Source organism: Nymphaea colorata, chromosome 10 (assembly GCF_008831285.2).
Source record: "Nymphaea colorata isolate Beijing-Zhang1983 chromosome 10, ASM883128v2, whole genome shotgun sequence".
Lineage (NCBI taxonomy): Eukaryota > Viridiplantae > Streptophyta > Magnoliopsida > Nymphaeales > Nymphaeaceae > Nymphaea > Nymphaea colorata.
In genome coordinates this window covers 3,855,776-3,927,864 of record NC_045147.1, presented here as the reverse complement: position 1 = coordinate 3,927,864, position 72,089 = coordinate 3,855,776, and the positions used below count along the sequence as shown (strand labels likewise).

The 72,089-nt window shown below is 38.2% G+C and overlaps 2 protein-coding genes and 2 long non-coding RNA genes across 5 annotated transcripts in view; all 4 read right to left on the bottom strand.

Moving 5' to 3' along the window:
* Window positions 1-15,425: 15,425 nt before the first annotated feature.
* Window positions 15,426-27,446, bottom strand: LOC116261760 (uncharacterized). 2 transcript variants are annotated; one of them, XR_007574401.1, is made up of 4 exons: window positions 26,787-27,446; window positions 16,993-23,188; window positions 16,780-16,902; window positions 15,426-16,677 (listed from the first exon to the last, which is right to left on the bottom strand). It is a non-coding gene; the product is annotated as an uncharacterized LOC116261760 (long non-coding RNA). The 2 variants fall into 2 exon arrangements; XR_007574400.1 differs by having other exon boundaries at window positions 16,780-23,188.
* A 3,012-nt stretch (window positions 27,447-30,458) lies between these two features.
* LOC116262204 (probable LRR receptor-like serine/threonine-protein kinase At1g07650) lies at window positions 30,459-44,695 on the bottom strand. Its single transcript, XM_050079969.1, has 9 exons — window positions 44,577-44,695; window positions 44,054-44,117; window positions 33,731-33,892; window positions 32,770-32,882; window positions 32,467-32,538; window positions 32,303-32,374; window positions 32,174-32,199; window positions 31,040-31,131; window positions 30,459-30,676 (listed from the first exon to the last, which is right to left on the bottom strand). The coding sequence occupies exons 1-9, from the start codon at window positions 44,693-44,695 to the stop codon at window positions 30,539-30,541; spliced, it is 858 nt and encodes a 285-aa protein (XP_049935926.1). The 3' UTR covers window positions 30,459-30,538.
* Window positions 44,696-57,359: 12,664 nt separating this feature from the next.
* Window positions 57,360-58,170, bottom strand: LOC116261845 (uncharacterized). Its single transcript, XR_004174372.1, has 3 exons — window positions 58,089-58,170; window positions 57,731-57,837; window positions 57,360-57,475 (listed from the first exon to the last, which is right to left on the bottom strand). It is a non-coding gene; the product is annotated as an uncharacterized LOC116261845 (long non-coding RNA).
* Window positions 58,171-71,162: 12,992 nt separating this feature from the next.
* LOC116263316 (myb family transcription factor PHL7-like) overlaps window positions 71,163-72,089 on the bottom strand; it is a 5,492-nt gene continuing 4,565 nt past the window's right edge. The window contains exon 7 of the mRNA XM_031643007.2: window positions 71,163-71,742. Coding sequence (XP_031498867.1) covers window positions 71,410-71,742 — 333 coding nt within the window. The 3' untranslated portion in view covers window positions 71,163-71,409. The remainder of the gene's footprint in view (window positions 71,743-72,089) is intronic.

Sequence of the window (72,089 nt, the reverse complement as noted above, 5' to 3'; positions counted from 1 at the left end):
GACCAAAAAACCTTCTTTTAGAGGGTGATTTTAGTCTTTTTGGGTGGACAAGACTCATTTGCCATTCCTTTTGGCCAAAAAATCTCTTTTTGGAAGGTGATTTTAGTCTTTTTAGGTCAAAAAAATTCAAATTTTGGGTTTTGGCTCCAAAATCCTCTATAAATACCCCCCCATATCCCCCCTCTTGGGCAAGATTGGTCCTTGGAAGAAACTCTAGTGTATTCTCACTTGAAGACTTAGAGTTTCTCTTGAGCTCTCTCTCTCTCTCTCCCTCTTCCTCTTTTCATTTCCTTCTCCAACTTAGAGCAAGCACTTTTGGAGCTTCATTCAAAAGGAGATCTTCAAGTGAAGGTGTTCATCTTCCTTAAGTCATTTCCTATTAGAGGTATGTAATCTTCATCTCTCTCATTTCTTTCTTCTTTCTTTTCATTAATGTTCTTATTATTATGTTATTTCTTTCTCTTAAACATAGTGTTGTTGTTGTTTTCATTTTCTCTTCTCATCTTCATCTCCCCATGGCCAAAGGAGATAGCACTCAACCTCTTTTTAGAGACAAGAAGCTATACTCAAATGCACCGGGAGCATGAGAAGATGAGATGATATCTTATTTTATGATTAAATCATGTTCTTTCAAGTATTCTTGTTGTTCTTGTTCTTTCTCTATATTAATATCTTATTGCTCTTTCTTCTCTTCAATAATATATTCTTGTTGTTGTTATTCTTTTCCTTAATGAATATATTTTTGTTGTCATTGTTATTTCATTTCTTCAATAGTCTTGTCCTTGTTATTTTCTTTTTTTTTTTCTTTCTTCTTCCTCTTTCCATGACCAAAGGAGATAGCCCTCAATCTCTTTTTAGAGACAAGAGGCTATGCTCAAGTGCATTGGGAGTGTGAAAAGATGAGAAGATCTTTCGTTTCATGATTGAATCATGTTTTCTCTTTTATTAAATATAACATTGTATCTCTTTCTATATTTTCTTCTCATCTTCATCTCCCCACGGCTAAAAAAGGTAGCTCTCAATCTCTTTTTAGAGATAAGAGGCTATACTCAAAGTGCACCGGGAGCATGGAAAGATGAGATGATCTTTCATTTTAATCATGTTCTTTCTTTTCATGAATACATTCTTATTGTTTTTTTTTTGTTTCCTCTTATTTTCCTCTCTTCCTCATTTCTCCATGGCCAAAAGAGATAGCTCTCAATCTCTATTTTAGAGTCAAGAGGCTATATACTCTAGTGCATCGGGAACATGAGAAGATGAAGTGGTATATAAATTCATAGTTACATCATGTCTTCCCTCCTAATTGAACTTTGCTTTTTCCATCATTCTCTTTCTTTCTTTCATTCCTTGAATGTTATCTATAAATTATGCACGCATGATTGCTTGGTTCTTTACTTACATGTGAATGTATGGCGGGAATGAGAGTGTGGTTTGGGGACTCTTTATTTTCATATTAATTTTTGAGGTTGGGACTTGTCCAACCCGGGATAAACCCTCACGAAAATGTACATGTTAATATGCATTTTCATGACATTTTGCGCTAGATTCTTTCTTAATCATCACATTAGGAACCCTAACGAGTGCTTCGTTATGTTGCTTGTTTTCTTTCATACCCAACGATGGAAGAAATATATCCCTTACAACAAACTAAATAATAACATTCTATACTTATATAAATCATATTTTCCAAAACATTTTCAAAAAGAACCTTCTAATATGGCCTTAGGGACTTAGCTTAGACTCTTGCATGAGTCCAAGCTCCCCTCCGGCCCACATTAAATTTGAAGTTGGTAATTTTAAGTTGTTCCTTGATTTTTTTTAATCTTGTGAAGGTATGGATGTATACACATGTTATATACATTTATGCTAACATGATGACCCCCATCTTTCTCTCTCTATGCTTTCACTTTCTATTTTTTAAATTTTCATATGTGCATGAATACGTATGTATATGTGTTCCATCTCCTCTCTTTCAAATATTTATTCCTCTTTTCAAGACAAAAATCTTCTCTTATAACATTTCTCATACCCATATATGCGTATGATATTTTTCTTTTCCTCTAAAATCTCTCTTTCTCTTCGAATCAATACATCTTTTTCTCTTTATATGTGATGATATGTACACAAGTATGCATGTCTTTCTCTATATCTCTCTCTTTCCTTTTATAAGAGTGTTTTATCTCTTGTATTCTTCTTAACATTCTCATCTCATGAACTTTCTATTTACCAACTTCAATAAGACCACAAATCAAGTAATGACCCAATATTGGAATCATGCTTGATGGTCTACAATCTCTATCCATTTTCAAAAACTTTTCCTTCTTATATATAATAATTATAACAACGAAATCTTAGATGTATGTTGTGGTAGGAATGATATTAGATGAATGTTGTGGTAGGAATGTTTTACTTTTTTTCAATCATATAGGGTAAATGCATTCATGCATTCTCACCCACTTTATTTCACTTATGATCACAAGCACCTCTCTAAAGGAACTTAAGCAAGAAGGGATGGAGCTCTAGCTAGGTGGTAACCGAATTAGAGCAAAATCTCAAACCTACTTAAAGTCTTAAGAGAACACTAAAGTGATTTCAAAATGTTTTCACAAGTTTTTCAAATGATATTTACTAGTTTCACTTTTTCCTCAAAACATTTCACATTTTCAAGCAATTCTTCAAGAACCCTTTCAAAAGTTTGAAACTCCAAACTTTCAATATTTTCTACACCGCATATAGAATCAGAAAGATGTTTTAGTTAAAACGAAATGCATCAATGATAAACATAGTCCTTGGGTTGATTATCCCCGGTAAAGGCGCCGGGAACGGTCGATCCTCGTACCGACGGGCGAGTCCCTTTCTTTCCTCTTTCAAAACAAAAACCTTATTTTTCTGGAGCACTCCAAAACCAATGAAAATTTTGGGATGCAAACAGATGGCGACCGTGATGGGACCCGTTATCGTTTGGCTATGATTATAATTGATGCATTTTCAATAATTTGAACATCTCATACATTGCCAATGATAAAGCATGTCCCCTCTTTTGGCCTCGACCCCATTGGCATTTCATTGTATTGTTTGGTGATTGTGATTGTGATTGTTTTCTTGCACATAAGACTAATTGAGAAGGATCAATCATGTTCACACATATCTATGATCACATACCACCCTTCTCAATTTAGGAGTTGTTTGAAAACCATGTTTGCTCTTCTATTTTAATCTTTAAACTTAGGCAACATTGCATTAGAGACAACTCATTTTATATGATTTCTTATATTTCAAAATTCCTCATACCTATTTGTCCCGGTCATCATGTTGCCGGACTTGGTCTTTGGCGGTAGCACAAGACTAAGCCTTACAACTAGACCACACCTTGGGCGGGAACGCCCCCTCGTTAGTACCATGAGTGGTAATTTATGGTATATCGACGAGTGATCAAGAAGAAGTTGATGAGTTATACCTTTAGTTGCCTAAGGAAGAATCTATGCTCGTACTAAGCCATTTGGGTAAGGTATATAAGCATAACTTGATATCGGATTATCGTGATATAAAATTATCTCAATTAGGTTCCTATACCCAATTTTCTAAAAAAAAAAAAAACAAAAAAAAAAAAAATCATGATAGATGTTTATGTGCGTGAAACCTTATGTGATGATTTGCAACCTCATTCCGCACATCTACCTCATATTGTCTTTGTCAACATAGTCAATGTTTTCCATTAATTCCATCTTTATCTTTTAGAGTCATCATTCAAGATGTATTCTTTCCAACGTGGTGTCACATTCCCTTATGATCACATCCTCTTTGGGGAAGGTCCCGAACGGTCCACCTACATTTCTCTTGAGTCTCAACCTTTGGCTCTCGAATGGTATCAGACTTGGCATCCCACCTTCTCTCGGATGTTTCCTTCTTACTTTGAAGAATGTGGGCTAGAGACAGTGGCAGCTGGAGGAATGCAGTCAGTTAATGGAAATTTGGTACATGCAATCGCCGAGCGTTGGAACCCAAGGACCTCCTCTTTTTGGTTTCCATGGAGAGAAATGACAATATTACTAGATGAATTTGCCGAAATACTAGACCTCCCCACCCCAACTTGTGACCCAAATGATCTATTGGAAAAACAATTCCTTATGAACCCAATCAAGGTCAATGCAAATGACCTCATTGCTCACTTTACTGGACGAAAAACTTGGCCTTTAGTAGAAAACCATGAAAATCAAAGCATCAACATGAAAAATTTGTATGAAGAATTTGGAACCTATGTTGAACCTTCTACCCTACCTCGAAAAGCCATAGGGAGAATTAAACATTGTATGATGCTCTGCACAGTAGGAGTGACCCTTTTTACCAATGGAAGTGACCTTTTAGATGTCCATATTGCCCAACTTTTTCGAGTATAGGGGCATAGAGGGACCCGACACTTGTCAGTAGCAATGACAGCCTTAGCCTTCCTTTACCGAGGACTCACCCGCTTTACCATTGGAGATATCGACTTCATAGAAGGATGCACATATGCTTTACAATTGTGGTTCCTCAAGCATGCGGGACCCCAAGCTAGTCTATTCAGAAACACTAATGGATCATTGACAACCTTGGAGCAATACCGTCGTTTGATCGAGCAATTGAATGAAGGAGAGATCATTTGGGATTATTGTGATCGTCGGCAGAGCCTACCCCGATACACTCACCATCATCATGGGCGTACCACACTCTTGGGCCCTTACTTCATAGTTGATTATTGTGCTGATAGATGTATGAGACAGTTCTCTCAAAGGCAGAAGATGGTCTCTGTGCATGCACCAATTGGAGCTATTCCCGAATTTGACCTTAGTTCTCCTCAATGGATAGCATTGTTTGCAGTAGCTCGACAAGAATGGAAGACACAACTATCATACACTTGGTTCATAGGCCCAGTGGTGAAGAAGGATTATGCTGAGTGGTGGGATGCCAACCGACCACCATCCATCCTTCCCTAAAAAGTTTTATGTTGTCAACTTTGTATTCCTTCTGTCGTTGTCATCTTTATTAGTATCTTTGGATGTAACTTTTAAAAACTTGTAATGCAATATGAACCTTCATTTTGTCATCATTTCCGTCCAATAACTCTATTTTCTTATGTCATAAGGTGAATACTTGAAAGCCAACAAGATGGTTGAAACTAGATCGCAAGCTAAGCAGACTCCTCAAAATGAGGTTTCATCCTCTGAACTCCGTCCAGAAACACTTGGCCTCCCAGCAATCGAGCCAGAAGCTTACTATATGTTCCGTTTGTTCATGGAGCGATTCATGAAAAACCAAGAAGAGCAAAAGGCCTTGATGGTTACTCCAGAGCCGGACAATGAAAAGACTGCCAAGCAAAAAGGAAAGAAAAAAACAAGTCTTTTGTTGAAAATCAGGATGAAGACCATTTGGGTTCAGATTCAACAACTAGTAAGGAAGAAAAACCCGAATTGTTTTCTCTCAAAAAGAAAAAGACAACAAAGAAAAATAAAAAGAGAGAAAAGATGTTATGATAGAAAACAGCTCACCCAGTCCTATCACCACTGAAAGTTCGGAAGAGAAACCCAAAAGGAAGAGAAAACCTACCAAGAAAGTAAAAAAGACAAAGAATACATCACTAGCAGCAGCTTAGACAGTGAGAGTTCTGAAGAAAAAGTAAAGAGATCAAGGGCAAGAAGAAAAAGACCAAGCCAGAATTGGTCGAATCAAGTGATGATGAAAGTCCGACTAAGCGCAGATTCTACGAAATGGAGAAAAGAATGAACAATCTTGAGCTTAGGGGGAAGGGGAAACGTTCATACTCATGTGAGGACTACTACCTTGGCATTGAAGGAGACGAAGACGTGAAAGGCTTGCCCAGAGAATTCATCAGATATGATGGAACCACCTGTCCACATGTTCATCTTTCAACCTTTTTCAATGATTGCTACAAAATTCGGACAAATAACAGAGCTTTGTTCCGATATTTTCCAAGAAGTCTTGAAGGCATTGCCGCACAATGGTATAAAGAAAATATCAATCCAATCGAGCTGAAGAAGTTTACAAGTTGATTAACATGTTTGTTGAAAGATTCGAACAAAATGCTCCCATGGCTCCAACCCTCAGTACCATTTGCAGTCTTCGTCAGAAACAGGGAGAAAAGCTCGAGAATTCATCCAAAAATGGAGAATGCAATGCAATAAGATGAAGGAGCCCATTTCTGAGACACAAGCCTTGTCACTCATTAGGAAAAATCTTGCCCAACCCTTGAAAAGTCTCATCCGCAATGCCCCAATCAAAACCTTTGCTGAGTTGATTGAACAAGCAAACTCGATAGAAGAAGGAATTGAGAAAGGAGATTTTGATGGAATTATTGCTCCTAAGTACAAAGAAGATGGAAAGAAAGGAGGAAGGATACAACTGCCTGCACAATTCATAGTCAATGCTGGCATTAGAAAGGACCATGATAATAACTACAAGCATGACAAGGGAGTCAGTTTCAAGAAGAACACACAGTTTCTCAAAGGCGACGATGAAAGGAAGAACAAACACCCAGGTTGGAGCTACGACCGAAAATTCACTCCTCTGAGCCAGTCTCGGGAGAAGATCCTGGAATACCTTCTCGCCAAAGGAACTATCGTCTTGCCAAAAGTGTCAGAGCCTCCGAAAATGATGGGAGGAAATAAAGAAAACTGTACAAGTTTCATCGTACCCCTGGTCATGACACTGAGGATTGTTTTGTTTTCAAAAATATTATTCAAGACTTCATCAACAAAGATTTCAAGATTTGTGATGATAGTACCCCTGAGATACTAAGGAATCCATTCCCTGACCACGGAAAGGCGGTAGTAGCCATGATCACTACAGTCACTCCACTTCCGTACCATCCACAAGAGCACATTCGACCTTATATTGGGAGCAGCTCACACAAAATCATGGTGTAGACCAAGGTAAGGAACCTCTAAATTTCATTGCTATGATGAAAGGCAGGATAGAAAGTTTGCCCAAGAAACTTCCTATGATTCCAAAGACTTTTATCTTACAAGGCGACGAATCATCAAATGACTCCTCAGATGAAGATCCATGCTATTTGGACGTTCTCCCTTGGAAGAGCGTATGGATGAGGGAGACTCGATTCAAGCTTCTAAAAATCAGTCAATTACCTTCTCAGAAAAAGACCTCTCAAAATGGGGATATTTCCATGAAGATGCTCTTTACATCGTTGTTCAGGTCAATGGGATGACGGTGCCACATGTTTTGATTGATGGAGGAAGTGGTTTGAATATTGTCCTCATCTCACGGCTAAAACATTGGGGTTTCATGAAAACGAATATCGTTCTGATAATACCAAGATCTACGATACGATGGCCGAGGCATGAACAGCAAAGGTACCCTCGACATGAATGTGATCATTGAAAATACTAGCCATTGCATTGTATTTCATGTGGTAGACGTACCACCATCATACAACCTGCTTTTGGGACGACCTTGGATCCATCAAGTACGAGCGATCTCATCCACTCTTCATCAATGCCTAAAATGGAATTTTGGTCCATCAGTCATCACTATCCGTGCTGAGGATCCGGTCAAGAGGTTGATGCAACCTATGCTCCCTAGGCCAATTGATCCGGTAGATGTACCGAGCATAAGAACAACAAAGGACAGACCTTTGGAAGAATGGATGCAGAACATGGAGATAGAGGAACCATCCGGGAATGCTTATGCTATTTCAAGCAATCGTGCAAGTTACCAAGAACACCTATTGTATGTTCATTTCATGAAAAACCCCAAGGGTTTTCAGTTGCTTCTGAAAGGTGGCTACCGTCCATTCACTGGCCTTGGGAAAAATGAAGATGGCATCTTGCAACCAATTAGCATATCTTTTCAGATGAACATGAGAGGACTGGGATATCATGAAGGAATTTGAAGAAGATCTTGGGGGCTGATAGTATTCACTTTTGTCTCATGAGAGAACCCATTCTATGAACTAAGAACTTTTTTTTTTTATATATACGCAAATGCAAGTAATTTTTTTGTTGTCAATTTCGTCCAAATCTTTCCTTTATCCTCTTTACAGGATGTCGGAACTCAATATGTCTCAGTTTATTCTTTTTCCACGAAAGTCCCCCCAGAAAGCATTTATCGAACAAGCAGTCGGTGAAATGGAACCTATGGCAATACCCGAGTCAGAATTACCAGAATTCACTCAGATTCAGAAACAAGAGCATCCCTCATCTTTGGTGAATGATCCAATTGAAGAAATTAATATTGGAACCAGTGAAGATCCTAAAATTCTTCAAATTGGCACCAGTTTGTCAGCGAATGAGAAGAAAAGATTGGTGGACTTTCTTATAAGTAACCAAGAAGCTTTTACTTGGACTTATGAAGATATGCCAGGCTTAGACCCCCAATTGGTTGAACATCGTTTGCCCTTAAATCCTAATTGCAAGCCGATTAAGCAAAAATTGCGCAAGCTTGACCCTCGACTAGAAGGCCCTATAAAAGAAGGACTAGAGGACTTGCTAAAGGCAAAATTCATTCGTGCCATCGATTACCCCGAATGGTTGGCGAACATCGTGGTGGTCTCCAAGAAAAATGGCAAAGTTAGGTTGTGCATCGACTTTCGAGACTTGAACAAAGCCACACCGAAGGATGATTATCCTCTTCCAAACATTGATCTATTGGTAGACAGTACTGCAGGCCATGCAATGTTTTCTTTCATGGATGGATATTCGGGATATAATCAAATCAAATTAGCAGTCAAAGATCAACCTAAGACCGCTTTTACTACACCATGGGGTACTTTTTGTTACACGGTAATGCCATTTGGGTTGAAGAATGCTGGAGCAACCTATCAAAGAGCCATGGCCGCCATCTTCCATGACCAGATGCATAAAATCATGGATGCATATATCGATGACATATTGATCAAATCCAAGACAAGAGAAGATCACATTGAAACTCTTGCCCAAGTATTCGAGAGGCTTTTACAGTACAAGCTTCGCCTGAATCCTCAAAAATGTGTGTTTGGGGTTGAGTCAGGCAAACTGTTGGGTTTCATGGTCAGTAAGAAGGGAATTGAAATGGATCTTACAAAAGCCAAGGCAATAATCGATATGCCACCACCTACCAATATCAAGGAGTTGCGAAGCTTGCAAGGACGAATCCAATCCATCAGACGATTCATTTCCAATCTGGCCATGAGATGCGAGCCATTCAACCAGCTACTGAGGAAAGATGTCAAGTTTGAATGGGGTTTTGAATGCCAACAGTCATTCGAAAGGATCAAGAAATACCTTCTAAATCCACCAATTCTAAAACCACCAACGTTGGGAAGACCACTGCTGCTTTACATCACAGTGAATGAGTCAGCATGTGGCGGCTTTTTGGCACAATATGAGGAAGGAAGTCGCATCGAATATGCAATCTATTACATTAGCAAGACTTTTGTTCAGTACGAAAAGAAGTACTCTCCAATAGAGAAAACTTGTCTGGCATTGGTTTGGATGTGTCAGAAGTTGAGACATTACTTATTGGCTTGTGAGGTCAAGATACTCTCCAAACTAAATCCTCTCAAGTACATCTTGGAACAACCATTCCTTAATGGGCGTATCGCAAAATGGCAAGTTCTGTTGATGCAATATGATCTTGAATATGTGTCTCAAAAGTCAATCAAAGGACAAACAATTGCGGATCAGTTAGCAGACTTCCCTCAGTACGAAGAAATCAGAACAAATGATGAGTTTCCAGATGAACATGTACTAAGATTGGAAACGGTTTCGACATGGAAGATGTACTTTGACGGGTCCAGAAATGTGATGGGAGCAGGCATAGGCATCTTACTCATCACTCCAGAATGCGAAATGATCCCGTACTCTTTGAAACTTGATTTTCCATGTACCCATAACATGGCTGAATATGAAGCCCTCATACAAGGACTTCGTTCTTTATTGAGTTTTCAAGTGAAAAGAGTGCATGCCTTCGGCGACTCTCAGCTTATTATAAACCAAGTGAATGGAGAATGGCAAGTCAAAGATGAAAAGTTGGTGCCATATCAAGAAATTGCTACCTCCTTAATCTGTCAATTCGAAGAAGTACAATTGACTCACGTAAAGAGAGAAGGTAACTCTATTGCGGATGGCTCGCGAGCTTAGGATCAACCATCACTTTTCGAACCAATGAAGCAATCCGCTCTTTTGAGATTGGAAGATTAGAACACCCTGCTTTTGAAACGATGGCGCATGTTCATCGTATCCAAGGGGGGATACGCCTTGGTACCATGACATCAAAAGGTATATTGAAAGCAGAGAATTCCCGACTGAAATGTCTAAAAATGAACAAAAAGCAATACAATGTATGTCAGCAAGGTACTTTATCCTAGCAGGGGTATTATACAGACGTGGATTTAGCACTGAATACTCTCGGTGTCTTGATGAAGATGAGGCAAAGAAAGTAATCGAAGAATCACATCGAGGAGATTGTGGAGGCCATGTTGGTTACCAAACCCTCACCAAACAAATAATTCGAGCAGGGTATTATTGACCTACCATGCAAAAAGATTGTCACCAATTTGTCAAAAGATGCAAAGAATGTCAACTGCATGCTCCAGTAATTCATGCCCCAGCATCTCACTTGCATTCTGTGACATCTCCTTGGCCGTTTTCAATGTGGGCCTTTGACGTAGTCGGACCGATATCCCCTGCAGCTTCTAACGGCCATAAGTATTTTCTTACTGCAACAGATTATTTTACCAAGTGGGTAGAAGTCGTCACACTTAGAACGGTGGAAGGACGTCATGTAGTGTCCTTCATTCACAAAAATCTTCTTTGCAGATTTGGAGTCCCTCATGATATAGTATCAGACAATGGAACTCATTTCAAGAATGAAAAGATGAGGCAGTTGTGCAGCAAATACCACATCACGCACCATTTTTCAGCTCCTTATTACCCCCAAGGCAATGGACAAGCAGAGGCTACCAACAAGATCCTGATCCGCATCTTGGAACGGACAGTAGAAACAGGAAGAGATTGGCATGAAAAGATGCACAACGCTCTATGGGCATATCGCACCACTATGAGAACTCCAACAAATGCCACTCCAGCAGAGCTAGTCTATAGAACAGAAGTGGTTCTACCATTACATGTGTTGAAACCTGCTTTGAAGTTCGCTTCTCTCATAGAGCTCCCTCTTACTCAATATCAACAAAAAATGCTAATGCAACTCAATTTGCTAGATGAAAAGAGGCTAAAAGCGGCTGAACATGCTGAAGCTTATCGCCAAAGGGTAGCCAGACAATTTGCCAAGTCAGTTATCGAGAGACAGTTCAAAGTGAATGATTCGGTCCTACGATCTGCAGTGTACCTGAGAGGACGACCACGAGGCAAGTGGGCACCAAATTGGGAAGGCCCATATATCATTAAGGAAGTTTTGCCCCACAATTCATACTGACTAATTGATGCAGATGGGGTGGAATTTGCCGATCCTGTTAATGCCCTTCACCTCAAGAAATTTTATGCCTAGTTCTCTTGTATTTATTTTCCAATCAATGTCAAACATTTGTGTTTCCACATCGACTATTCAATCTAGATTCTTCCCAGTTGTAAAACATGACAATTACACTGAGGCATTCTTATTTTTATCGCTCAGGGCTTGAGAGCAACCCGTGCAGGTAAAGGGTTAAACCCGCAATATGAGGGCAACCCATGCAGGCAAGGGGTTAAACCTGCAATGCTAGCCAAAGCAACCCATGCAGGCAAAGGGGTTAAACTTGTGCTACAAGCCAAAGCAACCCACACAGTTAAAGGGTTCAACTTGTGATGCAAGTCAAGGCAACCCATTCAGGGGGGTTAATCCTGAATTTGAAATCGGCAAACCCATGCAGGTAAGGGGTTAAACCTGCAATTTAAGCTCAAACAACCCATTCAAGTAAGGGGTAAAGCCTGAAACATCTCTATGAAAATATCTTGCTTGAAAAATTTGTGGCGTTTATCTTTGTCACTAAGCATGGCTAACACCGGCTTATTAACAAAGAGGGGCATCTGTAATCACCCCAAATTTTTCTAAAGGACTATGATGTTTTATCCAAGTGCGAATTCAAATTTCGGCACAAGATTTCCAAAATACTACTCTCAGATCCAAATTAAATCCAAAATAGAACTCTCAGATCCAAATTAAATCCAAAATACTGCTTTTATATCCAAAACCCAAGTTCAGATCCAAATCAATCATTTAAGACCGATTTGCCCCTCCTTTTGACCATAAAACCTCCTTTAGAGGGTGATTTTAGTCTTTTTTAAACAAGACCGATTTGCCCCTCCTTTTGACCAAAAAACCTCCTTTAGAGGGTGATTTTAGTCTTTTTTAAACAAGACCGATTTGCCCCTCCTTTTGACCAAAAAACCTTCTTTTAGAGAGTGATTTTAGTCTTTTTTAAACAAGACCGATTTGCCCCTCCTTTTGACCAAAAAACCTTCTTTTAGAGGGTGATTTTAGTCTTTTTCAAACAAGACCGATTTGCCCCTCCTTTTGACCAAAAAACCTTCTTTTAGAGGGTGATTTTAGTCTTTTTGGGTGGACAAGACTCATTTGCCCTTCCTTTTGGCCAAAAAATCTCTTTTTGGAGGGTGATTTTAGTCTTTTTGGGTCAAAAAAATTCAAATTTTGGGTTTTGGCTCCAAAATCCTCTATAAATACCCCCCCATATCCCCCCTCTTGGGCAAGATTGGTCCTTGGGAGAAACTCTAGTATATTCTCACTTGAAGACTTAGAGTTTCTCTTGAGCTCTCTCTCTCTCTCCCTCTTACTCTTTTCATTTCCTTCTCCAACTTAGAGCAAGCACTTTTGGAGCTTCATTCAAAAGGGGATCTTCAAGTGAAGGTGTTCATCTTCCTTAAGTCATTTCCTATTAGAGGTATGTAATCTTCATCTCTCTCATTTCTTTCTTCTTTCTTTTCATTAATGTTCTTATTATTATGTTATTTCTTTCTCTTAAACATAGTGTTGTTGTTGTTTTCATTTTCTCTTCTCATTTTCATCTCCCCATGGCCAAAGGAGATAGCACTCAACCTCTTTTTAGAGACAAGAGGCTATGCTCAAATGCACCGGGAGCATGAGAAGATGAGATGATATCTTATTTTATGATTAAATCATGTTCTTTCAAGTATTCTTGTTGTTCTTGTTCTTTCTCTATATTAATATCTTATTGCTCTTTCTTCTCTTCAATAATATATTCTTGTTGTTGTTATTCTTTTCCTTAATGAATATATTTTTGTTGTTATTGTTATTTCATTTCTTCAATAGTCTTGTCCTTGTTATTTTTTTTTTTTTTTTTCTTTCTTCTTCCTCTTTCCATGACCAAAGGAGATAGCCCTCAATCTCTTTTTAGAGACAAGAGGCTATGCTCAGGCTATGCTCAAGTGCATTGGGAGTGTGAAAAGATGAGAAGATCTTTCGTTTCATGATTGAATCATGTTTTCTCTTTTATTAAATATAACATTGTATCTCTTTCTATATTTTCTTCTCATCTTCATCTCCCCACGGCTAAAAAAGGTAGCTCTCAATCTCTTTTTAGAGACAAGAGGCTATACTCAAAGTGCACCGGGAGCATGGAAAGATGAGATGATCTTTCATTTTAATCAAGTTCTTTCTTTTCATGAATACATTCTTATTGTTTTTTTTTGTTTCCTCTTATTTTCCTCTCTTCCTCATTTCTCCATGGTCAAAAGAGATAGCTCTCAATCTCTATTCTAGAGTCAAGAGGCTATACTCAAGTGCACCGGGAACATGAGAAGATGAAGTGGTATATCAATTCATAGTTACATCATGTCTTCCCTCCTAATTGAACTTTGCTTTTTCCATCATTCTCTTTCTTTCTTTCATTCCTTGAATGTTATCTATAAATTATGCACGCATGATTGCTTGGTTCTTTACTTACATGTGAATGTATGGCGGGAATGAGAGTGTGGTTTGGGGATTCTTTATTTTCATATTAATTTTTGAGGTTGGGACTTGTCCAACCCGGGATAAACCCTCACGAAAATGTACATGTTAATATGCATTTTCATGACATTTTGCGCTAGATTCTTTCTTAATCATCACATTAGGAACCCTAACGAGTGCTTCGTTATGTTGCTTGTTTTCTTTCATACCCAACGATGGAAGAAATATATCCCTTACAACAAACTAAATAATAACATTCTATACTTATATAAATCATATTTTCCAAAACATTTTCAAAAAGAACCTTCTAATATGACCTTAGGGACTTAGCTTAGACTCTTGCATGAGTCCAAGCTCCCCTCCGGCCCACATTAAATTTGAAGTTGGTAATTTTAAGTTGTTCCTTGATTTTTTTTAATCTTGTGAAGGTATGGATGTATACACATGTTATATACATTTATGCCAACATGATGACCCCCATCTTTCTCTCTCTATGCTTTCACTTTCTATTTTATAAATTTTCATATGTGCATGAATACGTATGTACATGTGTTCCATCTCCTCTCTTTCAAATATTTATTCCTCTTTTCAAGACAAATATCTTCTCTTATAACATTTTTCATACCCATATATGCGTATGATATTTTTCTTTTCCTCTAAAATCTCTCTTTCTCTTCGAATCAATACATCTTTTTCTCTTTATATGTGATGATATGTACACAAGTATGCATGTCTTTCTCTATATCTCTCTCTTTCCTTTCATAAGAGTGTTTTATCTCTTGTATTCTTCTTAACATTCTCATCTCATGAACTTTCTATTTACCAACTTCAATAAGACCACAAATCAAGTAATGACCCAATATTGGAATCATGCTTGATGGTCTATAATCTCTATCCATTTTCAAAAATTTTTCCTTCTTATATATAATAATTATAACAACGAAATCTTAGATGTATGTTGTGGTAGGAATGATATTAGATGAATGTTGTGGTAGGAATGTTTTACTTTTTTTCAATCATATAGGGTAAATGCATTCATGCATTCTCACCCACTTTATTTCACTTATGATCACAAGCACCTCTCTAAAAGAACTTAAGGAAGAAGGGATGGAGCTCTAGCTAGGTGGTAACCGAATTAGAGCAAAATCTCAAACCTACTTAAAGTCTTAAGAGAACACTAAAGTGATTTCAAAAGGTTTTCACAAGTTTTTCAAATGATATTTACTAGTTTCACTTTTTCCTCAAAACATTTCACTTTTTCAAGCAATTCTTCAAGAACCTTTTCAAAAGTTTGAAACTCCAAACTTTCAATATTTTCTACACCGCATATAGAATCAAAAAGATGTTTAAGTTAAAACGAAATGCATCAATGATAAACATAGTCCTTGGGTTGATTACCCCCGGTAAAAGCGCCGGGAATGGTCGATTCTCGTACCGACGGGCGAGTCCCTTTCTTTCCTCTTTCAAAACAAAAACCTTATTTTTCTGGAGCACTCCAAAACCAATGAAAATTTTGGGATGCAAACAGCTCCCAAACATCAATATATATTAAGTCAAAGCATGATTCAGCTACATGTTCAGAATCAGTAAAAAACAACCTGGTCATCTTTCCCAAGGTACATGCCTCACAATTATAAACAACAAATTGAGAATTGGGAAACATAGTCCTTAGGACTTTATTTGAAGGGTGGCCTACTCTCTAGTGCCACACCCGAGTATCCTTTGTTGTCTTTATTGTAGTATGAACTCTTGGATTGTTCTTTGGAGTAAAGTAATACAAGTTGCTTTCTTCTCTGCATTCACCAATCTTTGTCTGACACTTGATGTCCACTAGTATCACCTTTTTTCCAGTGAACAATATGTAGCAGTTTAAATCGTTACTCAGTTTATTCACAAATATCAAGTTCATTTCATGTTTAGGCATATGCAACACATTATCTAATGTAATGGACTTTTTATATAAACTGAACCATAGCCTACTACAGAGGTAATAGATCCATCGAGAAGTTTAACATGAATCTTTTATCATATTTGACATCAACAAGAGATCTAAGCATGCAGTCATGTAGTCTGCAGCACCACTATCAATGATCCACTATATGTTATTAAAGGAAGCTATGAATGAACAAACCCTTATCTACTTCTTGTTCCACAACAATGGCTAGATTGGTGAGAGTGATCTGTTTGAGCAGGCTTGCAATCTCAGCTATATCATCTTCACATCGCTGTCCAGAGTCACGTGCCTAACTTCTGCCTCTCCCTGGATGACCATTTAGGTTCCAACAACATTCTCTGGTATGTCCCCGTTTCTTGCAATAGGTACAAGACATTGATCCTTTTCCACAACTGGATCAAGTGTCTGCTACAAAGTAGTTCTTGTCTCCATGCGAAGGTGTAGGTGCTTCTGACTTGACAACAAAGGCAACCTTGTCATAAGAAGAGAGAAAATTCCTTCTTGAGCTTATCTTCAGTTTTCATGACTCATTGTCTAGTTTCCTCCCATTACACAATGGAAAAGACATTGTTGAACGATGGAAATGGGTAAGACATGAGAATATCATTTCTTAGGTGATCAAACTTTTCTCCCACATGGCCTTGAGCGAACTCAAGTATCCATGAAACAACTTCTCTCCCTTTGTGAAATTGGCTATGTCATATTCAAGGAGATAAACTCCCACCAGGTTTTGGTCTTCATCGTATATCTCTGCTAACGTGTCTTATATATCCTTGGTTGAATCTAGAAAAAGGAACCTTCGGCAATACCTGGTTCCATCAAGTCAAGACATAACAACTTTGTAATTAGCTTTCCATTCTTCATAACCAGAATCGGTTTTTTTAGGGGCGCTGATCTTCCCATTGACATACCTGATCTTCGACTTCTTGCAGAGATATAAACTTGTAGACTCACACAAATGATGTAGTTTCCACCATTGATAGGGGATGTTGTGATTTTGAGGGCTGGATCTAGATCTTTCATAACAGCCTTCACTGTAAGAGTTGGGGAAAGGGTCACACACGAGTTAGGGTTCTCTGATTCAGCCATCGCTTGAGTTTACATAGTGCAAGAAGATGATCTACCTGGCTTATATGCAGGTTCCACATGAAGTTGATCACTCAGAGTGGTTTTGAAACCATCTCAAAATTTCCAAATCATAAAATCGAAGGAAAGGAACTGGTGTATGTTTCAGCTATATAAGAAGCAAGCAAATATCCTCATCCTGAGTATCAAGAATGGACAAAAAATACAAATCCAATTTGGCACATTTTCAGGCCATGTTTATCAAAGAAGGATTCGTAAGGAAAAAACAGTAACAAACTGGAAAATTACAGTTTCCGAATTAGAAAATAGAGGAGTCATTTGTAGGCCAAGGTAACCTTTGCAAGATTTATTGTTTAAAGATATAAAGTAACTTAGGATGGAAAACCCTAAGTTTTCCCGAGCGAATCTCTAGTAGATCCTTGCGTCCACCAATTCAATAATTGATCAAAGCAATGTCATATGTACCATACAATACATAGCGTATAAGCCCAAGGACCTATACACTACACCTATGATACATAGTTTTCATGTTTTGTAGGCATATAGACCATATCAGCATGCTGGCTTTTACATTTCTTATCTATGAAAGGTAAAAGTCTCTCTCTTTTGAGATTTTACCATAGCTTTCTATTACTTTATAAAGTTTACTATTGGTTTTTAGTTATTTTATGAAGATATGAGTTCTAATTCTGCATGGCATTGGGGTGCAAGGGTGACTTCGATTGATTGGCTAGAATTAAATGTAATTACTGACAAAATATAATATCAGGAGGAATATCTCGTTTTAAGTACCATATACTTTTAGGGTGCATCATAATGTGGCACCATGAAGTCATTGCTCTGTGTAAGGCCCTATGAAGGCAAATAGGATTGAAAAAGAAACAGATGAGGCCGAAAGAAGATATGGGGATCTCTAGGAAAATAACAGTGAAAATGAACATGGTACAATTGATCTCGAAGAAGAGGATGTTCATATTAACTTGAGAACAGGTTAATGAAGCACACAAGATAGAGGGAAAGGCATCATGCATGAAGGCACTTCAGAGTTCAAAACAAGAGGTACAGCTGTAGGAGGACATGGTTGTAGTAGGATCCGTTGCTGTAGTAGTGGACTTGGTGGTAGAGTACCTAGTGAGAGGAAGAATGCTGGATCTGACTTGATGAAGAGTTTTTTCCCTGCTTATATTGCTTCAGGTGCTCAGTCTAAGATCCACACAACAATGACTTCAAGAGACATTGTCAAGCAGGCAGACAGTGCAGAAGGGTGATGGCTCTATGATGGATGCATTCCATTTAGTACATTCAGTTTCCATTTTCAGCTTATGGCAGATGCGATCACTAGGCCAAGGGTATAAAATGTTCTTTCATCATAAATTGTGAAGCAACATTCTTGATTCTACAATCAAAGTTGTGACAGAATATTGTGATCACTTAAGAATAGGCTAGAAAGATTTATGGTGTAGCATGATGGCAATTGGATAGACAAATATAAAAACATAAGATTGGTAAACTATCTCATATACTACCCCATGGGTATTATGTTCTTGAAATCTGTTGATTTGTCTGATATGTCAAGACGGATTTGGACCTCTCCTAGCTTCAATAGATACCTCTAGGTTCCTCTCATCGAGAGGGTTACTATGGTGCTATTGAAGATATTATTGTGTAGCAACATTATGGAAAATTTAACTATGAGTTATTGAAATGTGAATAGTTCAATGTTTTTGGACTAAACGGTATAAAAGAGGATGAGTTTGGATTCACATTTGTTAACTATACTCGCAGATGCATGCAAGATGAGCCTTTTGTTATGGCAACAAGTTTTCTATATTGAATCCCATTTAAATGAAGATGGAAAGTTGTGATAAAGACAAATCTAAGAAATTTATTTTCTATGCATGAATAAGCTAATGGCATGAGCGTTGATGATTTTCAAATATGCTGGAATAGTAGTCCACATGATGTTGAAGACAATGCCACAACGGATGAAGCTAGTAACATAGATTGGGTTAGGGCAAAAATGAGAGGGACCACAGTTAACATGATTATACTTCGAAGGCAAACATCAACCGAAGGGAGAAAGTTGATGATTGACTACATGTACATTTTCTTTTTCTTTGAGTAATGATGTCAAGGCTGTTTTTTTTTTTGTATATTGTTTCTTTTTTGAATGTTTCATGTATGACTTGCCATATTTTTGGTAGTTAAAATGAATATATGATTGTTACATTTCTCTTCATTATTTTATGGCATTGATAGTTTTGGTTCTGACATAATTATAATGTAAATAACTTGAAACATTTATGGGTTTTTGGCTTGAGAGGTGGCTTCTTCTTCTTCCATAAGTAAAGAAAACTAATTTTATTAAATGTTATATATCTTGTTATTTATTTTATTAAAAGCATATAAAACTTTACATAACTTGTTGTTTATTGACAAAAAAGGTGGCTAAAGTAGGCCAAAATAGGCATTTGAATGTTGCACAATTGCCTATAGGTGAGAACATTAAAGTGAAAACTAATGATCATGGCCAACTAGTAGGGTGATAATGTGTAGACACCCCAAATTTTTTACTACCAAAATGATCATTTTACCCCTCTTATTTGAGACTTTGTGCTGATTTTCTCAAATATTTTTTAAATAAAAAGGACAAAAGTCCCTGCTAGCCGTTTTGAATGACCAGCGAGAACCGCGCAGAGCCTGAGGGCAGGCTCTGTTTTAGGAGGGTGGATCTGATGCCACGCTACCCCTGGTCGGCCAGAATGGCCAATATTTGCACCCCCTAGGTGTATTTTTCTCGCACAAGGCACTTGCATGTGGACTCTAACTTCATCAATAGACAGACTATACGACAACCCTTAACATTAACTATCCGCCATGCCTTTACCACCTTTTTCATTTAGCTCAAAATAATGATACATAAACAATCCATTCCGAAGGCCTTCTATGAAATGGGAGACCCAAGCCCCTTTGGTTGAGTATTGTGTTGTCTCACCAGGTATAAAGATGTAAAAGGCCCATCCAGTTGCAATGCTCTCTGTTGTGGCTGATTCTCTTGCCAGCAGACTTGTAATATAGGAATCGACGTCTAGAATAGAGATTTTGTAGGGTTAGGCTTGTCTCAATATCAATTAATATTTTCCCCACATATTAAAAAGCTGGTCTTGATGGATGCCTGGGCATGTTTCTGCTTTCTGTATGATCAATGTGAGGATAGAGGTGCAAAAGGTGTACTGGTTCAGTAGTTGCCGTTGCTAAACCAAGTTCCATTGCTGAGAGTATCAACTATTTTGATGGCTAGCCTCACCTTAGAAATGCATTGTCTAAGTGACTTGAAGCACAACGGTGGAAGTTGATCTGCGGCAACATTAAGCCTCATATTTTGAACATTTCATGACAAATAGTTAGCTTTATCTAAGCCACCAATAGATCCCCACCTCCGATTTTGCTATCCTGCTCTAGAAGGGGTGGTGCTATTTAATGACATTGTTCTAGTAAATTGGATGCTTTTGAAGGTTATATGCTGGGAAGCACGGCCACAAACTTATTTCCATTAGATAATGGAAACAACACACAAAGAGCAGGACAACTCCTCTTATATGTTTTTGTATGGACTTAATGGAAAAAGTCCTATTTTAAAACCAACAGAGGCAACTTAATCGCGAGTAGGACTGTTTATTTACTTATATAAATGCTTCTATTTTGTCTAATCATGATTATTATGGATCGACTTACTGTAGACAGGAACTTCATGTGAATTCACGAATTATTCCTTCTTTTTCCTACTGTATAGGTATACCTGCCACTCTCATTTGCTTCATCCCACAGGCTCGTGAGATCCTGTTTCCTTTGGTTTGATTTCTGTTTCTACATTCTACCTTTTTCTAGTGTGACCAATGTCATTCATTGCTGTTCCTCCCGGATAAGGAGCTTATATGGACTGGATTACCTACAATGAGAAAACTTGCTGCCTATACATGATTATCTAAAGTGGTTTACTCTCTCTTTTTCTCTGGTTAATGGTTCTAGTTCATTTTTTGTTTAGATAGTAATTTGTCTCAAATTTTGTTAGGAACTTTGAGATCCCTTTACCATTTAATTTTCTTTAAATGGATAGGGAATCCTTCTCAATTACTGTTCATTCTATTTGTCTTGTTGAATTCTATTAACCTGTTGAAGTTAAATTTTTTCTTGAGATATATATATATATATATATATATATATATATATAGAGAGAGAGAGAGAGAGAGAGAGAGAGATGAAAGCATCTTCCCTTACGCCAATTTTATGGCAAAAATAAAAATATAAAAGAACCAACCGGCATCGGGACCTGCAGTTCACCCTCCAGAGGGGGTGGGGCTATTGGTATATCTGCATTTACTCGTAGTCACTTCTGAGGATTGATTATGCTGGAGATAGAGATATGTTATAACATGAAGACTATTGCTTAATTACTGATAGTATGTTGCGGATACTTTGTTCTGTTAAGTCGATATATATATATATATATATATATATATATATATATATATATATATAGTTGTGTGTGTGTGTGTGTGTGTCAACGTAAAACGACAAAAGGGGTCCCTTTCAAGAGACCACCCAGCACATCATGTGATCAACAAAGATGCAGTCCTTTCTAAAGGACCCCATAGCTGTAAAAGTATTCTGTCGAAAGAAAGCAAAGCGCACTGCAAAAGATACCCACTAAAGAAAGAAGATTGTCCCTTCACTCACTACCGCCTAAAAGCAGAAAAAAGCTGTGGATAAGCTGGAAGAATGGTCATGTAAGGCTCTCGAGAGACTTCAAAGACCTATATAAAAGAGGAGTCCTCACTAACAGAAGGGGCATCTCTTTTGGTGAAGAATCAAAGTGTGGTTAGGAGAGAAATCTTGCCTTCTGAAGTGTGAGGAATTTTTAAAATTGTATTCCTAACAGAAAATGTTAGCGGTTATTGGCTAAGAAAAGAACCTGTCTCATACGAGAGGGTATATCTTTTACAAGATCAATAAAGGAGGGCTTATCCTGTAAGTAGTGTTTTCTTAGATGCTTTCTAATATACTTGTTGGTGTTTAATGCTTATATGAATTTGCATATTGTACCTCATCTTTTTAGTCTCATTTTTTTTTCTTGTGATAACCTAAGTGCTAGGGCACAGAGTACCAAACTGGCTACACATTTGCCATCGGAAAATAGCATAAACGCAGTTAGTAGGTTTAATCAAGAACCAAATTTGAGGCAAGGGGATTTTGCAATAGGCATGCGTGTTAATCAAACAGAAGCTTTTAAGTGCAACTATTAATTTCAAAATGGTATTAGAGCCAACTGCTATTGATCTTTTAAAAGATTGAGAATCCAATCTTATGAGAAGAGGCATGATTACGCAATGAGTTAAACTATGACAATTTCACCCTTTATAGGAAGATTTCGTACCTTACGAGAAACTCCCACTTTGGGTAATAGATCACACCTATCTTGTTTAGGTTAAACTTTTAGAAGAAGACGAGACAGAGATTTGTCTAGTAGCCATAACCTACAACTAGAAGTACTAGATTAAATTTCAGAAGGTCAACAAGAAAGAGGACTTCGACAAGTCTTAAACCCCGAAACCCTCTACCACCATAACGAGTGGAGAAGATTAGAGGGCAGATATACTTACAATAGAGAACTAGCAATATCTGTTCTAGAAAACCAAACAAAAACCATACCATTGCTCAATGCAGAAGGTATCTTAACACTTAAAACCCATGGATACAGCCTCATCCACATAGGTTTAATTGTAGTAAAAATCAAACCTCTTCATAGGAAAAACACAGGAGCAAAATGCATTGTTAAGGTCCAAGACCAATGTTTCCAAAAAGCTACTAAAGCAAATTTAGGAGGTATGGAAATAAACTAGACAAAGGTGCTGAAATGATATATTTAACACCGAAATACATACATGAGCATTAAAGATTTTTATAAATATCTCTGTATCAGAATACAAACTAGAGGATATGAAGATATGATAGAAGGTGATAACCTCCTAGTCTTAGTTGTTGTCGTAGGAAGACTTAGCGACAATGACCAAGTCAAATATAGCTTAAACACTCAAGGAATTGTAGATGTGTGGCATCTCAGGGAATAAAATTCATAAAACCCAAACCTTATAATACAGACGAACTCTTAGAATGGCAGGTAGGAAACTTCGTCCAAAGTAAAGAATCCACATATGTGCCTACAGAAGCCATGCACTATGAAGATAGGCATGGACAAGAATTCATCAAGTTCATATCTTATGAACAACAACAGCAAGCGATCTATGAAGAAGATGATCAATCTCTAAAAGGCTTAGAGGAAATCCAAGCTCAAGCTAGACATTCGACATCTTTTTAAGATGACCAGTGAAAACATTATTAACAAAAACCAGTGGGAAAATCCCATTAAAGATAGTAATAACCCATACATATGGGCCAAAAAATGCATACGTTGGATTTATCTTAGAGAAACAGGAATAAAAAATGGAAAAACTAAATTTCCTAGATCTAATTCTACCTAGAAATTATCATACAATTCATATAAGACAAGAACAATTACAGTATAATTGTCATTTCAACAAAGACTATGGGCATGAAGTCCATGGCCAAAATAAACAACTAAATACTATTATAGATATCCTTATTTTACAAGAAAAACTCCTTGAAACAAGTGCACAATACAATAAAAATATGCTTGACGCAATAATCTCCTGTATGCAATCTATAAACAAATTGCTTAGAGATTTAAATAACAAAATTGACTACTAAAAGAGTCAAATAAATGATTTAATAAAATCCTTTAGAGGAAAAGAGTGTCTTCAATATTTAGACAAAAATGAGAATTTATTAGAACAACAAGCCGTAAGCTGGTCGAACACTTAGATATTATCATTTAATCTTCTATAATTAATAACCATTCTGGTTTTTCCACGAAACTTGTTCAAAATGTTTATGACAATAAAGGTAGATGATGGATGAGCACTTGTACTCATATGAATTACTTTTAATTTGAGTAATTCTGTAATATGTTCTTCCATATCTTTTTTTTCTTCAAGATAATCTTTTATATTTGCAGTTTTAATCCTTAAATGTAGATTTATGATGTCCAGTTTACAAGTTATCTTGTTTTTCTCCCAATGCATCTGGGGATCTTCTCCTAGAATTTCTAGTTTTGAGAGTTTGGAGATAATATCATCCAGTTCGGAATAGCTGAAATTGATACCAATTTGGTCTAGACAATTTATTATTCTTTTGTTGTCTAAAAGATATGAAGGTTGTTCAAATCTGGACAGATCAATATCTGTTAACCCTTCATAAGAAGGAATTAAATATTTAACTTCATTTTCTACAAAAGTAGAGAGGTATTTTTTATCTAGTATTGTTTGGCAAATGAAATCTTGGTGTTTTTGTTTGCATGGTCCTTTCATAGGGCAAGTGCAGTCTTGGCCTGTTTCGCAATATGCAGTTAGTATTTTTGGGTTCTTTTTTTCAGTGGTCCCACCATGCTTTACTTGCATAGGAGATGGAGTAACTAAGGGTAGAATGTGGTCCATGTTGAAGGTTGTATATGGTTTTTTAAGGAGCTGCATGCCACTTTTAGAAATGACTCTTCCTTCTTGGCATCCTATGAGGAAAGATAGGCCAATAATAAAATATGTAAGATGAATATCTAAATTTCTTACATAAATTTTTGGACAATCAATGTGTTGAGCTAAATTTCCTTGTATAGTTACAAGTTGTAGTTTAATCAATTATTTTGGGATATATTTGGAATAAGAAATTTTTAGTCTTGCCATTATTTAGGTAAGGTGATTTATTCTTTGACTTCCTAAGGAAATATTTTTTTAGATCTTCTAAAATTTTTATTTGTAATTTTTTGCCGCCTTCGTCTTACAGGTTTTCTAGTTTCTGATGATGCCCCGAAATTATGAGGGGTATAAATATTTTTACAAAAGGAGTGGTCTACTTTTAATTGTTTTTGTATTTTAATTTCTGAACATTTCTTTTCAAGATATTTGCATATATAACCTAGTCTATAAGCAATGTTTTGAGATATTTTAAGGGGTTGATTTATTTGGAGGTATTGAGGCCATCCTTTAACGATTTCTTGGCCTAATTCTCCTGGAAGTTTTCTAAAGAGTCTCTCTCCTATTTCATTGTTATAGGAATTTTCAGAATGGTTATTAATTATAGAAGATTAAATGATAATATCTAAATGTTTGACCAGCTTACGGCTTGTTGTTCTAATAAATTCTTATTTGGTCTAAATATTGTAGACAATCTTTTCCTCTAAAGGATTTTATTAAATCATTTATTTGACTCTTTTAGTAGTCAATTTTGTTATTTAAATCTCTAAGCAATTTGTTTCTAGATTGCATAGAGGAGATTATTGCGTCAAGCATATTTTTATTGTTAATGGGATTTTCCCACTGGTTTTTGTTAATAATGTTTTCACTGGTCATCTTAAAAGATGTCGAACGTCTAGCTTGAGCTTGGATTTCCTCTAAGTCTTTTAGAGATTGACCGTCTTCTTCATAGATCGCTTGTTGTTGTTGTTCGTAAGATAGGAACCTGATGAATTCTTGTCCATGCCTATCTTCATAGTGCATGGCATGTATAGGCATAGATGTGGATTCTTTACCTTCGACGAAGTTTTCTACCTGCCATTCTAATAGTTCGTCTGTATTATAAGGTTTGGGTTTTATGAATTTTATTCCCTGAGATGCCATGCATCTACAATTCCTTGAATGTTTAAGCTATATTTGACTTGGTCATTGTTGCTAAGTCTTCCTACAACAGCAACTGAGACTAGGAGGTTATCACCTTCTATCATATATTCATATCCTCTGGTTTGTATTCCGATACAGAGGTATGTATAAAAATATTTAATGCTCATGTATGTATTCAGTGTTAAATATTATCATTTCAGCACCTTTGTCTAGATTTATTTCCATAGCTCCTAAATTTGCTTTAGCAGCTTTTTGGAAACGTTTGTCTAAGACCATAACAAGGCATTTTGCTCATGTGTTTCTCCTATGGAGAGGTCTGATTTTTACTACAATTAAACCTATGTGGATGTGGCTGTATCCACAGGGTTTTAAGTGTTCTGATACTTGCTGCACTGACCAATGGTATGTTTTCTGTTTGGTTTTCTAGAATAGACTTTGCCAGTTTTCTCTATTGTAAGTATATCTGCCCTATAAACCTCTCCACTCATTATGGTGGTAGAGGGTTTCGGGGTTTAATACTTGTTGAAGTCCTCTTTCTTCCTGAACTTTTGGAATTTCAACTGGTTCTTCTAGTTGTAGGTTATGACTATTAGACAAATCTCTATCTCGTCTTCTTCTGAAAGTTTTACCTAAAAAATATATGTGTAATCTATTACCCGAAGTGGGAGTTTCTTGTAAGGTACGAGATCTTCCTATAAATTGTCCTAGTTTCACTCATTGGGTAATCGTGCCTCTTCTCATAAGATTGGATTCTAAATCTTTTAAAAGATCAGTAGAAGTTGGCTCTGATACCATTTTGAAATCAATAGTTGGACTTAAAAGCTTCGGTTATATTTATGTGCAAGCCTATTGTAAAATCCCCTTGCCTCAAATTTGGTTTTTGATTAAACCTACTAACTGCATTTACTTTATTTCCCGATGGCAAATGTGTACCCAGTTTGGTACTATATGCCCTAGCACTTCGGTTATCACAAGAAAAAAAAAGATTGAAAAGATGAGGTACAATATGTAAATTCACATAACAAGCAGTAAAGACCGACAAGTACATGCAGAAATCAGAAAGCATCTAAGAAAACACTACTTACAGGATAAGCCCTCCTTTATTGATCTTGTAAAAGATATATCTTCTCTTATGAGAGAGCTTCTTTCTTAGCCCATGATCGCTAACATTTTTCCTTATGAAGACAATTTTAAAAATTCCCCACACTTCAGAAGGCAAAATTTCTCTCCTAACCACACTCTGATTCTCCACCAAAAGAGATGCCCTTTCTGTTAGTGAGGATTCCTCTTTTATAGAGGTCTTCAAAGTCTATCGAGAGCCTTATGTGTTCATTTTTTGAGTTTATCCATAGTTTTTTTTGCTTTTGGTGGTACTGAGTGAAGGGACAAGCTTCTTTATTTAGTGGGTAAGTTTTTGTGTGCGCTTTGCTTTTTTTTTAGTGCACTTTGCTTTCTTTTAACAGAATACTTTTACAGCTATGTGGTCCTTTATAAAGGACTACATCTTCTGTTGATTACATGATGTGCTGGGGTGGTCCCTTGAAAGGGACCCCTTTTGTTGTTTTACATTGACATATTATCTGGAGAGGAATCAGATTTCCTCTTGTATTATGGTCGTAGTGGAGTACGTGAAAAGAAATGTTATCCTCTTCCACGTGCTATTGTCAGTCTTCTCACTGTAAAGATTTTTAATCCTTCTCTTCTTTCTCTGATTGTCGTCTTTCTTCCACATGCATAGCACATACTTGCTTGGTGCTTGATGAGTTGGCAGTAAGCTTTGGCGTATCCTCGAACCCTTTGTTGACACCTTTCTCTATTCGGTCAATAAACCCTTGAAGTTTTGCTAATGTTGTGGCATCTTTCTTTTTATGTGAATTGTAAATGGCACATCTATTGGTGGAGGAGTGATGCCACTATATTTTCCTTTCTGCTTATGACTTAGCAGTATTTATAACAATTTTCATGCCTAGAGCATGTCTATAATGGACAAACTTCATTTTGTCCTCCATTTGGGGATAATATTTTTGCTTTTGGTTTACATTAAATGTTAACTGAAAATCTTTCCCTACAAGTCCTATTTGAATCCGATGGATACTTTTCTTTTCTTTCCATGAGTCATCCAGAATATTGATTAGTTTCGATGCTGCCGAAAAGAACTTTAAAATGACTATGGATTCTGCTGTAAAACCAAGTTTTCCTGAAATGAATTCTCTTACAGATTTGTCCAACTCTAGAGGTAATAAACTTATTTCTTCAAATGAAATAGATAAGTAAACCATGGCTAAGGAACCAAACTGAAACCATTTTTGAATAAATTTTGGGTCACAAACCTGTAAACAGAGAATTCTGGGATAGATTCTAGAGCAATCAATAAGATATTCTTCATTTGGACCTTATACAGGTAACTGGTGTAGTTCAACTAGGGTTTGAAAATATCTATTGATTATTTCTGGAATTTGAAGTATTTGGTCAAAAACGTTTGTAAGATGAGACTTCATAGGAGTGTCAGAAACTACTTTCATATTTAGCTAACTTTTTGAAGTTCTTGCCTCTTATATATTTTCCCTTTTTCATATGAAAACAAGGTTCTTTGTGTCGTAATGACACTTGTTTTGGACATCGCAGCCCATTTTGTCTCCACTGTTTGTAGGAGATCTATAGCTTCATGTAGCCCTTTTGTAAGTTCAGAGTGTTGGTCAAGTACCTTTATTACCAACTTTTGTTGTTCTTTACAAAACCCAGCAAGCATGTCAATTGTCTTTGATAGTTCTTCCGCCAAGCTATCCATGTTGTATTGATAGAGGACATGAGAGGATATCTGCGATGTTGTCATTTCCTTTGATATGTTCAAAGGTGATTTGTGCCGAGTAGGTTGATATAGTATCTTGGAAATTTAACCATCGTCTTGTTAATGACTTTTTACCGTGTAATTGTGCATGAAACTTTATAATAGCTTGAGAGCCAGTTCGAATATAGAATTGTTTTCTAAGTATGAATAATTCAAAAGCTTTCAAGGTGTAAGAAATAGCTAGTAATTCCATGTCTATTCAAGATATATTCCCTTTTTCTATAAACTTTCCTGAAGATTGTCCATTATAGACATGCTCTGGGCATGAAAATTATTGTAAATACTGTTAAGTCACAAGCAAAAAGGAGAATATGGTGACACCACTCCTCCACGAATAGATGTGCCATTTGCAGTTCACAAAAAAGAAAAGAATGCTATTGCATTGGCAAAACTTCAAGGATTTATTGATTGAATAGACAAAAGTGACATCCAAGATTCCGAAGATACAACCAAAGCTTACTGCCAACTCATCAAGCACCAAGCAGGTACGTGCTATGCATGTGGAAGAAAGACGACAACCAGAGAAAGCAGAGAAGGATTAAAAATCTTTACAATGAGAAGGCCGATAGTAGCACGTGGACGAGAACAACCTTTCTTTGCACATACTCCATTAGGATAATTCCTCTCTAGATAATATGTCAATGTAAAACAACAAAAGGAGACCCTTTCAACAGACCATCCTAGCACATCATGTGATCAACACAAGATGTGGTCCTTTCTAAAGGACCACATAGCTATTAAAGTATTATGTCAAAAGAAAGCAAAACACACTAAAAAAGAAAAGCAAAGCACACTAAAAAAGACACCCACTAAAGAAAGAAGTTTGTCCCTTCACTCACAACCATCAAAAGCGGAAAAGCTGTAAATAAGCTGGAAGAATGGACATGTAAGGCTCTCGAGAGACTTCGAAGACCTGTATAAAAGAGGACTAGAAATCTGGCCTTTTGAAGTGTGAGGAATTTTTAAAATAGTATTCCTAAAGGAAAATGTTAGTGGCCATGGGCTAAGAGAGAACCTCTCTCATAAGAGACGATGTGGAAAAGAAATTCATTAGGTTCATATCTTACGAACAAGTAACTAGATGGTGTAGTTGTGGAATATTAAGTATGGCATAGTTTAAGATGCCTAGAAATTGTTGGAGCACCTTTTTATTCTCTTCAGCATAATCAATAGTCAGAAGTGACTACGAGTAAATGCAGATATACCAACAGCCTAATCAATCGTCAGAAGTGACTACGAGTAAATGGAGATATACCAACAGCCTCTCCCCAGCCGCCAACACCACAACCCTTGGAGGACAAACCGCATGTCAGGATGCCAGTTGCTTATTTTTTTTTTGCCATCAAATTGGCATAAGGGAAGATGCTTTCTCATTCGTTACACAAGCCCCCAGCCGAGCAAATCGCTCGGCTGGTCTGGGCCGTCCACATGGATGGCCCACAACGAGTTTTTTTTTTTTGAAAAAAAAAACGAAAAGTTCCTCCCCCGATGAAGGGGGCCGCCCCTCTCTCACTGGAGGGGCAGCGGCCACCCTCCCGCTGACTTCCCGCAGATAGGGCTGAACACGAGCCGAGTCGAGCCCGAGCTCGGTCAGCTCGAACTCGGCTCGATTAAGTATGACACGAGCTCGACTCAGCTCGAGCTCGATTAAAGCTCGACTATCCTGGCTCGAACTCGACTCAATAGTCAATTGTCGAGTTCGAGCTCGACTCGATTAAGCTCGATAAGCTCGTTTACAATCATCCATACTTGTCGAGCTCGAGCTCGATTAAGCTCATTTACAGTCATCCATACTTGTTGAGCTCGAGCTCGAGCTCGACTAAGGCTCGAATACGTGAGCTCGACTAACGCTCGAATAAGTGAGCTCGACTAATATTACTCATCCTTATCGAGCTCGTTTAAAGCTTGATTAAAAGCATGATAACTAATGATTAACATAAGAAACAGAAGTAGCACAAATCAAATTCATTTATCTGATAATTACACTTATCAAATGTTAAAGCTAAAAAATTGAGGAGGTGTTCCAAATCTCCAATGGACGGTGGAATGGAGCCAATGATCTTGTATTCTTGTTATCAGAAATATCCCTGAATGCAAACACCCTGAAGATTGTTTGATGATAAATTCCTGCAGATGTAATACAGATACATAATTAATCACCAACTCAAGGACATGCTCGGGACCAAACATTCAGGAATCAAAACACTAAACTCCTAAAACCCCATTGATAAATGTATTTCCCAGATAATTACACAAAATAGTGACATTTAGAATCAAGAAAATCCAAGGATATAGAAGACAGTGGCTTGAGAGAAACTGCCAGATTTGTTTATCACTGTGAAAACAAAAAAGATTTTGTTAAAAATTTACCAACCTAAGAGCTCCAAGATAGTTCCAGGAGCAACAAACAACATTTTACACAATTTTACTTGCTTACATCCATGTTAGTTTACGAATGAGAATCCAAGTGAAAAATGGCTCTGGGATTACCAACAATTTGACCTTGCTAACTACTTTGTCGCCAACTTTGAAACCCTGAACTCCAAGACCAATCTCAACCACCTCTCCAGCTACATCGGTAACTGTTCCCAAAAAGAAAAAAAGCCAGAAAGTTAACCAACCATGATGAAAGGATAAGGCTTAAAGACTGTCCAGAACTTTATCAGAAATTATTTTTGCACAACATTCAATACTAAGCAGGTAATGTGAAGAAAGATGTTTCACTTATTTTTACCACGGCCATACAAGTGGATTACTGCATTTATAGTTACAGAATGAATTATTACACAACAATAGAAACATAAGAAGCAGAAAAATTATTCCACCTGCAAGACTTACCATATTGAAAGCAGAAACATAAGTACATATGCACACACACATGCACGCACAAAATGCAGGTAGTGCTTTCTAAAAGTTGACACACAACATTGGCAACATCAATATGAAAGAAACACCAGATCTAAAGCAAGGCAGGAGAGAAAAAATTTGTGTTTAGAAATTTCAATTTAACGGACATAAAGCAAAATTTTAAATGGAAGTCAAAGAAATAGTAACTGATGGGTGGATGAGAGCACTGCACAGTGTGAATTTCCATATTCGTAGGTAAAGTAACCGTTAAGTGCATTTCAGTCATAAGATATTCATTTACAGGCAATTGCTGGAGTTGCTCCTTCTTTTGTCATAGCATGTTCCTAATGATTGTTTTTTGACATCTTATTCATATTTAACCAGTTTTCATCTGATGGCCTTCGGTTGGAACCAGCTCAAGCTCAGGCATGAGTCGGTCAATATTTAATTCAGAGGCAGGCAAGCCAAAACATCGACTAGAAAAACATGGAGACTTGAAGTGCTCTTAAACTAAAGAGAAGAATGGAATAATTAAGAAGAAAACACATACACTTCCACGCTAGTCCCCAGTATCCAACCAGGTACAGGGCCAGATAAGCTATTGTTTGTCAGATACTTGCACCAAAAAATAAAAAAACATGCACCATTTTATCATGTTAATATTGCTAACTATTCTGTTAGTACATAGAAAATAATCCATAAACGTTAACACTTGAAATGGGTTTATGTACACAAACTGTAACCGGGAAAGGAATTGTAAAGAGTTTGGTATTCCACCAGTCAGGTTGTTAAAGCTTAGATCCCTGCAAGGAAACAAAAGCCAAGTAAGCTACGCAAGAAACAGCAGGGGATATTCTACTGAGAACCTTCAGTTTAGTTCACTTCCTTTACTAGTCATTCACTTACAGTATTCTCAAGGCCTTGAATTGACCAATATAGTCAGGGATTTGACCAAATAGCAAGCAGTTCCTCAATATCCTAAACCATATAATCACAATCTCTTAGCTCAGTCCCTTGACATGTAGAAAGTGTAGATCCATAACATGAGAGAATGTTGGAATTAAGCTCACAAGCGTGATAAGTGGTTTTGTCTGCTCAAATCAGGGAATTTTGAACTTGTTCCAAGTATGTCGCTGATCCTCCTGTAATTGGTGGGATTCCAAAATTGTAAATATTGTGACAAAATTACATTAACTAAATATTGAGTAAGTTTATAAGGAAATGTATAGCTGCTCTAGATTTTCCAATTTGCTGATGCCAGCTGGAATTGGACCCACCAGATTAGTGCCCTGGATTTCTCTGAGACAAAATAATATCAGAAAATAATTATCGAAGAAGCGCCAGTAGTTCCTGATGAAGCTGATAAAACTTACAATCTTTCCAGTTGTGTCCAGCTCACAATAAAGTCAGGCAGCTGTCCAGACAACCCAGTGCCACTTATCCGCTGGTGATGCAAGTTATTGTATGTAAATAAAAACTCGACAAGCTGCCATCACAAATTAAAATAACGAACTCTTGTAAATCATCATCACGAACAAAACAGCACATAAGGTAAGAAAAACATTAGCTGATAGTTACTATTTATTTATCCCTAATATGTTCCTCATGCAAATTCTTAGAATTGAAAAACAAAGTGATACAGTATTGGTATTTTCTTCAAAAAAAGAAAACCGTTTTTTACACCATGGTTTGGAAAAGCTACACTTTCGAACAGCCTAACTAACGCTTTCCTCAAGGAACAGCAACTTCACTTGCCAGGTTAAGAGCCAGAGAGCCAGGACCATCTAAGCATTTAGTATATATAAAATATATACAACCATTGGTTCATGCCAACATGACAAGAAGCTTTGTTCGTGTTAATCTTAACTTGCAATGTACTTAAGAACTTAAAAGCTTATACGTTCAGCAATATATTAGTCAAATCATTGCTAATGAAAGTGACTGAGCACCACAAATGTGCATTCTTCAGTAAAACCCTTCAAGTAAAACCCTTCAGTAGAATATATGGTTTTCATCGACCATAACCTTCTCTCCCTGAACACACTCATTAAAACAGCAAAGGCACCATGGCATTCATGATCTAAAAACATCTAAATCTCCAAAACCAGGCAATTAGAAAGTTAGAACAAGAAAGAGAAACTAGATCGTAGACAAACATAGAACACAAACCGTAAACAAGCATGAACATTTTCCAGAAGGCCATAAAACAAGTCAATCAAAAGTCTACAACATTTTCGTGCATTACCTTAGATGCATTTCTAGTACATATGAACTCATGAGCTTCAGCCTAAATACCTTGGAAGAAAATCAAGAGGCAAGAATGAAATCACCTACAAAGTAATTTGGGTGATGCACGGCCTCTGGCGTCGATTCCTCGGGCACCGATGTTTCCACCGGAAGGGAGTACTGAGAGTCTGAGAGCCGGAAGAAGCGGACTGTCGGGCTGAGGATGCGAAGATGGTGGGCGGAAGAGAGGGGCAAGAGGAAGATGACAACCTAAGGAAACCATGACCACGAGATGATGGATTCGGGTAGAGGGAATGGCTTCTAGTTTAGGTTAGGAGCGCAGAGCACATGCACCAGGCGGAGGTATGCGAGTGAAGCAGGGCGGCAGCTGGCAGGAGCGCAGAGCAGAGAGCACAGGCGGTCGGCGGAGAGCGGGAGAAGAGAAGAAGAAGTTGGAGACGACGGGGCGGCAACTGGCAGGAGTGCAGAGTAGAGAGCACAGGCGGTCGGCGGAGAACGGGAGAAGAGAAGAAGAAGTCGGAGACGACGGAGAGAGCGAGAGAGGGAGAGTCGGAGTCGGAGAGAGAGGGAGAACGAAAAAACAAAACCCTAAAAGTGAAAAAACTTTGAAACTTTCCCGCCTGTGTGAATCGTGATAAGCTTCTGAACCGGTTTTTTAAAAACTGGTTCATTAACTAATCGAGCCGAGTCGAGTTTTAACGAGCCCACTTGAATGAACTCGAACTCGACTCGATTAGTTAAACGAGTCGACTCGTTAGCTCGAGCTCAACTCGTTTAACGAAATAAACAGCTCGTTTATTAAACGAGTCGAGTTCGAGTAGCTCGACTCGTTGTGCAGCCCTACCCGCAAAGGGGGTGGCGGCCACCCTCCGTCAACGGATAAAAAGGGGGAGGCCGCCTCCCCCTTTTTCTGGTTTTCTACTTGCAGAAGGAGGGGCCGTCGGCCCCGGCCACCCTCTCCTCTTACCGGTGGGGTCGACGAGGCCGCCGGTAAAGGAGTGTGGATGTCTCACCCTCTGCGGGAAAGGGCAGGGCAGTAGGAAGTCGCCACCTAGGGGACGCGACGGCCTCCCCTGCCTTTTCTTATTTTTTTTTTCCAGTGGATTTAACAACGAAAAAAGCAGAGGAAGCTGGGGGGACGATGGCCTCCTTGGACCTTTTTTTTTATTTAAAAAAAAAAAACGATGGGGGGAAGCGACGCTCCCATCTCAAACGGGCGGGGGAGGCACTCGAATACTCGACGCGCGGCGTCGTGCATCTTTGTTTTTCATTTTCTTAATAAAAAAGATAAACGTCTCAACGGTAGCCAAGCGATCTCGCTCGGCTGTGTTTGGCGTAACGAAGGACGCTATATTTATTATATATATATATATATATATATATATATATATATATATATATATATATATATATATACGGAACAAAAGACAGACTCCTCAAACTTGATGGTTTAATTATTTTTTGCACAATCTGACCGTATAGATGTGATCTTAAGAATATAGTTTGATGATAAATATATAATTAGTTGATCCGATTTTTAGTCAGGCGGTGATCTTATAGTAATAAAAAAATCTACGGTTCTTATAATATCAAAATTTCACTAGTAAAGAACTCTATGTTTTTTATATAACTTGAGCTAAGACTTGTTTTATGCTGAATTATGTTTGTAAACATTTCAGACTGTTCATATTTTGTTTAAAATATACTTTGATAGTTATTTAAGAGGTCTGGTTTTTATCCCTGCCCAAGTTGTTTGGCATATACCATTTTTTCCTACTATATATATATATATATATGTGTGTGTGTGTGTGTGTGTGTGTGTGTGTGTGTGTGTTATATTATATTATATTATATTATATCCAAGAATTGGATGTGCTTCATATATATAAAGAAACATTATGAAATGCAATAAGCTCCATTGCTCATGACAAATGCTTCCCTACTGTTCTATAGGTTATGGTCATTGACTCATTGCTAAAGTCACCTTAAACTAACGACCAAATGCATTTAGAGGACAAGTACACAGTCTTCATGTGACCATTTTGTAGATGTACAAGTTCTAATCTCTGTGAGCAGTTCAGATTTAAGAATGGCGTATTATAGCTGGTAACAATTCATAAGAGTCATGGCATCTCAAGTGCAAATGAGTAATATCAATTGGTTATGGTCCACAACTGCCTAGAAAACATATTATGGTGGAAGCCTTAACTGCCTGAATCTATTATGAATTCATGCACATAACCACTATGATACTTGGTCGGATGATTCTTTGCTAAAGGACAGCCATTTCATGGTTATCCAATTTGTTGTCCAGGTTTTAGTTGACCTCTTATTGACTCAAGTTGATGACTCAAGTTTCTTATGGTTGTCCTTCCGCGTCTTCTTGAGGGTGCTGAGGTTATCAACCTTAGTCGGGCATGTGAGTCCTCTTTATGTTCTTGGTGGTGGCGTCTAGCAACTGAGTTTTCTCTCATCTCTCTTTTCATTTGTTCCAAATATGACATGTCTTTTCCTAGTGATTGGAATATTTCCATCTCTCACACCTCTCATTCATACTTTTGGAGCGGTCTGCTTTCTATCCTTCCTCTTTTCCTCCGCCTTGCTGACCTCCCACTGCTTGCCCCCCCCTTCCTGGCCTCTTTCGTCTTCCAGTGAATTCACTTTTTCTTCTTGTTACCTAGCCTCCTTTGGTTCTTCCGTTGCGTCGCTCCCACCCCGGTCTCTTTGGTCCCCTGGTCCCTCTCCTCGTGTCGTTGCTTTTGCCAGACTTCTCTTTGCTGGTCACATCAATACTTTTGACCACCTGCAGCGCCTCGGTATTAGTTTAGCTAACTAATGTCCCCTCTGTCTCGCCGTGGCTGAGCCTCGGGTTCACCTTTTTACCTCTTGTCCTTTCTTCTATAGTGTCATTACCTCTGCATGACATTCCTTCGTTAATAACCTCCCAAACCCACCATCTATTCGTCTTTTTTTTCTCTTTTGTCATTCATCCCACCTGTCTTTTACCTAGGGTCGTGTCTGGAGGTTGTGACTCATTTGTTCTTGGTGGCACATTTGGGAGGAGCGCAACAACAGGGTCTTCAGGGACACCTTCTCATCGTTGAAGTCTGTGGCACACCTTGTGCAGGGAGATGTTCACTTTGCTATTTGGCTACGACACCGTCCTTCGTCTACTGCTGGATGACTCTGCTGTTCCGTCTGTCCACTCTCCCTCCACCTCTCTTATTATGTTTTATTGTGTACTAACTTATATATTCCTTTTTTTTGTTTCTGTGGTTTGTTTTTGTACTTAGGGGACTCCTTGTCCCCAAATTTTGTTATATATTTCCATTTTATCGGCTTTCTCTCTCTCTCTCTTCCATCGACCTTCTTCACCGCCACACCAGCATGGGAGCACCACAGTCCAGCGTCTGGCCACCAGCCCACAGGCTTCCCGTCGTTTGTCTCCCTTGACGTGGCAGCTGTGCTTTCAGGCTCTGCCGAACCACTGCTGGTGTTAGGCATGTAATACTCTCTCTCTCTCTTTCTCTCTCTCTCTCACACACACACTCTCTCTCTCATCTCACCCATCCGCAATCGCATTTGTCTCTTTCTCTGACTCTCTCTCATACAATGTCCTCCGACAAAAAGGGGTGGCACATTATCCAGCTCTTATGCCTGCCTAGAGTGTGCGGTGGCCGCCGAGAGCATCGCCTATAGGGGTTTTGTCTAGCTAGTCGGAGGTTTCCTTTTAAAGGTAACAATTCTTTGTTCGCCTACTAGGTCGCCCTTGTAATTGTTTTTAAAGTCTATTCTTCCCAGAAATTAGGCAGATGTCATGTATCAATCGTGAGCTTCTCTTGCTGAAGATTGCAGCCTCCTATCTCAGTTGGGTCGAATTAGGTTTGAGCATAGCCTTTTGGTGTATATCTGAATTGTTTTTGGCTGACTGAAGTTGTTCTTCCTTGTATATCTTTTGTTTTATTATCATGTTACAATTTTGATTTTGCTAAGATGATTTTGTAAGGAGTAAAACTAGTTGAGTTAAACGGGTTAAACTACATGAGATACATGAGATAACTGAGTTGAATGAGTTAATAAAAGAGTTAAACGAGTTGAATTGAATTAGTTATGATCATTCCATAGTATTTTACTTGTTGTGATCATTCATTGAGTTGAGCTGGAACTGGTTTTGCTTTATGCTATGTTTTTTGTGGTTTTATTTTCTAGATCCCATAGTATTTTACTTGTTATGATCATTCCTTGAGTGGACCCATTTTTCTTGTACATGTCATATTTTTTGCTAATAAACAATGGAAGCCTATTCCCCAACGGCTATGTCACATGAGTGTGGGGGTGCGGGTGCAGGTGTTGGAGTGGCAGATCCAAAAAAAATTAGGTGTGACGGTACGGTGATGATATTTTATTATTATTATTATTATTAATTTATTATACATATATAACAGCATAAGAATGTATATATTATTATTACAATTTAGTTATTAATGTATGTAACGTACTTGCATAATTGTATTGCATAGGAAAATATAAGAACAACATATATTATATATAACATATTATATATAGTAATTTAATAATATGACATACTAATAGTCTAACATAAAATATAAAAAAAAATGATAGAATCATAGAAGCAGAAATTGAAAATTTGACATTAAAACTTCAAAAGAACAACGCTAACCACAGCTGGTCGGCTGCATAATGCATATGTAAAAAAGCTTATATTATATATTATAAGTTTATAACATGACAATATGTCACTATATCAATTGCAAAGTTTTTTGTATGCAGGATTGCATATGTACACGACTGACAATATATATTTGTTAGTTGAACTTTGAAACTTTTATAGTAGATTCAAGAACAACAGAACAAACATCTAAAATAAATGCTAAAATGTATACAACAATAATAGCTTGCCGTCTAGTGCTCAGCAGCGTATACCATGGTCCACTGAACTACAGAAGTACAGAACATGAGAAGTTGGGAACCATATAGTGTTTAGGCATATAGGCTGTAGACCACAATGGCATGATAAGAAAGTATCAAACAACAGTAAAATTGACTTAAAAGAGATGCAATGAAAGACAAACACACAAGGCACAGCAAGAAAATGAATAGATGGAGTGATTCATCATGCTGGAATTTGGGATGTGGTTGGGTTATGGTGGGTTCAGAGTCTTCAACTTCAATCTGTTTGTTTTCAACAAATTTGGGTGGAGACACAACGCCTCTCATCGTTGTAGGAGATGGTGATGGTGGAGTCTTAGTGCAGCAATGCCTCTAGTGACCTTGTTGTTGGATGGTGGCTGAATCAATGCCTCTTGTCGCCGGAAAAAGGTTGAAGACAGCTGCCATTTGTGGAAGATTGTCTGCCGGTCACTAGAAAAATGTGAAGATCACCGGAAGGAGGAGTATACTGCACGACAGGGCACAAACAAAGGTAGTAGGGGTGAGGGCTTCGACTGACAAGAGACAAAGCCCTAACCCCCTTTTCATTTATCTTGTAACAAATTAAAACAAAAAACCAAAAAATGGGACACATTTAGACCGGACACGGGTTGACCGCACCCAACTCGAGTTTGATGCGAGTCGGGTGCATGTCGGAATTGGGTGAATATAGTTTGGTGCGGTTGATCTCATTCGGCTCACGTTGATTGAGCTCGAGTGAGAGTCGGAGCTGCACCATGTCTGTACCCTAGGCCCTGGCATGGGTAACAAAAAAGGCTATATTGGGCTTTTCTTTTGTTTTCGTGACAACCACTGATTGGCATTTCTCCTTCAATGCAGACCCTGCTCCATTTTATTTGGAAAAGAAAATAAAAACATGTTATATCAATTGCCTCATATTATCTTGTCATTTTAAGACATCATATTCATTCTTTTTATGTCCCTTTTCCTGCATTTTCTGCTGCTCATTTTACCAAGCAAAGAAAGGGTATGATTTTAACAAGATAGAATCAAACAACTTGGAAAGTTATATGAATATAATCTACATGATAATTTGAAGGTATTAGAATCGAAAACAAGATACCTATTAAGGGAAAATCAAAACTGGTTCATTGATTGGATTTTTAAAATAGGTTCCAACAACTTATTGATTTTGTATCTCTTTTTTGTTTTCACTTAATTGCAATGGCTGCATCAGCAACATGCAATGGATGAGTGTGCTCTTCCCTTGCAATCTCCACTTGAGATTGCCCTTCATAAACTTTTAAAGTAGGGATTGTCAACAACCACTAACACGATTTTGTGCAACTCATGAAATCTCTTCAACTTGAAACAACAATCTAGATCAGTCAACTAGTTAATAACTTAGTGTTGCACCATATCAGATCTCTCTTTAGTGTAGTTTCATCATACGAATTGAAGTTATGGAGTGATTTGGCACCTATAATCTGATTTTGAAGTCTGATTATCTGTTGTTTTTATCAGATTTCTATCAAGTTTTCTGTTGTTCGTTTTCGCTTTTTGGGTGCAAGAAAATTGCTTCTTTGTTTGAACATTTTCTATCTTACTGCAACAATATTGTTTAACTTATTGTTCTTTTTTATTGTCTTAGTTATTTACGTGGGTCATCTCAACTTATGTCAGTTATGACTTCTAGTTGTTCTGATAAAGAACTTTGTCCAATTCCTATTATGGAATCAGTCGATTCAACTTCTTTATGTGAACAAAAATTAGACATGGAGTCTATAAGAAAGTTGATGTCAAAGTGTGTAATAGCACGACTTTTCATTCAATTTGGCAAAATGTAAATATCATAACAAACTTCTTCAAGCTTACAATTCAAGGTTTGTTCCATTTTCTAGAAGAACACTGAAAAGAGATATTATGTCAATGTACAAGACTGATAAAATGCGATTTGGAGGATTTATAAATGATTCTACGCAGCGAGTTTCATTGACATTTGATATGTGGACTTCACAGCAAACATTGGGTTATTTATGCGTGACAGGACAATATATTGATAGATATTAGAAGTTGCATGCTTATATGTTCAATTTTGTACATGTACTCCACTACATAATGCAAATAATTTGTGTGAAGTTTTATCAAAATGCGTATCTAAATGGAACATTCAGTCAAAGTTATTTTCTATTACTGTTGACAATTGTTCGACGAATGATAGTGTAATAACTACACTGAAAAGAAACTTAGGAAGAAATCTTATTCCAGTGAAAGGGCAGCATTTGCATATTCATTGTGGTGCGCATATTCTAAATCTTATGGTTCAAGATGGTATATAGGATTTGCATGATACAATTACAAAAATTCGTGAAAGTGTTAAATATGTAAATGGATCACCAAAGCGATTACATACTTTTAAGGATTATATAAGAACAGTGGGCTTGAATGGTAGGAAGAAATTAATATATGATGTTCCAACTTGATGGAACTCTACATATGTCATGTTGAGAGATGCATTGTTTTACAAAGACACCTTTCAACATTTGGCTTCTGTAGATCCAAATTATATATATTTACCTTCTAATGATGAATGGTCTTATGCAACTTCCTTGTGTCAGTTTTTGAAGTTATTCTATAATGTTACAAATATCTTCTCTGCCACTAGACACATAACAACAAATGTAGTTTTTGAAGAAATACATAAGGTACATAAACATTTGTGTATACATCATACGACAGACAATGATTATATAAGGTCATTAGCGTACAAAATGTAAAAAAAATTTGACAAATATTGGAAAAATGACTACAATGTCCTCTTTGCAATTGCATTTAACTTAGATGGCAAGTCCAAATTGGGATATTTAAAGTATGTGCTTAGGAGTTTGAATGAAGTTGATGCAATGGTACAATATGAAAAAATAGAGAGCAGTCTTCATGAATTGTATGCTGAGTACAAAAATGTGTATGGTACAAATGATAAAGAAAATGAAAATGCAGACAATGTCATAGTGGAAACTGAAGAAGATAGAGATTTTTCGAGAGATGCCTTCACATATTATATGAGTTCTGCATCTCTTCAAGTATCTTGCACAAATCTGGAAGCATATTTAACTGATTCAATAGAACGACCTCGGCGTAATGAAGAGTTTAATATATTATCTTGGTGGAAGACAAATGAAAGAAAATATAGAGTTTTATCCAAAATGGCTCAAGATATATTGGCAATTCCTATATCCATAGTTGTATCTGACTCTGCATTCAGTACAACTGAAAGAATCATTAATGATTATCGATGTTCAACCACTTCTGAAACTGTTGAAGCACTAGTTTGCACACAGAGTTGGATTTGTGATGAAGACAATTCATGCAAAACGTAAGATGTTCATTGTTTAATGCTAATTTTTAATTATTCCTTTTGTTTTTCATGATATACTAACATTGTAATTTGCTTATGATGATATATTTTTTGTAGTTTTGAAGATAAGGAGGGATCTTCTGGTGACGAATTCGCATGATTCATATTTCATTATGGTAAAATGCTATGTCACATAGGTACGGGTACGGACCATTTTCAAAAAACTTGGGTGCGGGGGTATGGTCGTACACACACAAGCACACACACACACACACACACATATGTGTGTGTGTGTGTTAAAAAATTTCAAACACATTCGCACATATATATATCAAAAAATTACAAACACAATAACATATTTATAAATCATGATCCAAAATTTATCAGTCTTCATTCTCAAATACATCAACTTTCTTGATTCTCATTCTCCTCAGTCGCATAATTGACATATAAAATACATCAACTTTCTTGATTTTCGTTATCCTCAGTCACATCATCAAGATTAGAAGGAGCAACAGGTCCTGTAAGGTCCATATTAAGGGCATGCAAATCATGTTCTCCTTCAAGGTCCACGTAATGTCCTCTGGATTAACATCCCAATACTTGGATGATCCTGAACTGCAAGTTGCAACAAAATCAAAATATGATTTAACTTTTAAGTTTTGAGTGAATACTAACTTTAAACAACCAACATAATATACAAATGTAATTAACTAATTATGTATACATATCAAAGATACAAAAAGAAAGAAATACCTATAAGCATCTGAAGTACGTGAAAGTAAGTGCAGGTTCGAGTGGACATAACTAAATCTTCTGCTCACTTGCTAGTTAGCTTATTTCTCTTGATATTGTGAATTTGAGAATAAGTGCTCCAATTTCTTTCACAACAAGAAGAGGTTGCAGGCTGAGATAATAACTTCAACGCAAGTTGCTGGAGATTTGGTGTCGCTGCTCCAAAACATAACCACCAAGTAACATGATCTTCTTCATCTCTTGCCATTGCAGCTTGTACTGAATCACTTCTTCCACCAGAGAAGCTCGCAAACTCACTATTTATTATCTTCAACCGATGAGAATCAGAATGTAGTCTTCTCAAACATATCTCCCTATTTTTTGATATTTCTGGATCTCGATTAGGAGGAACATGGTCTGTGCCTCCTGCCAACCATGTTTGTCCATAATATTTGGGAATTAAGGAGTGTGCCATACAATGCAAAGGGTTATTGCTTCTATTCCATCTTCTTACTAAAATTTTATGCACATGATCGAAAAACTCAGAATCATCAAATGCAACATGCTTCTTCTCATGTCTAAAAATGATGTTTTGAATTTTTTCAATCATGTTATCCCACATATCATAAACTCTATGAAGCATGGGCCCTTCTTTGTCAACTTCTCTCAACATCTGCCAAATAGGCTCAGTAAACTGCAGAAAATATGAAATCTTATCCCACCATTCATCTTCTAAAATACATTTTTTAATTTGTTGAACCTTAACAATGTCATCACTCCAATAAAACTCTCAATCATTGTCAGTCAACATAAGTGTTAATGCATGTTTTACTTATTTTATTCTTTTTATCATTACAAAAATGGATGCAAAACGAGTCTCTGCTACCTTCAACAATTTCAAACAGAATGTCTATTAAATATAGCAAGAGCATTGTTGTGGTTTACAACAAAATCTGATGTTTCTGACATCATGCTCAAGCTCCTCAATTCATTAACACAATATACTAGCATTTGTATCATGTTTTGATGGGTTGCAAATACTTTTAAGAGCTAGATTTATACTGTGTGCCAGACAAGGAGTCCAGAATATATGACTATACTTGGGGTCACTTGCCAAATTCATCCCTGCTCATTGGCAAACTGGAGCATTATCAGTAACAATTTGCACAACATTATCTTCACCCACTTCTTTGATGACTTCTATAAATAACCCTTTTAAATACTCAGCATCTTTATACTCCCTAGATGCATCAACACATTTCAAGAAGATTGGTCCATCAAGTGAATAGGCAATAAAATTTATCAGTGATCGTCTTTGTATATCAGTCCACCCGTCAGAAACAATGGATACTCCATATTGTCTCCATGAAAATTTTCTTCTTCTCTAATAATTTTTCGATGTTTACCTTCTCTTCGGCAAGAAATACTGTTCTCAACTTTTCTGAACTCGGGGGTACATAACCACTCAAACTGCAATTAGCCAAACCTGTAACAACATCTTTCCAATAAGGACTTCTGGCTATATTAAAAAGAAGTGAACTTTCAAAAAAAAAAACCTTTCGATTCTTCTATCCATCTCTGCCCTTCCCATAGTTTTGAATACTTGTTCTAATTTTTTGGTATCCCTGCTTGCCATGTTCATTTTTCTTTTTTTTGAAGCATCTTCACCTTCTTCAATAGCATAAAGAGGAACAGATAGTTCATTTGACTTGGCTGAAGATTTCTTCGTCTCAGCTGCATCATGTTCTTTTTTGAGCTGCTTCACCTTCTTTGCTAACTTTTTCACGTGGTCGAATTCCAAAACATGGGATATGCAATAAATGAGCCTTGCAACGTGTATAAGAGCCAGTGAACGTCTTATTACAGAAATTGCAAGAAAATATTATATTCCCACCGCCACCTGCTGCTTTTCCAAGTTTTTTCACATACCGCCAAAGAGGCTGAGATGGATTATCCAACTCTAATGTTGTGGTATTAACACTACTACTGCTGCTTGCCATATTTCCACTTCCACTTGTAGGCATCATTTCTTTTCCTTTATCAGCCATTACAACTTATATGAAAAGCACCTAGCAAGATAACATAATGGTATGCATAAGAATCTTGATAGTGGACATAGAAGGACAAAAGCATAACTAGAAGATATAGGAGAAGTGAGAAGTTAAGAGACTCTCAAAGTGCCGATTAAGCAACGATCAAAAGTCCTAATCAAAAGAATACAGCAGAGATAGCAATCAAGACCCCCAATTCTGCCAATTAAAGGGACAAATCGAAAGGCCTAATCAAAAGAATAAAAGATAGAGACACCAAGCAAGAGGGGATGTGCGTAGTGATCGTGGGTAGATTAATAGAGATTTGTACATTCATTCATAAACTATTTACTCTATTTAAAATAAAAGAGGGAACAAAAAAAAATGTGCCGACAATAGAAGCATAAGCACAAACAAAAGATTAATAGCCATTACACACAGATACAACAAGAGGCATTAATGTTCAGACTAGAGGCAGTGTGCAAGAGGGGATGTGCGTCGAAAGTGTGTGGCAACAGATGGTGGGCAGCGATGGAGTGGGCAGAGCCACTTTTCACCGGCTGAGTTTGTGGGTGGTGAGATGAGAGATCAATAAATGTGCCGACAACAGAAGCATAAGCACAAACAAAAGAAAGATAGAGATTTCTACATTACAAACAAAAGAAAGACAGAGATTTCTACATTACAAACAAAAGAGGGAACAGAAAAAAAAAACGAACAACAAAGAGGAACCGACTGCAGGCGACCAACATAAAAGATGATTCACAAAAAATGAGATGATAGAAGGCTCAACCGGTGAAAAGCGCTGTCTGCCAGCACCGGAGACGATGGAAGTCTCAGAAGTTTGATAGAAAATGAGAAAAAAATGAAAAAAAGAGCAAATACCGTCGTCGTTCGCCTCCAGCCGTCGTGGGTCGCTGCTGCCGTCGCCTGTCGCTGCCTTCTGCCGCCGTTCGTTGCCTACAACCACCGGTCGCCACCCTGCCTTTGCCGGTCGCCGCTGCCTTCGTCGGTGAGAGAAGGAAACGAAAGGGTTTCGAAAAAGGGAAAAAGGGTTTCGATAAAATAAACGTTACAATGGTTTAAAACGTTAAAATGAAAATAACAATGACATTTAAAAGGGACAATTTTAGATTCCGTCAACTTTGACCGAGTTTGAAAACGGTCAAAAATAAGCATGGGTACGTTGACCATACCAGGTGCGGTCAACGCTGCACCCCTAGCGTACCCACCAGCGTACCTGTACCGGTACCGGTGTCGTACCGGTACCGTGCGGGTACTCCTCCTAAGTGTGACATAGGTAAAATGTTATAAAATTTCCTTGACATTTTATGCCTATGGTTGAATTGGTTAAAGCTTCCTAACCACTGCTTAAAAAATAAACTCGTTATCTGGATGTTAAGTGACATAAATGATACTTCCAATAAAAACATTAATAGCCTTTTGGAACCTCTATCTGATAACGTTGGTACTTCCTAACCACTGGGTAAGAGTTAAACTTGATATCTGGATGTTAAGTGATATATTGGTTGATGCTGTGGGAAAGATATGAAAAAAATAGTCTCAACTGCATCCTAGTTTTACAGCACTGGTCACTGCAGTATAGGAACTGACAAACATGAGTAGTGATCAGGTTCTATGTCAGGATGAACGGCCTTGCAATGAAATACTAGGCTGAAAAGGTTTCATGAGTTCATATGGATCTGAATGGGACTCGACAATGCCATTATTAAGGGCATGACCTGTCCTCCAAGTTTTTGGATTTGGTATTCTAGACTTGTGGTGTTTCCTATAGACAGGAACAACAGCTGGCTGCCATGCTGTTCATGATATAAGAATCCACAAGGATGTATGGCATATCTAACTTTTTTCCGTGGAAGAAGCTTTCATGTCTTGATTTAAGTTCTTAATATTTTGCCTCCAATAGAGAGGCTGCAATGTCTATCCTGTCGTATGCATTCAGTTAGGGTTAGTATGCAATTCCCACAGGCTTATTGGTTATATTAAGCAACTTAGCCTTTCATATCTGTAGGCTTTATTGAATTAATCAATTAAGTTTTACTTGTGTTTCCTATCTTTGCTTTCTCATGCAATGGGTGTGGTTGTTACAATGGAATCACAGCTGAAGGACGTCGCAAAATAAGAAACGACGTTGCTCTTGTAGGTGAAATCTAATTTTGCCATTGAGCCATTGCAAGTGCAGGAGCAGCAGGACTGCAATCTTTGTTGGCACTTCTGTTTGACGAGTGTTTGAAGTGTGTATGAATTAAGAATGTTCTCTTGGACTGAAATGGTATGGCTCGACTCCTACAAAATATTGAGGTTACTCAGATTTGTTAGTGGGACATATGTAACGAGGCACACTGATTAAGTGATTTTCATTTGTCGATCAACCCTAAAAGGGATTGTTCCTTATTCCTTGTTGATTAGCTTTGCTGAGAGGAAGGTATTTCATGCCAAAGTTCCTTGTTGATCAGATTTAGCTTGTAATTTATACTGACCTCATTTTTAGATTTAGTAGAGTTAGTGTGGCTGTTGTGTCTTAATCTGATCATTTGGATGGCTCGGTATCTTGTTCTCTCAGTCGCTTGAAGTAATAGTGAAAACTTTCTTTCTTGTTATTTTTATGCATCTGTTAGGCTTATATGCTTTCAGATGCTCCAGAACAAGTGTGGATCTTTGTTATTTGAAGCTTTTTATTTGTATTAGTGCTTGTATTTCTGGTTCTTTTTCTTTGTGCTTTTTATTTCTATTAGTGCTTGGGATGATGGTTTCTGTTTCTTTTTCTTTGCATGTGAAATTTGTGGCAATGATGACTTCATAGGCATGTAATGATTGCATATATCACAATAATGAATGTCTAAGGGACTGAGGTGCTCAATTCTTTATAGAATGGTGTGATATGCTCTTTATTAGATTCAATCTCATATATTGCTGACGTTTTCAACATTTTCAGTTTTATATAGCTTTCATTGGCTCAATGCTGGTAATTTCGCTGACATTTTCAACGTACATTTTCAACATATCAGTCTCATATGCCCTTTTGTTGGAGAAATGCTACATTTTAAAAATGAAAACGATTTGGTAATGTAAATTAGTTCCATATGATACAGAAACAGAGTCATTTGCTTTGAGCCAGAGGGTAGGTAAGGGTTTGTTTATTTCGTGGGCAAGAAAAATTTTCAGCCATGGATGTATTAACATATCAGAGGATGAGAGGTTCTCCAGCCAATAACTTCTGCTGAAATACCAATAACTTCTATAGTTATAATACTGATAAATCTTAATTCAGAACCACAAAAATCTGAAAAAGAAGTGTTAAGGCATTCAACTCCAGAGATAGGTGTGGCCCGGCCCACCCTGCCCGCCCTGTTCATAATCAGTCTGGCTGGCCTGATACAGTTGTCCGGATTATCTTTGGACATTTTTATCAGGCCAGCCCGGCCGGATTCCCAGCCTTAGCCCAAGCCCAACTGGCATTTATTGGAGTAAAGAAAGACTTCAGGTGTAGACACATCAAACTTTTCCTCTTTAACTTTTTTCCTGTTAGCTTTTCTTGGCAGAACAACTTTCGCGATGTAATTTGATTGAGTGTTTATGGCTCGCTTACTTGCTTTGTCTAATATAAATTATAGTAGCAGCATAAATAAAGCATCGCAGAGCAACTCCAAAACTCTGGCTACTCCCATTATATAAAATGGCTTTCAAAGATGAAATTTGCAATAAAGCTCACGAGTAATTAGAAGTGAATTTGAGCTCAAATGAATATTATGGGATGATTTTTCCCTCAAAGAAATTGAATATGCCCTTATGTCATAGTCATGGTCAGCAATTTTCTCTTGCAAATACATTGGAACATTTGCATCAATACTGCACACAAAGCAACTCTAGTTGAAGGGAGTGAAAGATTAGAGAAGGAAAATGCCGCTATGTAAGTTGATCATGCAGGGGGAGAGTTTTGTGTGCACCACAATATTCAAGAGCAATAACATTATAGTGTGGCAATTGCTTTTACAGTCTGAGATGGTAAGAATGAAAGCCTCTAGATTGGAACCTAACATTTTTAGGACGATTAACTGATGTATCCCCTTGGTCAATGTTTGTCCATAACACATCCAGCTCATCTAAGAGATTAAGATTAAAACCAAATCAGAATTCAAAATCCAAAAAAGACTTGAACACTGACTTTTTTAATTGGAAAAAAGGACCTTGCGATAGTTCATGGATGATTGAAAATAAAACGTGTTTTTCTCAAGTTTGCTAAAGTGGATGACAAAAATGTGCTTTGCATATAAAGTACAAAACTGTAAAATGGTCAAGTTTTCACCTTGGAGGCAAAATATCAAATGTTTTACAGCCCTTTTTTCCTTACCCATTAGACAAGATATGGTGTTGAAAACAATAGTCACATTAAGGAAAATTAGTTCATTGCATTTCTTAAGGACAATGATGCCAGGAAGATCTTAATGAATAAGGAGGTGAAGGTGATGTTGTTGTTAATGATAATGTTAATTCTATGGTCATCAATGAAATTGATAAAACCATCTATCATATAAATTTCATATAATAACATATAAATGCTGAATGGATGTCACATTGTTAGTTAAGGCTGGTGGAGGCCTTCGTTGGTAAAGAAGTTGCTCCATGTTGAAATCTTTGTTCTATTTTTCATTTATGTTTTTCATATTTTTCAACATAGTGTCAAAGCATGTTGATCTACAAATTCCAAAACCAAGATATGGTGGGTGTAGACAAGAATAATCCCAACTTTGAAGTGATGCTCAAGTGAGGACAAATCATGCAGTCATGGAGAATGAAAATGCTTGTTCAAGACAACCAAGGGCTTGACCAAAAGTATTTGTTGCCTTCTTCATCAAAGCAATGATCCAATCCACTTTCAAAGATCAGATAACAAACTTGGACTCTCTGAACAGACATCCAATCTAAGGGAGGACAAATGGGATAGTCATGTTATCCTTAAGGAAAGTCATTATGTTGCAATTCCTGTGGACAGTAGTGTGAAAAAGATCACGATGAATAAGGAGGTGTCAAAGATGATGATGTTGTTAATGACAATGTTAATGTTGTGATCATCAAGGGAATTGATAAAGCCACCTATCATGACCACATATAAGGCTAATTTTTTAATCCAGATTTACTGCTGGTAATAATGATTGCTTAACTGCTCTAAGGATCACGTGACAAGATATACTTATAACAACAGTTCTATACAGCTCTGGCCTGCAAAAAAGTGCCAGAGATATACAACTTTGGTGCCAATGTTGTGCCACTAGTAGCGTTAGAGCTCGAACCGCTGCTGCTCCTTTAACTGGCGATATAGCGTAGTGCCAGTGACAAGTCTACTCTGTTGATGTTTTTGCACCAAAGACGAAATGTTCACCAGCACAATACGAGCGCCCCAATAGGTCTAACCTAGCACTTTCTTTAGCACCGGAAATGAAGGTATGCTATAGCCCTATATTAGTTCCATAGGTAACTTTTTTAACTGGTGTCGATGGAAGCGGCAATGAAGGTTAACTATGGCACTAGTTTTGACATATTGTTACACCAGAAAATGCGCCAGTGACTCAGTGAGTAGGCTATCTCTGACGCTTTACCCATTGCCAGTTATTAGCCTTTTTTTAAAACAATTTATTAATACGAATAATTTTTTCTTTTTCTACAAATAATACGAAGGCCCTTTACAAAGGCAGATCATACAACCGTACCATTCGTTCATTGACATGCCACTACCCCAGTTTTTGTTGGAATGGCTCCTCTAAACATGCACACAGTCTGAACTACTACATGCCTGATTTTGCAAGACGTTCTTTGTGATATCATCTTCCAAATCTCCTAAACATCAGTAGGCAACAATATCCTGATATCAATGATATTATAAGCTTTTTGGTTGCCACATTTTTCTGGATATTCTATCTTTATCTTGTCAGCATTAGCTTTGATTGACAATCTCTGACACTCTCCCTCAAGCGAAACTTCATGCCTTTGCGATTGAACTTGACCCAGAAATTGTTAAACTGAGTAATGGCGAGGGGTTGAGTCAATCTGTCAGGGATCTGATCTTTAGATGAGAGATGCTGGACTTAAGCACCTTTAGCTAATTGAACTTGAACGAAATGCAGCGCAACTTCTATGTGTTTGCTCCTAGAATGCAAAGTGGGACAAGCCACCAGATAGTTTGCATTAACATTGTCTCACCAAATTATAGGAGTGACGAGAACAACAATCTTTATCTCTCTTTTAAAAGAGATTGCACCCACGATAATTCGGCAGCGGTGTTCGCAATACCTCTGCATTCAGCCTCTGTACTTCACAAGATGTTACTTTACTGAACTCTAGGAAATCAAATTGAAACTAATGTAGATAGCATAGCCTGACGTGGATTTCCTGTCATTGGGTGAGCCTGCTCTTTCTATGTCAGAGTACACATGAATAAACTAGTCCTTAGATTATTTAAAAACAAATCTATGTTGAATGGTGCCTTTTAAATAATGTAATATTCTTTTTACAATAGACCAATAAAAACATGGATGGCTTGCGTATGAACTGACATACTTTGTTAATGCTAACGGCAACATCTGAACTATTCAGAGTTAAGTATTGTAGGCCTCACACAATACTTCTATATAAAGTGCATTCTTCGAAATCAGTGCTAACATAAACATGAAGTTTGGCCATTGAAGACATAGATAGGAGAAAACCATGGCTTCTCACTCTTGACTTTCTTAAGCAACCCCAAGACGTACTTACATGGAGTAAGAATAGCTCCCTAGGAATTATATAAGACCTCAATATCAAGAAAAGAATGAAGATTGCCAAGATCTTCGAGACAAACTCCTCCCCAAGTAATTTCATGATCCCATTAACAAGAATAGGCGAGTTCACACAATCAAAATGGCATCAACATAGACTAACTTGTAAAAGTATTGCCACCTTCATGCACAATAAACAAGGATGGATCAGTTTGGGAGCTTTTAAAGGCCAGTTTAAAGAGAGCTTGACTGAGGCAATGGAACAACGCTTGGGGAGACTGCTTTAGACCATAAAGGGAATTGTGCAGTTTGCAAACATGTGAAGGACGTTGACAGTCTATGAACCCTGGCGACTGGGGCATGTAGACTCCTCCACTAAGCATCGCATTAAGGAATCCATTATTGACAGCCAGTTTCCTTACAGTCTATCTCCTCTTCTAAGGCAAGTGAAAGAACAGTCCTAAAGGTTTCTGGCTTGATGACATGATTGAAGGTCTCGAATAGGTCTTTTCTTTCTTCTTAGAGATGCCGTTTGGCAACCAAACGTACTTTGTACTATTCAATGGTGCCGTTTGATTTTTGTTTTATTTTGCACACCCATTTGTAGTCGACAACATTCATGCCTGGAGTCTGGAGAATACGGGACCAAGTTTGGTTTTTGTCAATTGTGTGAATCTCTTCCTACATAGTAGCATGCCACTCAGGACTGTGATTACCTTCATCAAAGGTTTTTGTCTCTTTGTCCTCAAGCAATTGAGTCATCAAAGAACCGGATAAAGCATAATGAGACGAGGGTCTGAGGGAGCCGGTTTAAGAATGTGTCATCATGTACCGGACCCTTTTGGACATCTCTCAAGCCAACCACGAGATTAAGGCCGGGCGAGTGGTGGAGATCATGCTAAGGAGAGCTAGGAGTGTCACAAGGATGGGTTTCAGTAGCAAGAATTGACTCAGAATTAGCTTCAATGATTTGATATTTGCTGGATTCTCTGATGGTAGTTGTTGCTTTTCTTGGATGGTGGGGAGCAAAGCACCACCTTCTTTGACAGGGAGAATGTGCCTTATCTGTGTCTTCCAAGCCTCTGTCGGTGAGAGAAAACATCACGTCAGAGCTACCTAGTTGCTCCTGAGTTGATTTATATTGCCTCTTTAAAGCAGGAACACATGTTCATTAAAACTACATCTTGTTCATTAAAAACTACATCGGGAGAAGTAGTGAATTTATAAGAGTAAAGATCCATACATGTATACCCATGGTGATTGCTACTGGACCCCAAAAAGGCATGAGTTCACGGCACCACAATGCATTTTTGGCGATGGCAAAAAACCGTCGCTAAAAACATAAAAACCTGTCACTAAAAGTTTTTAGAGACAGTTCAAAACCATGCTTTCAAACATTAGAAACCATGCCTATTAGCCCTGTAACTACAAACTAATAGGCACAGTTTTTTTAGCTACGGTTTTTCTATATATATATATATATAAAGTGAGCCGAAACTGTGTATCGGCTACAGAATCTGTTAACCGTCTGACCTAAGGGCCCGTTTGATGGGCGGGTGAAATTTAACGCGGTAAATTTACCATGGTAAATTTTTCTGGAAATATTTTTCTCTGACTCTTATATGCCCATTAAGCAATTTGCCTATGCTGAAATATTTTTTCGAGAAATATTTTTTCGAGAAATTGTACTGTGTCAGTCTACCTATATGTTCAGATTCTGTGCATTCACCTGCTACGAGCCACAGTCAGTGCTTATCAATGAAACATTGGTAACATTTGGGCGTTTAGGAAAGCAACCTAAGAACTGTATAGCCATCCATTCATTTAGCACGACAAACAGGATGACTCCAATGCCAAAAAATCAACAATGACGGAAGACAGGGAGACAACGAGAGCAAGAGAGACAGGGAGACAATGAAGAGCAAGAGAATAGCAATAGCAAGGGACACAACAATAACAAGAGACTTATTTTGCCTTACGATGATCTTACAGTGACAGAAGCAATAGCAAGAGAGAAAGGAAGAAAACGAGAGCAATGTTTAAAAACATGGAAAAATTCGATTTGGGCGTTTCTGAAAGGGACACAGCGATGGAGAAACCCTCACTTGAGAGCGGCGAGTGTGGCATTGGCGAACCAGCGGACGAGCGGAGCGGTGAGTGTGGCATTGGCGAACCAGCGGACGAGCAGAGCGGCGACAGCGGAGCGGAGGAGCGGCGACCGTGGTGGTGGCGGATGCTGCCCTGTCTTCCCTGCCGTGAGATGCCAAAGAAGAACAAGTTAGGGCATCAGAGAAAGGGAGAAAGGGAAGGCATCAGAGAGAAAGGGAGAAAGAGAACCGACAGAGGTGCGGAGCGGCGACAGTGAGAGGGGCGATGGTGAGAGCGGCCTCTGGTGCGAGGCGAGAAGGCGACAGTGAGGTTTTGCGAGGGAGGAGAAGCTGCAGAGGGAGGAATTTGTTTCGATATGCGGCGGTTTTCGCGCGGGTGAAATTTCACCCGCCCGAAAGTCCGAGCTGCAACCTCGGACTTTCGGGCGGGTGAAATTTCACCCGCTCGCTTATACGTTAAACGGGATGAATTTCACCCCGTTTGATGTATTTTAAGTCAGACGGGTGAAATTTCACCCGGCCGTACCGTTTTTCCCCTCCCCACTCATTTTACCCCGGCTATCAAACGGGGCTAAGAGATCCGGCGGTGTTCGTATCTTCAAGAAAAAAAAAGCCATGAACGGCTGACCGGGGTGTCGCCGGCTGTCCAGACAGTCGGCGACGCCCTGGTCGGCCGTCCATGGGGGCGCTGAGTAAAAAAAAATTTGCCGCCTGAAAGCCGTCACCTCCCCTTTGCAGCACCCGCGACCCCCGTCAGGGGCTCGGCGGTGGATCCCCGACGGAATTCCCCCCTTCCCCCATAGGAAAGGGGAGGCGGTTCAGCAATTTTTTTTTCTCTACCGCCATGGATGGTCGACTGGGGCGCCAGCTGTCCAGTCGCAGACTGTCGACAGCCGGCAACACCTCGGTCGGCCGTCCATGGCATTGCTGAGTAAAAAAATTTGCCGCTTGGAGAACGTCACGTCCCCTTCACGGCACCAGCGACCCCTGCTGGGGGCTCGCCAGCGGATCCCCGACAACATCCGGGGGCGGCGACCAGCTTTCCCCATAGTAAAGGGTCAGCAATTGCGGCCCCGCCTGAACAACTAAGTTTTTTTACTCAGTGCCGCCATGGATGGCAGGTCGGGGCATCGCTTGCTGCCCAGACTACTGGACAGCCGTGGACACCTCGGTCGGCCATCCATGGCGACTGAGTAAAAAAATTTGTCACCTGAAGGCCATCACCTCCCCTTTGCGGCATTGGCGACCCCCGCCGGCGGCTCACCGGGTGGTCCAGGTCTGCCGGTGAGCCCCCGACTAGGGTATGACAGCACCGCGAAAGGGAGGCGATGGCCTCCTCTCGTGGCGATCCCCAACCAAAAAAAAAAGACGAGCGTCCGATGCAGCTGGCTCACAGTAGTAACTACTGTGTAGCGGCTCATTTATTTTGTATATATATATATATATATATATATCGATCGATCGAGAGAACACCGTTAATTTGTCCACAAAAAACATTTTAGTATAAAAAATTGAATTGTTTACAACTCATTGATACACATGCATCAGCAAACGTGCACTACTGTGCACACTCCCCTACGTTGACAACATCACTACATTGACAACATCAACATTCATGAAATTGAATTTGCTTCAGACAAGTCAACTTGTATGTGGCAAGTAACAGTGCATGTCGATGTCCAAAGGGATCGAACTGTCTAGTACTTCACTTCTGCTAAAAGAGCTCTATCACCAAATGATTGTCTCTGATCTCCAGCTTCAAATTCGTCCGGCCTTTCGGCACATACTTCATTCCTTCAACACTTTACCACTAAAAGCAATGGACAGCGTTTCCAAGCACTCAGCATACAACAGTTTTCATCTAATGACAGAAGTAGAGAACCCAGTCAAGTACAGGGCAACACTTTGACACTGCAACTAAACCTTCTTCGATTACAGCTGCATGACCTACACCATAATGGTCAGTTGGGAACACTTGCAATTCCTGCAAATCTTTACAAGTAGATGCTACCATTTGAACTCCATGGTCTCCAATATGGTTTGACACCTGAAAACAACCAAAGATCTGAAAAGCCATCTTGATGGAGAAAATTCTAACTTTAGTTGTCCAACAGAAAATATAGCCACAACAAAAAAAGGAATTTTTAAATAGACCAATATCCGAGGAGAAAATCAGAAAACAAGGTTGCCTATTTCTGATCATTCGGATCGAAGGAAGAATAAAAAACATGTATCTGATTACAAAAGCACATAAAACATGAGAAACTGAAACCACCAAAGCAAAATAAGCAACCAAATTTGAGAGGCAGGTAATTGCATTTATAATAGTTTAAGAAGCATACTCACAAATGCAGAAGTTTAGGGTAGCAGCCTAAAAGACTGACAGCATTCAGTAGTACCCTTTAACACAGCCTAAAATCAACTGATCATCCATTACTGAGTTCTAGCTTCAGTCTGTTTGTCTACCTTCTGTAGAACCCTTTAAGTCAAGCTTTAACAGCTTCATGGAAAGTGTACTGGTTCAAAACTTTCAAATGAAAACCCCTTGAACCTCTTTCAAGTCAACCCACAGCTCTTTCTAGAAACTCAAGAAAGCTTTCTAGAGACCAAAAACTGCCACTTGACTGAACCTATAGTCATCTCACCCAAAACAAGATAACATGCTGAATAAACCCCTCCTCATGACCACTCTAACATGAACCAGAAATCACAGCTCATGATGCCCACTGCTTGTTGATAATCCTTATCATCCTCATTCCCAATCCCCAAATTTCTAGTTACTCATTCAGCTGCATGTTTTCAGCACTCATGTATCCACACAGACCAGTTCTGAATGATACAACATAGCATATAAATTCTAAAACAGTACCCTATAGAAATCGGAGCTGTGCTTTCACCAGAAGGTTTCAACCATAACATCACTCGGCTGTGGATGGAAGGAGCAGCTAAGAAACCGTTTTTCTACTCACATTCCTGCTGATCCTTAGACGAACCATGAGTTTACCTTATAACAAAGGTGGTGGTTAGACATATAGATCACAGTGCTCTCAGGAATTCCATCTAAGCTACTTTAACAAAACAATGCAGCTGATGCAGGAATTGACTATATATAAATTGACTGCCCGCCACATGGGAAAGAAGGATTCTTCAATCAGAGATGATCCAATGAATCATTCAGGCGTTATGCAGTACAGAGGCATTCTGTAATAAAAATACAAGTTAAAACATCCAACACCAGTGTCACGAGAAGATCTCTGATATGTACGTGATTTCACCTCTCAGCATCTGTTTACATAATTGAAAACATGCCAGCTGAGTGAATTTAGTTCACCAAAAACCTAATTTGTCAAATATTCATTTGGTAGATAAAAATCACACTTACTGAAATCTCAGAAACCAACCTTAGCTAGCAATGTATTGAAACCAAGCTCGGTATGACACTATAATCCACCTAAACCAACCTTAGTTATACCTAGTTCTTATGGATACTTGTACCCATGTTTGACATGTCACATGCCCATTTCACAAATTAGACAATAAATGTGCTGCTTATGATTTCACTTATACATGAACATCAAAATCATGTTATATCATTGTCTGGCTCTAAATGGACACAGAGTAGATAACATGCCTCAACACAAGCTGGAGGTGCACGCTTTCCTTTAATAGTCTGAGACCTTCTGAAATAACTTACATGCAATTTAAAGTTATCAGATATTATCAGGAAGAAATAAAAAAGAACATATTGGATAAGATGGTGGATAGGCACCTTCGGCGACTTCAGCAAACCATACCCTCATCCGCAGCTCTTTCCAGAAACCCAGGAGCATTCCTTGGAAGTAGTTCATGTTCCAAGGCAACCAAACTAGCTGCAGTAGCTCCATTTGAATCAAGCTTTCCAGTAGGCTTTCTATTAACTGAAACAACAGGAGTAGCCATCAAAGAGGTGTGATTGTTCTTTGTGATATTTCTCTTGCAACATTATCCTAGAATATGAGAGAGAGAGAGAGAGAGAGAGAGAGAGAGAGAGAGAGAGAATGGATTTCCTTCTCAGGGTAGAGTGGTATAAAAGGAAAAAAAAAAATTGAAGTTGGACAAAATCATTTTAAAAATATAGAAGAATTCATGAAAAAATTATGTTACATGGAATCCCAGGCATACATGAATTTTACCTCCTAGAACAATTGTGTTGTAGTATCCATCATTTGATGCTTCTACATTGTAAGCTACACAATATTCCATGGAGATTGCTATTGCTTGATGCAATCCCATTGCATGCCTGATCACCATAGACAAAAATTTGTAAAGCAGAGATATATGCCTTATGACATGTCTGATCAAAACCTCAGGCCATTCAAACTTGGTTGATACATTGTATCAATTGAGAAGAACAAATCACTATCCAGAAATAAAAATGAATATTTATTGACAGGAAAAAATCACTATCCAGAAACGAACTCAAAGATAAAACGTTTACAACATTAAAGTACTACTACTAAGCACTAAGAAAAGGTATTGGTGTTATTTTACCTTTTCACATTGAACTCTGAGTCAAGAAGAAGAAAACCATTCCCATTTGCATTCCCATCCTAATCTCCAAGACAGGAAATCATAACATCACCAGAAGCAAGACAATGAGAACTGAGAAGTGTGAGCAAATGACAGCCTAGTCTTCTGCACTATATCTGTATGCTCAACTGTCTTTTTAAGAAAGGGTGCTCTAGGATTTGTTACTGTATCAACCACATAAATGCGACCAGACTTGAAACAAGAAGCAGATCAGTGCATCTTCCTGTCATATGCTTAAAAGAAAGAAAACAAAACTTAATCCAGTAGCAGATAAAGAGGAAATAATTGACCATTTAAGTTGTCTAGACAAGACAGAAAACAATTTCTACAAACAGACAAGAAGAATTGTCCAAAATAAAGTCAAAATAATAAAACAAGATGACGCTAGTGACCTAGGAAACAGTAACAAACAAAGGGAAAGCAAATGCAGGGTCACGAAGAGTGATTTGAACCTCATTATATATGAGAAACATGAACTACAGGATAATACAGGAAATTAAGGGAAGAAATATCCATGCTGCACTTACAACAGGAATGGCATGACCAAGTAACGCCTTTCTGCACCTGGATCTCCATTGCAGGAGCTGCATGCGTTCCAACCAGAATGATGCAATTCGTCACCCATATAAGGAACAAGCAACCTACGCATCACCTTAGAATATGTAGGCGACTTAGGATCCACATCCTCTGTAGCAAGGTAATCAAGCTTGTGCTACCAGTTCCTGCATTAAAAATTTGAATAGATGAACGTCAGAAACAGAGATGAGAATAGAGAAATGCTTCCAATAGCTTCACTCAAACTTTGTTTAAGTCAATTTTGGTTTCTGACGCACGAAAGTAGCAAAAGATGAAATACTTCGCAGAGAAATGCCTCGAGAAAGGAAAAGCACGAAAGTAGCAAAAGATGTTGAATATATTAGCTAAATGCTTGGAGTACGAAGCTAATTTATGAAGAACACAACAGTGGAAAAGCAAAGGACCAGAATTTCTTTGGGACACCACGGTGAGCCATTAAAGTTAAACCTGTATCAACAATTGGCTGTGTTTCTGTTGGGAGACTCCATTTCGTTCTTGAGCATGATGACAGGAGTACCTGTGTTTGATTACTACAGCAAAGTAGTCATCCATGGCTTGGTACTCCCCTCCACCCTCACTATGGAAGTGTTTAATTTTCTTTCCATATTTTTAAATTTCTGAAAAACGTATCCAACACCTCAGATTTATGCTTCAATAAAAAATAACCAAGTGAACTTTAAGATTGATCATCAACAAAGTTAACTTAAAACTGATGCCCGTCAATGCTTGACGCAGGGGTCAGCCCCCACACTTCTGAAAAAGTAATTTAACGGTTCCAGGCTACAATAGTCAATACAACTGAAAGGCAGTTTATGAACTTTAGCAGTTTGACATGAAGAGAAAACATTGATGGAACAATTAAAAAAACGACTAGTTGAAAGAACTAATAATGCTGTCAACAATCTACTAGGATGTTCCAGCCGGTTGCGTTAGACAGCACAACTGGCTCTCTCTCCAGCACAGATAACTATCTTCTTGAGCCCGTGAAGGTCCTACGTGTACATTCCACCCTTTGTTGGTCCATGTAAAAGCTCTGGTTCTGGTCCTGGCATGTCTAAATTCAAAAATCACACCATTATCTTTAGGAAAATGGTGCACAGATAAAAGCTTTTTCGTGATCAAGAGAACATGGAAAATATCATTCATATTTAGTTCAAAGTTTCCCACTTTAAAGGAAGATCTACCAACATGCTTATTGGCCAAACTTTTGTTGTTTCCCACTGATAGAATTTATGCCTGAATAGCCTGAATCGATGGATAGGGAACTCTAGTTGTGAGCAATGTGATGTGATGCGCCTGAATCCGGGTACCAGGCATCATCACTCTTGTTTTCTGTGTGGGGGATTTATTTCTTTGAATGAATTTGGTGACATGTCTTTTCAGTATGTCTCGTTTTGTCACAGAATTGACAAACAACTTATTATCATTGCTCATTGTTTGGCTGTTGGTTTTGTCGGTTATTGTAGACGCCTCTTTCTCAGCATCTACCATGTGACCGTCTTCCACGACCATCACGATATTATTTGTCCCTTTGAAAATACTGGTTTCTGTTCTGATTTGCTCTTTGGGCAACGTTAGCCTCAAATTGAGGCTTAGTGCTCTTCTCACCGACTTCAGCCTCTCTAATGAAAGCCTCGTGTGTAAACATGAGGCAGCAAGGTTGAGTCATAAATATAGGTTCCTGATAAGATGAACAGTTTAACGAGTGGTTTAGATAACAACATATGTTAGTTCAGTTCTGTAATAGTTTAACACGTGTTAGTTCAGTTCTGTAATAGTTTAGATAAATAATACATGTGTCACTGCAGTTCTTTAACCAGTTATACACGTGGTTATCTCTTGTCTATATTCTGTCACCTGTTATACACATATTGCCTATCAGTTATTGTGACCACAATGTGTACCAGTCTTTTGTAAACGTAAAGTTATTAATGGAGATCAGGGGCTCAAATGAACGATGATTTGCTTGAGCCCATAGTCATTATTTTCTCAAGAAGTCCTTAAAAGTTTCATGGTATCAGAGCCTTTCTGGCATCTAGCAGCATGAATAGACAATAGAATGCTAGATCCAGTTTAGATATTACTTGCTTTGGAGATCTCAAATTGAGACAGTGATGTTAAGCCAGGATCTGAAGAAGTTTGTTGACGGATCCTTGTATTGCACGTAACTTACTTCCTGTTAGTTCATTAAGGATAATGACTGTATTTGTCAAATTTACTACTTTTGAATTGGTTACCAAAGATCCTCAAACAGGAACAGTGCGCCTTGGGCAACAAAGAAGCAAGTTGGGTCTATCCAATTAAGGCAAGCACTATGGCGATGATATCGGATTATGGAGCCCAAAGATTTTCTCCTGATCACTAGCATAAAAGGATGGGACACGTCAATAGAAGTGTCATTGACTTTCTGGTAGCAAATAAAGAAATTTTAGTTTATAAGGATTCAAGCATAAAAGTATGTGAAAATTGTCCTTTTGGAAAGGCATACAAGTCGACGTTTTCTTTTGTTGGGTCATATAGAAAATAAATATTATGAGTAGTGCATGTTAATCTCTGGGTCTTTCACCGGTGACGTCAAGAGAAGTGTTTTAAATATTTTTTGTTATTAATAGATGGATATTCTCGGTACAGCTGGCTATTCCCCTTGAAAGAGTGACACGTTTGAATGTTTCATGTATTTTAATCTCTTGTTGAAAAACAGTTTGGAACAGACATCAAATCATTCCAATCCGATCATCAAAGTCAATTCACAACTCAGCAGTCTGAAGATTTCTTGAAACAATATGAGCAGGCAGCAGAAAATCAAGATGTAGAATTTCAAGCACTTATTGCAAAGAAAACTTGCGCTTGGTTCCACCTCAACCCCACTTCAATGTTATAGGTTCAAAGTGAGTCTATAAGATCAAGAAAAATTCAGACGGCTCCGTTGCTCGGTACAAAGCACCTTTGATGGCCAAAAGGTTTCTTGAAGAACCAAGAATTGACTGTGGAGAGACGTTTTGTCCAATGATAAAACCTACCACTATCCATGTGATTCCTCAATCTTCAATTCAACATGATTGGATGATTCGGCAATTGGACTTCAACAATGCCTCTTGAATGGGGTTCTAGACAAAGCGGTCTACATGTAACAGCCAGAAGGTAGGTTATGTAGATTGCGTACACCTCGGCCAAAGCAATCTGTGGACTTAAGCATTGAGAGCACACAAATGCTTCACTTTTTATTAAATTTCGAGGTGAAACTAAACTCTACATTCTGTTCTATGTTCATTTCATCATAGTCATCAGAACCTCTACACTAGAAATTGAAAAACTGATAGACGAATTGAATAGAAATTTCTCAATTAAAGATCTTTGGAAACTCTTATTTCCTTAGGCTGGAAGTACAATACCTTCGACATGGCATAGAATTGAGTCAACAAAATTATGTTCAAGGCATCTTGAAGAAAGCCAACATGGACATGACAAAACCAGCGTGCAATCCACACAAGAAGTCTTTGAAGAGTCAAACTTGTAAAGAAAAATTATTGGTTCTCTCCAATATTTGAATTTGATGAAACCAGACATTGTCCAGGCAGTGAATAAACATGTCAATACATACATCAACCACACAAGAAGAATTGGGAATTAGTGAAGAGAATTCTCTAGTACCTCTATGGAACATCACACTTCACTCTAAAAATCATTAAAAGAGCTATGTCCTCTTAAATTATGAGCATTCACCGACGCCGATTGGGCTGAAAGCATAGAAGATAGGGGTTCATTACTCATTTGGAGACAATGCTATTTCGTGGGCATCTAACAAGCAGCGAACTGTGGCGCGTTCTAGTACTGAGGCGGACTACAAGGTTCTTGCTGAAGCTACTGCTGAATTGTTGTGTTTGCAAGTGTTTCTCAAGGAGTTGTGTTTTTCAGTTGAGCACTTCTCCAACCCTATGGTGTGAGAATCTAGGCGCGCTATATCTTGCCCCAAATCCTTTGTTTCATGCTCGAACCGGGATCTCGTGAAGAAAGGATTATTTTGCTTGAGTTGATTAAAACAGCAGACCAATTTGCTGATGGATTTACAAAACCTCTTGAACCAGACAATTCAAAAAATTTAGATCCAGAGTGTGTGACTGAAAAATTCTCAAGGTATAGAGAAAAAGATTTTAGGCATGAATGTTTAACATGGTTGGACTCTTTGTAGAGTCTACATCCACGGCAAAAGGCTAATTCTTTCTCTCTCATCCATTACCATGAGATTGCGAGGTTCTATTTATAGTGATTTTATTGTTTACATTTGAGACAAGTGCTTTATCCGTTAATTTTACAGATGCAGATTTTGTAGGGATTGAGTTTCCCTTGAGCAGATCCTTTTGAAATTTGCTTCCTTTGATGGTGGCTTGATCCGTATCTCTTTGATCTTCTCATGTGATAGGCATATCCATATCTCCTAGATCTTTTAGTATGATAGGCATATCCTTAACAGCCCCCCTCAGATTGAGCATGGGAGACCAAATGCTCAATTTGCTACAAAGAGCTTCAAATCTGACGGTGGAGAGTGGCTTAGTAAACAGGTTGGTGATTTGATCCAAACTTGAAATATAGCGAACTTGCAAATGACCCTTTGCGATATGATCTCGGATGAAATGAACATCAATTTCAATATGTTTAGATCAGCGATGAAAAACAGGATTTGCCGAGAGATAAGTTGCACTGGCATTATCACAAAAGATAGTGGGCACTTGTTGAGAAGAAATATTCAGTTCCTGGAGGATGTATGTAAGGGAAAGAACTTCAGTGGCAGCGGAGGCGAGCGCCCTATATTCAACTTTACTACTAGACCGAGCAATAGTCGCTTGCTTTCAAGTAGACCATGAGACAAGAGAGTGACAAAAAAAGACTGTGAAACGCCTAGTAGATTTGCGATCATCAAAATTACCAGCCCAATCAACATCAGTGTAAGTAGTTAAGTATAGATTAGTGGATGGGGGAAGGAGAAGACCATATCCCAGAATATGTTTGACATAGCGAAGTATTCGTTTAACCGCAACCCAATGTGAATCACGATAAGCATGAATATATTGACAGACTTTATTCACCACATACAAAAGTTCTGGCCGAGTAACAGTAAGATATTGAGGTGCTCCAACAGCTTGATGATAAGGCGTAGGATCAAACAGAGGAGTTCCATCATGATCTGAGAGACGAGTGTTGGACGCCATAGGAGTGGAAACCAGCTTGACTCCGAGCATGTTGTGGCGCATAAGTAGATCAAGCATATACTTGTGTTGTGATAAAAACAGTCCATCAGATGTACTTCTATCCTCAAAAAATAACGTAACAGACCAAGATCTTTGAGAGGAAAGTGAGTTGCCAACTTAGAGGTAAGAGCTTCAACCATAGATGTGGAGCTACCTGTGATATCTACATAAACAAGAAGATAAATTGGAGTACCTTATCGATCATAAACAAACAGTGACGTATCAATCTTGGAGCCGGTGAATCTAAGATGCTGAAGGAACATATTAAGTTGATTAAACCATGCCCTAGGAGCCTGCTTGAGACCATAAATAGCCTTGCGAAGTCGATAGACATGATCAGGAAATTTTGGGTCGACATAGCCGGTTGGTTGAGTCATATAAACATCTTCAGACAAGTCCCCGTGTAAGAAAGCATTGTTGATGTCCACCTGCTTGATGGGCCAATGGCGATTGAGAGCAATAGTGAGTACGAGGCGAATGGAACTATGCTTGACAACAGGACTGAAGGTATCAAAATAATCAATACCAGCCTCTTGAGTGAAAACCCAAACAACCAAATGAGCCTTGTGATGCTCAATGGAACTGTCTGGTTTGTGCTTGATTTTGTAAATCCATTTGGTATCAACAAGATTAGATGGTTGAGATCGAGGAACCAATGTCCATGTCTGATTTTGAAGGAGAGCATGAAACTATTGATCCATAGCCTGTTGCCAAGTTGCATGTTTCACAGCCTGGGAGAAACAAGCAGGCTCAATTTCTTGATGAAGGTGAGCCTCAAGAGCAAGGGGAATGGAGTGCAGAGGAGGCATAAACTTTAGGTTTAAGGGAGCCAGTTTGGGAGCTAGTTATCATATGGTGAGAGCGAGTGGTGGAGGAGGTCGGTGGTGGAATGGGGTCGGGTGGGGCAGTTGTAGCTAGGTCGGGTGATGGTGAAGGTAGGAGGTCAGTGGTGGGAGTCGGATTAGGAAGACTAGATGGACGTTGTGATGGAGATAAGGAGGTCGGTTGTGGGAGAAAGAACGGTGATGGGGGAGTAGGTAAGGGAATATGTACATGCACTATGGCTGTAGGAGGGTCGGGTGAGTTGGTGATTGAGGCAACTTTAAAAGGAAAAACTCCTTCATCAAAGATCACATTTCGATTCACCATAATTTTCTGAGTTTGTTTGTCATAGCACAAGTAACCTTTGTGTTGACTATTGTAGCCCAAGAAAACACATTTGGCTGAGTAAAACTGCAATTTGTGAGCATTAGAAGGTCGAACACTTGGGAAGCAAGCACAGCAAAAAACCTTCATAAATTTGTAAGCAGGTGATCGTCCGAATAAAACATAATAAGGCGATTGCATTTTTACAGTAGGAGAAGGCATACGATTAATTAGATAGACTGCTGTAGTAAAAGAAAAATCTCAAAAACATTGTGAGACACCGACATGAGCCAGGAGTGTAAGCCCAGTTTCCACTATATGTATGTGTTTTCGTTCAACATGTCCATTTTGTTCAAGAGTATGAGGACAGAAGATTCTATGTTCAATGCCTTAGAGTTTGAGACAAGAGTGCAATGATCGATATTCCCCACCCAAATCGCTTTGGAAAGACTTCTGCAATCAAACTTGTTTTGAACTTTCTTCTGAAACATTTGAAAAATAGGCAGCACATTTGATTTATTTCTGATAATAAATATCCAAGTGTAGCGAGAAAAAACATCCACAAAAGTAACATAATAACCATAACCATGCAATGAATCAACTGGGGCAGGTCCCCAAACATCGGAAAAAATCAACTCAAGAGGCACTTCTACTATATTTTTAGATGAATGAAAAGGTAAGACATGACTTTTTCCTAACTGACATGCTTCACAAACTTTATTAGAGTCTGGACGAAACACAAGCAAACCAAACTTAGATAAAATATGACTAACTACTTTCATGTAGGGATGTCCCAACCGATAATGCCAAGTATCGTTCTCCTACTTGAGTTGTGGGTATGCATGACGTCTTTTGTAGCTCCACCTAATAAAGTCCACGTTTAGTTTTTCCTTGAAGAAGAACTCGCCCAGAGTCTTGCGATCCTTAACAAAACAATTGTCATAGTGAAACTCAAATATTGCATCATTATCTTTAGTACACTGTTGGACCGAAAGCAAGTTTTTTGAAATTGATGGCACATGTAAGATTTGATTCATATGAAAATCTGTATTGGCAGCCTTAAAGCAGGAATTTCCAATGGACGATATGAACAAACCTGTCCCATTACCTATTTTTAGTTGATCTTTGCCTTTGTAATCCAAATTTGTTGATAAGTTGTTTAAATATGCGGTGACATGATGAGTTGCCCTAAAGTCTGGATACCATGCACTATCTATCTGTTCGGAATCAACTATAGCAGCATTGACTTGTGGCGACTCGTCTTTGAGAAAACAATATTCTTTGCAACGCGGTGCACTGTGACCTGGTTGGTGGCATACTTGACAAATGGTGCGGTAGTTTGTAACCATATGACCTGGATTTCCACACCCATGGCAGACTACCAAACGATTTGCTCCAGTTTGCCTAGAATTCAGGTTTCTGTTTCCACGGCCTTGTCAATTAAATTTTCTGTTTGAATAAGCTTTGTTTACTTGTTGATTGCCATATGCAATATTGGCAATATGGACGGTGTCTGTTTTAGGTTCATTTGCTTCACATTGAGCTTCATGAATCAAGAGAAGACTAATGAGTTCATCGAGTTCAATTTGTTCAACTCTAGTGTTCAAAAAAGTCTTCAAAGCTCCATACTCATGAGTTGGAAGACCAGGAAGAATGTAAAACACGAGATCGTCATTCTCTACTGGTTTAGATGCCAATGCCAACTGATGTGCAATGCCTTTTACTTTGTGAAAATAGGTGGCAAGGGAACGAGAGTGGGCTGCATACATGCATCTCAAAGCACTCTATACTTCATGAGACATCTTCAATTCACCCTAGTAGTAGCTGATCCATCTTTTTCCATTCTATATATGTAGGATTTAGCTCTGCTTCCTTGTCTTTGTCAGCAGAGAGAAATTTTTCAGGATACTTATTTGTGCCATCAGCATATCTCATCCAATCCGTAGCTTTTGAGAAGGGGAATGAATTGAGATTCTCATAACAAATAATTGTCTGTAGACAGCTTCACAGCAAGGAAGTGTCGCAGGCTTGTTGGTGTGGGAAGAACCGAGAAAGTGCTGACCACTGATTGTATTGAAGACATACTAGCATCGTTTTGAGTTGTCATGACAGAAATGAGGGAGAGTAGTAGCAAAGTTTCAGCAGGATCAAGCCAACAATCAGAAGGAATAAACCAAAAGGGAGTGTCGAAATGTTTCTCCAGAGGGCCGTCAAATCCCAAATTCTTGAATAGAAATTGGAGAAACACGGTTTTCGGCTTCAGCAATCACAGGAAACTTCACAGCGACAGACAGTCCTTCTAAAATTCATAGCTCTTCAATGTCTGCTCCAAAAAATCTAAAAATTGGTGGAAATGTTCCTCAGAAGTACAGGATTCCAAAATGCCCTTGCTCGACTTCTACTGCTGCCAGAGTTGACAACGCCGGCCAAAAGAAAACGTGACAGATTCTAGGCGGGTTGGTGCTCTGTTCTGCGATTACTCAATACAGCCTGTTCGCCTGATGCTCTAATACCATGAAAAATTTTCAAGGTATAGAGAAGAAGATTTTAGGCATGAATGTTTAATGTGGTTGACTCTTTGTAAAGTCTACATCCATGGCAAAAGGCTAATTGTCTCTCAATCTCTCATCCATTACCGTGAGATTGAGAGGTTCTATTTATAGTGATTTTATTGTTCACATTTGAGACAAGCTCTTTAACCGTTAATTTTACAGATGCAGATTTTGCAGGGATTAAGTTTCCCTTGAGCTGATCCTTTTGAAATTTGCTTCCTTTGATGGTGGCTTGATCGATCTGTATCTCCTTGATCTTCTCCAGTGATAAGCATATCCATATCTCCCTGATCTTCTCGTGTGATAAGCATATCCTTAACAGTGTCAATGAACTGACCGTCTGATTGAGGGGGAATGATATGATGAACAGTTCAGATGAGTGGTTTAGATAACTTGTGTTAGTTCAGTTCTGTAATAGTTTAGATAAATGCACGGGTCACTGAAGTTCTGTAACCAGTTCTACAGGTGGCTATCTCTTGTCTATATTCTGTAACCATACACGTGGTTATCTCTTGTCTGTCAGTTATTATAACCACAATGTGTACCAGTCTTTGTAACTGCAGACTTAAAGATATTAATGGAGATCAAAGGCTCCAACGAACGATGATTTGCTTGAACCCATAATCATTACTTAATCAGAAAGTCTTCAGCTCCACAAGGGTGGTGATAGAGACTCGTAAAGAGTCCTATTCACTAGGTGAGCCGTGAAGAATACAGGGAGGACAAGGGCCTCTTCTTCAACATTTTTTGCCGGCAACTTTGAGAAGAAGAGCTATAGATTTAGCTTTCTGAACATATTCAATGATGGTCTTGTTCTCCCTTATTGAGCATTACAACTGTTTTTTGAGCTAGCTGCATCACGCGAGCTCTTTTCTGGGCGGCATAGGCGTCCTTTAGAGTGTGCCAAACTTCATACGACGTCTTCGAGATCAACAATTATTTGAGAACGAATGGAATCAGACGAAGAAGAGATGAACCATCTTAAAGGAAGCTGGTCACAACGATGCAAATAAATATAGTCTAGCTTTGGAATAGACTTACGTCTTTAATGGCAGTTTTCTTGGATGCTTTTTTGTCCCATCAATAAACCCCTCAAGATCATAGGATATCAAGAGCAGCTTAAATTGAGATGCCCATACAACCTCTCACCTGACACTACTGCCATTTCGGTCACCTAATTTGTTATTAGGTGACTTCTGCTTTATCTCAACCTTAGGCTTATACATAATAGCATTTTGCTTAGCGGGGGACGCAGCGCGGCCCCCACCCCTTCTTCCATATTTAAACAGAGAAAAAAAAAATCAAAATTTTACTTATAAATTCTAAAAGTTTTAGTTTAAACTATGTAAAATTTTGGAACTATAATTTGACTCTTACAATGAAAAGTTCCTTACTTTGCCGCTGATTACGATGTTTGTTGACTGTTTGCCTGTTTGTTAGACTTGACGACCCAAGCAGAGCTGGTCGATCCTGTCTGGGTTGTCGTATCAATAACTACAATAGAATTTTGATGCGGGTCATTATAGCCGACCAAGAATCTGATGTATCATGGCCACCCTAGGTCCACTATGTATCCAGTCTTGTCTAAAAACAAGGCTCAAATCTTTTGCATTAACGGATTAATGTTTTTTAGATGAATGGATTTTGTGTTTGATGTCTCATTTCTAGAGATATGGGTCACATGTATCATGGCAAAAACTACACTTTTTGTTGCTTAGTATCCTTTCCTGTAAGCTCATGTGATTGAGGATTTAAAAAGGGTTTATGAAATGATAAGCAAAAAAGCTAATTAGCTTGTCCATGAACGTGTGAAAGCGTAAAAGCTTGTATATTACATTTTGAGGAAAACTTGTAGAATTGATGGGAAAATAAGTGCATTTCACACCGACAATTCCAGACAAACCCAAAACACTTATATACATGGGATGATTCAATCCTGCAGGATGCCGGGATGGCTAATGTTTAGAAATTAATCCCTTAAAACAAAAACTACATCGTGACAAGTTATGGTGTGGTGACGGCCCATGGTTTATAGTTTAGTTTACTACAAATATATATATATATATATGAGGGCAACCATCAAAACCTTATATACTAAACCCTGATGAGAATCATCTAGCCTTTATTTCCAAACATGTTTGACAGTCAAGATTATATTATAAATAAAAACGAAACTGTTTTTTCAAGAGTTTAAAGTACCCTTCAAAAAATAATAGAGGGAGTGAGAGAAAGGGAGAAACACAAAGGGAACTAATGTCTCCTTAGATGAAACCTCTTGTTGGAGGCTTTTTTATTCCTGAAAAACCAACTTGGCCTTTTATATTTACAACTTGATTTCCATCATGTAATCTCTTTAAAATCAAGTGTAGACGATTTCCATCAATTCTATTATAGGGTCTCGTAGCTACTTATTTTCTTTTATATATATATGTATATATATATTAAAAATTAAACATTAAAAAATAGTGGTCATGTAAGAATTAATGATGGTTTATGATACAACAATAGTTTAACATACTTTTAGCAATGGTTTATAGCACTCTTGATGATAAATTTTAATTTTGCTCATTCAGCAGCATCCGGGACAAAGAAAAAGAGAAAGAGAGAGAAACCCTCCGGTCAGCCGACATCACCGCTGCCGCCCGAAGGGTTTCAGCGGCAGCCTTTTTTCACACACGGCCCTTTCTTCCATGCACGTGTCCTGATGCACACATTGAGGCATGTTCTGTGAGAGGTTGAACAATTCCTCCTGCCAAATCCGAAAGGAGGAATTGGTCAGCTATAATATATGATTTCTTTTTTTTTTTTATAAGTACAATATATCTCAAGCTTTTGGAGAATTGCTTCATTAAATATTTGTAAAACAATGGCTGCCAGATTATTTGTGAGCGTAATTTTCGAAAAAGAAAAAAATCGCAGCATTACAGAAAGACATCCAACTAGCTAGATAAAAATTCAAAACCTAGTGTGTTCTGTTTTCTTCAAAGTTTTCGAGGCACTATATTTTGCCCAACTTATTAATAAACTGAACTATTAAATAGTGGAGAGTACAACACCAGAAAAGCAACTGCTTTTACTGATCTGCCGACATGGTGAATTGGCCGATCCTCAGATACAGTGTATCAATTTTTAAAAAATTAAATAAATAATGTACAAAAAATTATTAAAAGTAAAAAATTTAAAATACATTCAAAATAGTTAACGCTCACCATGTGGCACTCTTGAATCCACCACGGCCATTGGAATCTGATAACGCTGCCTTTGGCTCTCTTTCCTATCAAGATAGGTGCGCCTGAGAAAATTTTAAATTAACAGCCTATCCAAGAGCGCATCCCCGCTAGTACTCGTGATTTGTCATTATAGAGTCGGAAGAAGTTCAAGGAGCCCAGTGCGTAAGGACAATGGCTACACACGATGGCTGCAACACATATAAAGAATTTTTTTGTACCAAATTTTCACAAGGGTCTCGTTATTTTTTTCTCTGTTCGTCTTTTGTTGTGTGCAAATGTGCCAAGTTTTGAGCAGAAAAAGAAAAAGTAAACTGATAAATTTACAACAAACCTTGGCCCCTGTTAGTCAATATCTATCAATACCATCATAATGTACAAATGGGACACGGTGGTTCTCACTCTGTCTGCATATCCAGCCTATGGTAAAACCATTGAGCCTTAGCAGACTTCATCATGTGCAAATTATTGACAGGTATCTGGAAGATTACATTCCCCAACCATTTCCAAACAGTCCCAGCTTCCTATTGCATGGTCATTGTTCGGTGTTGTCCTTCTGACCGGATGGTAGATCGAAATTGAATTTTCCATGATTTGCAAATGAGCTCTCGTCCCAAGCACAGGCAAATTCTTCAGTACAAGACGACTCTGCCTTCTTTCTGGTCTGTTCGGTTGGTGAATCTGATGGTGACTCAACCCTTCGTCTCTTCAGTGAATCAGAGGACGAGGCAGGAACATGTGGAGGATTTTCATCAGAATTTAATGGTTCTGTCCCCTTGAGCAATCCCCCAAGCTTCTGCTGCTCCTCAATGATTTTCTGCAGGTACTTTCCTTGTGCTTCGATTCTCAACTGTAACTGCCTCTGCACCTGCAAGGGAGGAAGGGGTTAAAAGGTTCAGATGTACGAAAATCAAGAACTTAAGAGCCACGTATAAAAAGAAATCACTAAGAGACATAGCTAGGTCATATTTTTTACATTCTTTTATTTTTCCACATCCATATCCTAGACTCTCTCTCTACCTCTTTCTCTCTATCGAGACATGTGTAGGCAAACAGAGATGCTGAAACTAAGGTTTTCCTCTATCGCATAAAACTAAGGTTTTCCTCTATCGCATAGTTTCTTCAAAGCCTCATTATTCTACCAAATTTTCCACATGGAAAAGGAATATCTAGAACAATTACTTTGGGAGCTTTTGCCAATCTGGGCTCACAAAC

Bases quoted from the DNA above. Each gene is read 5' to 3' on its own strand.
- LOC116262204 (XM_050079969.1), bottom strand. From the start codon at position 44,695: ATGGCTGATAAAGGAAAAGAAATGATGCCTACAAGTGGAAGTGGAAAT. The intron at 32,200-32,302 runs GTAAGTGAATGA...GTTTCCTTGCAG, and splicing joins TTCAAGGCCTTGAGAATACT to GGATCTAAGCTTTAACAACC. The intron at 30,677-31,039 runs GTAATCCCAGAG...TTACATCTGCAG, and splicing joins TTAGCAAGGTCAAATTGTTG to GAATTTATCATCAAACAATC.